The 60,948-nt window shown below is 37.4% G+C and overlaps 3 protein-coding genes and 1 long non-coding RNA gene across 4 annotated transcripts; 2 read left to right on the top strand and 2 right to left on the bottom strand.

Moving 5' to 3' along the window:
* Positions 1–6,778: 6,778 nt before the first annotated feature.
* Positions 6,779–9,276, top strand: LOC112794275 (uncharacterized). The gene is made up of 5 exons (XR_003198781.3): positions 6,779–7,403; positions 7,500–7,636; positions 8,136–8,192; positions 8,302–8,402; positions 8,940–9,276. It is a non-coding gene; the product is annotated as an uncharacterized lncRNA (long non-coding RNA).
* A 2,052-nt stretch (positions 9,277–11,328) lies between these two features.
* LOC112794808 (aspartate--tRNA ligase 2, cytoplasmic-like) lies at positions 11,329–12,388 on the bottom strand. Its single transcript, XM_072234390.1, has 4 exons — positions 12,368–12,388; positions 12,149–12,259; positions 11,534–11,746; positions 11,329–11,418 (listed from the first exon to the last, which is right to left on the bottom strand). Exons 1-4 carry the CDS (start codon positions 12,386–12,388, stop codon positions 11,329–11,331), a joined length of 435 nt encoding a protein of 144 aa, XP_072090491.1.
* A 300-nt stretch (positions 12,389–12,688) lies between these two features.
* LOC112796670 (protein MOS2) lies at positions 12,689–14,351 on the bottom strand. Its single transcript, XM_025839234.3, has one exon. It carries the CDS (start codon positions 14,221–14,223, stop codon positions 12,838–12,840), a length of 1,386 nt encoding a protein of 461 aa, XP_025695019.1. The 5' UTR covers positions 14,224–14,351; the 3' UTR covers positions 12,689–12,837.
* A 1,189-nt stretch (positions 14,352–15,540) lies between these two features.
* LOC112794807 (serine/threonine-protein phosphatase 7 long form homolog) lies at positions 15,541–16,992 on the top strand. Its single transcript, XM_025836787.1, has 4 exons — positions 15,541–16,253; positions 16,328–16,418; positions 16,510–16,749; positions 16,834–16,992. The coding sequence occupies exons 1-4, from the start codon at positions 15,541–15,543 to the stop codon at positions 16,990–16,992; spliced, it is 1,203 nt and encodes a 400-aa protein (XP_025692572.1).
* Positions 16,993–60,948: the final 43,956 nt, after the last annotated feature.

Below are 60,948 nucleotides of genomic sequence, written 5' to 3'. Positions count from 1 at the left end.
TCAGTTTGTCCAGAATTTTCTTTTCCTTGATTTTGAGCGGTTTCATCCTCCTTTTGAGCTTGATTTCCTGCATCACAATCTTCCAAAATGCTTTGCACCAAGTTAGTATCACAAAATGTAACATGTATGGACTCTTCAATAATTCTAGCATCTTGATGATAAACCCTATATGCTTTACTAGTTGTGGAATATCCTACAAACAAACACTCATAAGCCTTTGGATCAAATTTTTCCAAATTTTCTTTGTTATTTAAAACAAAACATTTGCATCCAAAGATGTGCAAGTAATCTAAGTTTGGTGGGTAGCCTTTCCAAAGTTCATAAGGGGTTTTCTTCAAAAATTTCCTTATGATTGTTCTATTCAAAATATGGCAAGCTATGTTAACCGCTTCAGCCCAAAGGAATTTTGGAACATTACTCTCACAAAGCATAGCTCTTGTCATCTCTTGTATGCTTCTATTTCTTCTTTCCACAACACCATTTTGTTGTGGTGTTCTTGGACAAGAGAAGTTGTGAGATATTCCAAATTCCTCACAAAAGGATTCAAACAAATTATTTTCAAATTCAGTTCCATGATCACTTCTTATAGAAGAGATTTTCAAATCCTTTTCATTTTGAATTTTCTTGCAAAAAGGTTCAAAGGCCGAAAAGGCTTCATTTTTGTGTGCAAGAAATAAAACCCAATCAAACCTAGTGTAGTCATCCACAATTACTAAACCATAATGTTTACCACCTAGGCTTTGAGTTCTTGTTGGTCCAAATAAATCAATGTGTAGCAACTCAAGTGGTCTTTTAGTAGAGATGTCTTCCTTTGGTTTAAAAGAACTTTTTGTTTGTTTTCCCATTTGGCAAGCATCACAAGTGATGTCTTTATCAAACTTTATCAAAGGAAGACCTCTTACTAATTCTTTCTTTACAAGTTTGTTTATTTGAAACATACTTGCATGGCCCAATCTCTTGTGCCATAACCACTTTTCAGATTCTTTAGAGTGAAGACAAGCTACATTTTGATCCTTTAGTTCATCAAGAGTAAGTCCATACATATTATTGAAACGCTTGGCAACAAACATCACTTCATTTGTTTTTTTCATTAACAACACAACATTCAAGCCTTTTGAAAACAACTAAATATCCTAAATCACACAGCTGACTTATACTCAAAAGATTGTGCTTTAAACCACAAACCAAAAGTACATCATCAATGAAAGTAGATTGCTCATTACCTACTTTTCCAATAGCAATGATTTTACCTTTACCATCATCTCCAAAGGTCACAAAACCTCCATCATACTTATTTAGTTTGATGAAGTAGGTTGACCTTCCAGTCATGTGCCTTGAACATCCACTATCCATATACCACATGTCCTTTTTGTTCTTGGATGCTAGGCAAATCTGCATGATGAGTTTCAAGTAGCCTTAGGTATCCAAATTAATTTGGATCCTTTGAAGTTAATCCATCTTGGTTGCCCAAGTGCATTGAAATCACAAACAACATTGTAGACTTTGTTTCCTATAATTCTCTTTTCAATGAAGCATTGTGCATATGAGTGACCAAATTTCTTGCAATTAACATAATAATTTTATGAGGTGTGTTGCTGAAACTGAGGTGAGTTATATTGCTTGGAATGATTAAAGTGTTGAAATTTTCTGATTTTTGGAGGAGATGCATTTCTTTTGACAAACTGATTTTTATTAAAGTTATTCCTCTTTGCAAAAGCATTTTCATCAGAATTTCTTTGAACATTTTTACCTTTCGAATATGAGGTTTTGTTGTAAAATGATGGTTTCTTGAAAACAGCCTCATTTTTCGAAATGTAACCCAAACCTAGCCGGTTTGAACATGGTTCAGTTTTTTGTGAAGGCTCAGTTTCATTTGTGTGTACTTCATCAAATTTTTCTCCAAATATTGGAGCATTTTCAATACCAGATTTGTTTGGTATGGTTTTGGTGTTTGATGAAGAAGCCACAAACTTTATAAAGGAAATATTAGAAACTGCATCTTCCTTGGCTATGTAGCCTAAACCAGATTTTTCAAACAATGCCCTTTGACTTGCAAGTAATTTATCTAAGTTGCTAGAACCTTGAGCAAATTTTGCTGAGTCACCATTCAGCCTTTTGATCATTTCATTTAGTCTTTCATTTTCAGCAATTAACTCATGAGAAGGATCCACAATGTGCTTTGCTTTTAATTTTTCAAGTTCAGATTTTAGAAATCTGTTTTCTTCAATAATATCCAAAGCACATTCAGTTTCCTTCACTTTTTCTTTTAAAAATTCATTTTCAGCTCTTAACACATCTCTTTCAGATCTACACTCATTATATTTGTCAAGCAGTTTTGATGTATTTAAAGTGAGATCATCAATAATAGCATGCAAGTCTTCAATGGTTAAATCATAATAGTTTACCTCATCAAGATTGTTGTTTCCAGCCATGAAACAGTCCTTGTCATCTCCTTCAGATTCTTCTTCTTCATTTGAGTCATTCTCAAGATCCTCCCAAGCTGCCATGAGTACTCTCTTCCTTTCCTTCTTTCCTTTGTCCTCTTTTTTGAGCTTTGGACAGTTTGACTTAAAGTGTCCAGTTTCCTTGCAATGATGACACGTCACCTTGCTCAAGTCTATCTTTCGCTACCCTTGTATTTGCCCTTGCTTTTCATCATCCTTCTAAATTTCCTAGCAAAAAACAAAAGCTCGTCATCTGAAATACCATCACTAGACTCACTCTCTTTCGGTTCTATTTGTGACTTGAGGGCTATTCCCTTTTTCTTTGAGTCTGTATTTGTGTGTGTGGCTTCATAGGCAAGGAGTTTTCCTCTCAGCTCATCATAGGTTATGGGGCTTATGTTGTTACTCTCGGTTAGGACAGTGGCAGTGTTTTTCCACTCTTTTGTGAGGCTTCTAAGGAGTTTTCTCACCAAGGTTTGTTCTGCATAGTTTGTACCCATAGCATCAAGGTTGTTGATTATGATTGAGAATCTCTCAAATGCTTCATCAATGCTTTCTCCATCCTTCATGCCAAACATCTCGTACTCTTTTTGCAGCATATCAATCCTCGTTTCTTTGACTTGTTTAGTGCCTTCATGTGTAACCTGGAGTTTTTCCCAGATTTCTTTGGCTGTCTTGCATCTAGACACCTTCCGGTATTCTTCAAAGCTGATAGCACAATGAAGAAGGTTGATTGCTTTAGCGTTCAGCTCTATCTTCTTCTTGTCATCTTTATTCCATTCAGCTTCTTCTTTTGGAGTCACCACTTCAACAACACTTGTTTTTGTTGGGATCTTGGGACCACTCACAACGATCTTCCATAGGTTGTAGTCAATGGATTGGATGAAGATCCTTATCCTTTCTTTCCAGTAGGAGTAGTTCTTTTCGTTAAAGAAAGGTGGCCGGTTGTTTGACTGGCCTTCAGTGAGGGTGTAAGCAACTGTGGTTGTGCCCAAGTTGTTCGCCATTGGATCTTTGCTCCAAGCGATTAAGCTTGATTCTTGAGACCTTAGCTCCTGATACCAATTGAAGGTTGTGGTAGGCTTAGAGAAGGGGGGTTGAATCTATGCCTTCCTTTTTGTTGCAATTATTACCCTTTTTAAACAAGCTTTCAATTCAGGTTCTGTTTAAACACAGCAGCGAAAATTTATGAGACAATTTATTTTTGTCTCATGAATATCAGAAAACAGAACTCAGCAGAGAAGAGAAAAGCTAACACCAGCATATATCCTGGTTCGGTTGCCTTGTGCTATGCAACCTACATCCAGTCTCCTCCACAACTATGGAAGAATTTCACTATAGTTAACAGTATTACATACACCAATTTCACACTTAAGTTCTAACCTAACTTGACATTGGTTATGCTAACACCTAACTATTCACTCTTAGTGCTAACCCAACTAAGAAAGGGATACCTAACAGGTACAAGATACAAGACACTTAATCAACCTAAAGAAATCAGAAAATAACTCTAGACTTTTCCCTCAAGTGTTTCACTCAGCCTTTTTCCACTCATGGCTTTTACTTGAGTCTTTTTCACAATGCCTTTTCTCATAGAAATTACAGAATGATAAACATTGAAAAGTACATTACAATCAGTAAAACATGAAGGAGATTGACTTCATCAGCAGCCTCTTTGCTATGTGCAAAACCAGATTCGCAAACCTCAGATGCAGTTCTTCAGTATTGGCCGAATGCTTCTTTGAAAGTAAGCATTATCCAAGTAGAGGAAATTCTTTACAGAACACTGTTCTCACTCTCTGGTTTTCTCTCCTTCGTTTCTGAATGAACAGCAAACCTCTTTTATCTTATTGCATGTTGCTTGGTTCTTCTTCCAAGGTCAACACCTTGATCTGTGTGCTTTACTCACACACCACATCACCTTTTTCCCATTTAATTCCCAAATTAGAAGTTTGAGTCTGACCTTCTTTCATGACCGAAAGCCTCAGGGAAGCAAAGAAAATTATTTTCAATAGTGAAGCCCAATCTGAACCCTTGAAATACTTCTTGGTCTCCAAGAAACAATCTTGACCATTGATGTACAGTAGTGGTGAACAGAGATTGCTTTCTTCATTTGTCCCAAATTAGGGATTTTTAAGCTGTCTCCTTTTTGCTTGACCGAAGACATTTGAGCAGTATAAACAAACATTTTCAATGGTAATCCCAGATCTTGGCCATTGAAAAATAACTTGGTCCCCAAGACACATATATGACCGTAGATGCACAGCAGTGAAGATCAGAGAACACTTTTTCCATTTATCCAAAAATGGTAAGCCAGAAGATTTGAGATGAAGTGAAGAAAGTAAGTTGCATGCAAATGGAAATAAATCACCTTTTAATTTCTAACTCAACTTGATGGGTGATTAGATCTTTGCTTTGTGATTAAGCTTTCTCTTTCTTTCTTCTCTGATAAAAGTAGCAGGAGGAACACAGCTCTCTTTCTAATATTTTGTTGCTGACCGAAGCAATAAGAGAGAGTGAAGACTTCAATCTTGTATGAGAAGCTTGGTGGGATCAACTTGGGTAAGCATTTCGGGCTTGGGTTTGCTTTCTTCATATTCAGCCCGTTGGTTTCTTTTGCTTTGTTTCTTTTGGGCTCCACTTGACTAACCAGCCCATTAGCCTTGATGTTTTATTTTTATTCCATTTTGGGCTGCTAGACAAAGTCTTGACCTGCATTGTTTAATAAATAATTAGTAACATATCATTATTAACACTCAACACTAATTATTTATTTTACCCAAAAATAATGTTTGTCATCACTAATTAATTTAGTTAATTTCTTAACTCAACAGTACTTTTTCTGCAACCATAGCAATTAGATCCTTCTCTTACACTAAGTTGGTCTTTGGTGCTTTCTTTTTCAGAAGTCTACTTTCTTTGATATAGTGTCATTTCTTGTGACAATGATAACACTCTCTTTGTCTCTTCTTATCTTGCTTTGAATCTTTAGAAAACTTTCTTTTCTTCTTATTGGTGTTGTTTTCACCAATATAATTCACTTTTAAACTTTGAGAAATATACACAGCATCACATTTTCAAGTTTTCTCCTCCATACGTATATGTCTTAGTAATTTCTCAATTGTGAAGTCCTCACCAAGATGTAAAAGTTTTTTCCTATAATCATTCCACGATGAAGAAAATTTTGAAATAATTGCTCCAACTTGTAATGATTCAGGAATCACCACTTGTAGATCACGAAGTCTACTTACGAGGATTTGTAATTCATGAATTTGATCCATGACAGACATAGTATCATTCATAATAAATTCAAAATATTTCATCATAATAAACTTATTTGTTCCTTGTCGTTCGTATTGTACTTTTCTTTCAAAGACTTTCAAATCTCCAATGGTGATTGAATTGACATGTAGAGATCATAGATTCGGTCGGATAAAGTGTTGAAAATATGACCTCAACATGTGAAAGTATCTTCGTCACGTTTCTTTTTCAATTGAACAATCTTTTCTTTCTCTTCCGATGTGACATTTTCAGCGACATCGGCAATTGGTGTAGTCTTTGGGTCAATCACATATGCAAGATTGAGAACCGAAAGAAGGAACATCATTTTATCTTTCCAACGGTTGAAGTTTGTTCCATCAAAATGATCTAACTTGACAAACGCTTGATTCATGACCTTGAACATGGTGTTTTGATCTTGTGCCATCTTTAACAAATATCTCTCTAAAAATGTTGGGTATATGAAGATGGTATATTGTGTTATGGTTTTAAGACACGATTATATCACTTTTTTTAGAGATATATTTGTCCCCACACATAGTTGATATAGGGTTGATGACAATCATCTTCCAAGATATAATGAAACCAATAAATTTCTTAATTAGCAATAATAAAAAATTCTCAATTTTCTTGAACTTAAAAAAAAGGAGAAATAAGAATATATATATATATATATATATATATATATATATATATATATATATATATATATATATATATATATATATATATATATATATATATTGAATGGTTGTGACCCTTTGTCGTTGTGTGAATAGTCACAATCCTTTATTTGTTGTTATGTGAATAGACACAAAGTATCGTTTCATACACTAATCATCACATACATACATATATCACCGGTTAACAATTAACTAACTCAAAACCAGTTAAGATTTTTAACCATTCACTTAAATATTAATATTAATTATTAATAAAATTAATATTAATATATATAAAATTTGTAAATATCCTTTAGTATCTAATGTGATTAAGAGTTGAGTAAATCATATGAAGCTAACATAAAATAGCAACAGAAGGATTTGTCTGAAAGTGAAAGGGAAGTAACTTTATTCTCTAATATTTGCTTTGGCCTTGTGGAAGCTTTATCCTTCTCTAATTAACTTATTGGGTAGCTTGAGTGCTACTACTTTCTTCCGCATTGCCTTAATGGACTTGCAGTTTGAATAATACTTTTCTCCATGTTGGTTTATTAATGTTAAGATCTGGCTTGCACTGTTTCCTTGGCCTACCAAGAATTTATTGTTTATGAATGATGTTGGTTGCTGGAGATGCATGTTTATCTATTCAATCCATAAGAAAACTGCAATTAATTAAAATATTTTATCCTACTGACCACATTATAGCTATAAGCCGCATTTATTCATTCCGAACTGTGTCGTTCTGCCATGTCTTAAAGTTTACTGAATTAAATGATATCCGGGAGTCTTTTTTCTCAATAAATTAGGAAAACCTTTGGCTATTTTGGATTGAGTAGCATGACAATCTTCTTGTTTCTGTTGCTTCCTTCATTAGTTTCCTTCTATATATTTAGGACTTCTTGTTTCACTATGGCTGTACCTTCATCGCAATGCTTGGATAACACTATTTATATCTTATTAGGCAAACATGGAGCCTATGATGAGAAATCGAGAGTTAAAAGAAACAAGGATGATGCAGGTAAGTTGGTTCTCCATTACATGCTTCCTATACATGTATGATATTTTCTATTGATATGATAAAGCTTTTTGCATAAAAAATCTGTTATCCTCATAGGCTCTAAGAGAGGAGCATCTGCAGAACGAAGAGCAAAAGAGGAACGTGCCGTGCATAATGGCAATGCTACCAAGATAGTCTTCTTATTCCTTTTGGTCTGGTGTATTGAGTCATCTACCGCACTTGCAAGAATACAGGTAATGTAAGCATTTACTGCATTTTATTTAATTTTTAATTAGTGTACATGTCCTATTGAAACTATTTTTTTTTGTTTGTTTTAACTTTCATTTTGGTGTTCGTCACTGGTTTCTGTTCTATTTTTATTTCATTGTGTTTAATTTTAAATCTATAGGTGTTCTCATTCATTGGATTAGAAATCTTTGAGAATACAAAAGGATCTTGTATAGTAAATTTTAAGATTATTATAAAATGATTTTTATCATCGGAAGTCTTGAAAGCTTTTGTATTTTATTAAATTTGAAAGAGGGAAGGGAGATCCTTTCAACTCATTGAATGCTGCTATTCGGTCTTTGCTTTTTTTTAAATTACTAACAAGGTATCTGTTTTATAAATTAATCATGAGTAGTGGTACCAAATCCACATGGAAATCATCTATGTAAATAAGGCTACTACTAGTCTCCCTTTTCAATCAAGGTTAATACATTGAATTTAGTTGCTTCTCTTTTATGAGAATAGCATATGAGAGGATAGCAAAGGCCACTGAACTTGAGCAGAAGGTGGCACTTCTTTGAGGTACATAGAACAATTAATCTTTATTTATTTATTTTAAACCATGAAGGCTGGTTAGTAATTAATAATCTACCATGGAGATCTACTGAAGCTTTTGTCAACATTTTTTTAGGTAGAATGTTCATCTTTAAATCAAGAGCTTCAAGATATGGAAGCCCGGCTGCGTCGTGAACAAAAAAAAGGTCACTGGAAGAAGCAAATCAAGTTATTCAGGTATATTGTTTGCATACAAGCTAGCCATATGCTTTAATAGGTTTAACAGAAAGTTACTTGAGCTATTGTTGCAAAAAGACCAAAATAATTCTGGCACCAACTATTGGGCCATTGACACACATCATATGATGAGACTGAAATAAAATCCCTTGAGTATGTCTCTTCATATGATGTTAACACATAGAGATTGTTTATCTGTATTGCATTTTAACTTATAGGCCTATCAATAAGGAGCAAAGTTACTGCAAAACCTTTAAAATGTATCAATCTTTCAATAGAACTAATTTGTTTACATCCCCATGATAAATAATCTCTGATGTAGCTGTTTCTCTCTTTTTCTTGGTTCTTCATCTTCTTCCATTCTACTAAAAAAAAAAGAAAAGAAAAAAGAAAATGAATAGTTGGTTGATAATATCACTCAATTATTCAATTATTCAGTTATTCTTTGTGATGCGCACAGTCACGTTAGTGATTTTGGATACTAAACTGCTATCAAGTATTGCTGACTGCAGCCTTACCTTTTTGCCCCCTCTGCAGGAACAAGACACTCTTTCAGCTAGACAGGTTGCAGAATCTATGCGACTTTCTACCCAAAATTTGCATCGAGTTATCCAAGCATTCTATTTAGGCTTGTACCTGGTGTTGATCTTTTATTAACTATATATTTTCAAGTGCACATTTACAATGTGGCTGCTTAGAATGCCTTCGAATTGATTCACCAAAATAACTAAGGATGCAATGTGAAAGAGTAAAAATTTTAGAGCATTTGCTGCAGTTACAATTTAGAAAATATGTTGGGATTTGCTGAAGCTAACTCAGTTGTATCACCATGTTTATTGTAAATCTGTCAAGCGAATCCAATTCTTTCATGACATGTTTTATTCGTTGTTTTAAGTGAAAATGTATTGAGTCAAATGTAAGATACTATCCCATACCCTTGGGTTACAGCTCATAATCTCGGCTGCAGTCACAGGTCTGTCCTGAAGTTTAGTGACTACCAGGATGGACAATCCGAAGAAGCGTAGTGTTTGAATTATTAGCACAATTCCAGCATGAAACTGGCATGGTTTTGCCCTTTAGAGCATAGAGCGCGATGGGAGAGGTGTTTGAGTGGAAAGAAGCTGTTATAGCCTTGTTGGAAAGATTTAATAGTATAACTGTATAAATAGCTCATTATAGTCAACTACGAAAAAGAGTGACACATCAGCAAGATTGATTTTGTCATCAGCAAATTTGTATGCTTTCTCCTTCTTGGCTGTTTATGATTTCATTCATTGATATTATCATCCATGGTTTCAACTTAAAATTTTACTATATATTTTTGTTTCTTGTTTTTATTTTCTAGAATGCATTCCTCACTTTCCTATACAACAGCCACGGATTATGATGAATCATATGAACTTTTGAGTTGATGAATCATATGAACTTTTGAGTTTGGATATTGTTGAATCTGTTTGGATTCATTAATAAGAATATTTGAAGAATTTTTGCATGTCAGCAGCACCAGTACAACTCATCTGAACCGAACTGAACGTCTCAGTGAAAGGCTGAAAGCAATGATTTGAAATGTTTTTCATCACCATTTTCGGACAAGCATATTTTAAAAGAGGCTTATCATTTCATTAGGTCCCCTTTAGAAGTCATATAGTAATTCTATATTTCTAGACATGCTATATATTATACCAACAAATACTTTGTTGTATTTATTTTTGAATTAAAATATTTATGAATTGTTATTTTGTGTCCACGGTTTCTTTATCACTTGTTAGCTTTGGTTTTGGCATTCTACTTTATAAGAATGCAAAACAATTTTTTTTTTGCTTTTAAAAGAGGTAAACAAATTTTAATTAGTTAAAAAGATTTAGTAAAAAAAAAACAATTTAATGACTAAATATATTTATTATTTAAATATAATATTATGTTAATAAAGAATAGATATTTATTAGAAATTTAGTTTATTTGATAAATATTTTAAAGGCTAAAATGCATAACTAAAACAACGGCATCTCAAAATTACAGAAATTTCCCAAAACAAAAATCGTTACGTCAAAGTCCCATGCACGTATCTATATAAATTAAATTGACCTAATTCGAATTAGCCTTTTCAGTAGTAAATCGAATTGACCTAATTCGATTTACATGAAACATAATGAATACTAATAAATCAAATTAACCTAATTCGATTTATAAGGGAACTAAGTAGATGCTAATAAATCAAATTTACCTAATTCGATTGACTACTGAATAACCTATATATAGTAAATCAAATCAGCTTAATTCGATTTAGTATTAGTAGTTTAGTACAGATTATTGATATTTACTACTTTTAAGTTATTTAACTTTAAAACATAAATGTCAATAAGAAAATATTGCCATTTGAATTCAAATAAAATATCAAAAAATCCAAAACGAATAAGGATAGATATCTAATTTTTATGTTTTAGTTCAAATTCCAAAAATTCTACATTTTTATAAACTTATGAATTTAAAACGGAATAATAAACGATTTCTAAAACTTTATTACAAATCATCCTTTGACTCATTAGCATCTAAAGAATCATTATTAGAACTTTTGATGTTGAAAAAGTTAATATAAAGTATAATCCTCCAATGTGACATAGGGCTTAAAACTTGAATTTTTTCAGAGTCAGAAATAACAGATAGTTATACATTATAATATGACTAACTATATATATTTATACCATATATAATTTGAGAAATAATATATCTATGTCTTATTTTCTTCCACCCACTAACCAAACACAGTCTTGTATTCACATTTTTCAACCGGTAGTTCATGGCACAAGAACTACAACATAGTATAGTTAACAATATTTACTCTTATTTTTTAAGGAGAAAGAAATTTGTTAGACTAGAAAAGAATGTTTGATATATATAAAATACATTTTTTTTTAATAGAAGATGCTTACTTTTGTGCCACAGCTTCAAGGTCCTCCTTACAATTCTGGTTCAAGCTATCAAATATTGAGACAAACAACCTACCAATATCCATAACCTGCTCAAAAACGTAAAACAGGTTATGTACCAAAGAAACATATGCCTAAAAGTGAAATATACCTCGTGATAATGCTTCTTAATCTCCATTTCAACATCGAGACTAGTAAACTCACACAGATGTCTGTGTGTGAAGGAATCTCAAAAACACGGCCAAAATCAGCACATATTGCCATATGCTTGTGAAGCTGTGGTGATTGGGCAAGGCAAGCAGGGTGCCCTTTATAGTCCAGTCTGAAAACAACATCTCCACCCTCACTTGACCCAGCAATTAATTTTGGAGGGTGGATTTGACAAAAGCGTTCAAATAATAAGAATTGTCTGAATGCCTACCCAACAATGCAATGAAAAATAATGTGACCATTCAACTTGGCATCATGGGGAAAATATATTCTGTAAATGTCTTAGTATACATTTATTGCATTAACTTTAGAATTTAAAGCAACCATGATGAACAACATGCAAATCAGGAATGAACACAAATAAGTAAACTCTTAAGAAGAAAATTCAGACGAAATGCTTTACATTTTCAACTTAATGGAGAAAATTCCTTGATTAGCCGGGTTCTGAGGTCAAGTACTCTAAAGTTCAAACGTGTATCCTGATTAACACAGAACTAGTTAACCAATGGATGAAAAGAAATAAAGTAAAAGATAAGATCCTGCAAACAAATCACCCTAACAAAGGAGTCAAACAAGCTGACAAAGACCCAACACCTCCAATCAATGTACCTGAAGCGCCTTCTCAATTTCAGCTTCACTACAAGCAGCATCCTCGAGATTAATTGGTAGAGTTGGAAGGGCCCTGCTAACCCAATACAACTTCCTCACTTGAACCTCCACCTATCAGAACAAACCACATAAGCTATAGATCCTTAACAAGATGTTCAATTACTTGAAAAAAAATGAACTACAAATATACAAGTTAAGGAGAATAAGAGGAAGCCTAACCTTCACCAGCTGGCCACACATATTAGTATCTTAAACCGGCCTTTGGACAATTTGCTTTGCAAGGGTAAATGTAATTGCCAAAGGTGTTTAAAATAGTCGATTGATAACAAAAAAAAAGGGGGGGGGGGGGGGTTGTAAATAGCTTCTCCGGCATGAATGTGAGGCAAGTGTTAACCCTCAGCAATACAGTGACTAGCAAGCGATATCTTACCTTCTTACCTTCGGGAAGTCATGGGCAGCATTAATGTATAAATCATCTTGGTGTGCGCTACAATTAGCTAGTCCTATCATTGTAATCAAGCAATTTTACCATCTCTATCATCAAAAACAACGCCTCCCGTTTTCAATTTGATAATAATGATGAAGAGTACAGTGCAACGTATGTAAAATAAGAAAATAGAATTTTCGAACTGTATATGGTCTGTTTTTCTAATCAATGTTTATTATACACTGCAATTGATACAACAAAATCAATGCCCTAATAAGCTAGGATCCCCTATATACTCTGCAATCTGTTCAAGCTTCACATTGAGCAGCTGATGAGTATCAGCATCCCGAACAACACCAACTTCCCGAGTCAAATCCCTCTCAAGCAGGCTCCCAAAGGCGCCCTTATATTTACCAGATAGCACAAGAACTGGTCCCCCACGTCGAGGAAGCGCGGTCTCCAGCATATCTTGGGACACTCCTTGAACAATCTCTTTGCTCTCATCCATAGATATATCACAAGTCAAAGGCCCAACAACATCCAAAACCTGTGCCTTTTTCAAATACAACCGCCCTCCTTTAATGTTCTGGCTAATAACCCTAACTCTAATGTGACTTGTGAGCCAAGAAACCTGTTTCCTACCCCGCTGCTGATCACCCCCATTAGCTTCCGCTCGAGTTGTCTTCTCAACCCGGCCTCGCTCTCTCTCACGCTTATGCCTTGAAGTCTTGTCATCTTCACCCTTGTGCCGAATCCTCAGCTCCTTCAATTTCCTTAAGCACGTCTCTTCCTCAGCAGATCCCAGTTCAGCAACATCATCCACACTCACTCTAGACTCCACTTCCTCCCCACTCCTTGAAACCTTCAAAACAATCCAATCCTCCCCAATTCTCCTCACAACAATACCCTTCAATCCAGCATCTTTTCCCCCAATAATCCTCACAATCTTCTTCTCATTAACAAAACCTGCATCATTGCTCCCATTGTCTTCCCTGCTTTTCTTCTTCTGGCTCCGAACAGAACTGCGATCATCGCCAACAAATCCTAACCCTTCCTTGGCAGTCCTCCTCTTGTACTCCACAACCTTAACGTCCTCCTTGGCATTCCTCCCTATTCCCATTCCTTCTGACCACCCATATCCGGCCAGCAAGGCCTTGCCGAAACCCTCAACAGGTACATCATTGAACTCCTCGAGCCCCTGGTGATCAGGCAGCCGCTTCAAGTCGTCCTTAAACTTCTGCAGTAACGCCATCTCCGGCCTTTGACGCGGAACCCTATCATCCTCATCATCAGCGAGTTTACCGGTTTTGCCATTTTTCTCGGCGTCTTGGCGCAGGTTGAGACCGTAGGACATGTCTGTGCCGAGTTCTGCATCCGCGGCATTGGAATCGTTCTCGAATTCGAGGGATTGATGGTCAGCGTTGGGGTCAGTGATGGGAAGCTCGAGGTTCTTCATCTTCTTGGTGGGGCGCCATTCGTTCTGGATCGGGGGTATAACGGTGGCGGTTTGTTCGGTTGGCGGTTTGGAAGGGTCGAATTCGGTGACGAAGTGCTTGGAGGGTGCCGCGCCGTTTTTGGAGGAGTCGTCGAGTTTGATGGGTTTAGAGGAGGAAGAGGACTTCGAGGGGATCGAGAAGGAGAGCTTCATGGCTTATCCTTCTTCGATTGGATTTGATTGGGATACGGAAAAGTTTATAGTTAAAGCGTAACTTTATTTGTTGAGGTCCAATCTTATATAATTCGCTTTTTATTTTTGTTATGGAGGTGGGATTGGGGTAGGACAGGGTTATGGAACGTGTGTGAGTATTACTAGGTTGTGGTGTCAGCTAACAACAAATCGAACGGTCCAAAAAATATTGAACAAATTGGACGGTCCGTATTGCATTGAGAGATTGGAGGGTCCGAGTTCTTCCTCCGTCACGTGTCGAATCGACCTTATTTCCTACAACGGTGGCCCCTAACCCCAATTAAACCCCATGCATGTATACTTACTCTTTCTTCGAAATGAGTTTCATCCCTTTCTCAGCAGCAACCATTTCTTCGTCTCTTCCTTCATCTAAGTCTTCTTCTTCCCAAAATTAGTGAAAAAAAATTATAATGTCAAGAAAACAAAAATCTAAAGATATTGATAATCTTAAATTTTATATTATAAAATATCTTAAATACTTTAATTATATAAATTTTTTTATTAATTTTTTTTATTTTAAAAAAAATATAATTAATATTGTCAAAAATTTAATTATAATTAATAGTTATTGTTGTTGTTAGTAGTTGAGCTCAAGGTGAACTGAGAATGTTATTATTAGTGTTATTATTATGAAGATTAATACTATTGTTAATATTGATTCAGAATTATTTGGTGTTGTTAGAAATTTAGTTATATTATAATTGTTCTTGTTAAGTCTAGTTATTAGGAAATATACACATATATCAGTGACTTTATTATTATTATTATTAAATTATAGTTATTATAATTATTATTATTATTAAAACTTTAATTATAGGTTGTTACTTGTTTAAATTTAGGGTTAGTGACGGTATTATTATTATTATTATTATTATTATTATTATTATTATTATTATTATTGATTTTAGTTAAAAATTTAATCCAATAGTAATGTTTGAGTTAAACTAATATGATAGATTAATGAGAAGAACATGTTTAGAATTTATTGTAATATTTTTAGTAAAAAATACATGTTTAAAAAAATACATTTTTGAATTAATATTGCTGATTAAAATCAATAATTAAGACTAGGTAAAATATAATAATACAATGTATTTGGAATTTGATAATAATTAATTGTTTACTGTTATGTTTTTAGTTGAGCTATTTATGATGTTATATTTGGTAGTAATCATTCCTGGTAATATTGGTTGTTCTAGATTTTGTTATTATATTTTAGTAGTAAATTAGAAATTGTTGATAGTTTGATTAATAATTTTTTTTCTGTAGAGTTCACGGATGTTGACGTGTAATCACCCTCTCATTCCGGATCGGTACGATGATAGGGTGGAGAAATATTTACGATTTACTGGTTTCTATCATGCATCTCAGATTGGAATAGTAAAATGTCAGAAAGCACTCGTAAATGCTTTAATAGAAAGGTGGTATCCAGACACACATACCTTTCACCTTTCGATTGGTGAATGTGCTGTGACACTCGAAGATGTGGCTATGATTCTTGGTCTTCCGACGGACGGTCTTCCAGTCACAGGGATGACTATCAACAGTGTTGAAGCCTTAGAAGTGGAGTGTTTGGACCAATTTGGGGTTGCACCGAGAAAGGCAGAATGTAGAGGAAGCGGTATAAAACTGACGTGGCTACGGGATCAAAAAGAAAGGTTACAGTTACAGTTGGAAAATGAAGAAAGTAAACAGAGGTACGTGAAGTGCCACATTATGTTGCTGATTGGTACGATATTATTAGGTGACAAGTCTGGGGCATCTGTGCACTGGAAGTTTCTGCCTTTACTTCGTGAATTTGGTAGTATTGTACAGTTCAGTTGGGGTTCAGCTTGTCTCGCACATCTGTACAGAGCGTTATGCAGGGCATCTCGTTTTGATTGTAAGGAGATTGACGGTTCGCTGACACTGCTGGTCGTTTGGGCCTTTATGCGCCTGCCATTTCTAGCGCCGGTACCTAGGGAACCCCGTGGTTTTTCGCTTGCAAATAGGTAACATTATATTATATTTACATCGTATCTTCATATTTAGAATGTAGTTCTGATAATGAATTAAGCGATATTAGGTGGCGTAACTGGGAGCGTGGAGACCGACGCTTTAGGTATACGAAACTTGCTCACTTTAGGAAGGCTTTCGATGATCTGCAAGAAGGCCAGGTATATTTGCATTAAAGAATTATTTGGTTTCGTGGTTTGCAGTGTTATCGTTATTCTGATTGTCATCAGCATTGTCTTCTATTTTTCACAGTTTGTGTGGGTTGCTTATGTTGTGGATCGCGTGGATCCAAACGTAATTACTGCAGACATCTACATGCATTCGGTTGTGTGGAGTGCGACAGTGCCTTTGGTATCTTTTGAATGTATTGAGTGGCATGCAACCGATCAATTTAGGCAACAGTTTGGTTTCATGCAGGGAGTTCCTCATCAGGAACGGAATCTAGACAAGGCACACGGTGAAGTCTTGACTGGTCCTAAGAATCTTAATTGGGCAATAGCCACGAGTCATTTATTTTAGGTGATGCAATAGACAAACAGGTATAATCACATTCTGACTGAGCTTGATGGTCCACAGCATCCGTTAGATATTTACATGCATTGGTACCATACAAAATATGGCCATCATTTGAACTTGTCCGATCTTGTGGTTCAAGAGAATGTCGAGTGTGATCAGGGTATGGATGATGTGGTTCAAGAGAATGAAGAGGCTGAGGACGAGGAGCCACAAGAGTAGCAACCTCCACCTCCACCTCCGCCTCCAGTTGCACAGGAACAACCTCAGTGGTTAAGCCAGTATGTACCACAAACACATTTTACCTCAACATACCCGATACATCAGTAGTATTGGAGTGTGCCACAGTTTGACTTAAGAGATGGTGGTTCTTTTAGCCAGTTGCTTGGGTTCATGGCTGCAGATACAGGCCAATCACAATATGGCCATCAGCCTGACATCATGACTGCAGATGCAGGCCAGTCACAATATGGCCATCATCCTGACATCATGGCAGGTAGGTATTCGTTGGACGCAAGGATTGGGTACCAGACTTCGTCATGTGCTTCTGGAGGGTTGGTATCTGGTGACTCTAGTAGGAGTGACGGTGGTCGAGGAGTTCTTAATACTCAAAACCCTAATCGGGTTTCAATGACTCTGATTGAAGAAAATGCCAAGACACTTGAGAAAGAGACTGATGAGTATCTAGTAGATGAACCAGATGATGACGATGACGATGAAGATGATGATGAGGATGAGGAAATGGACGAGGATGAAGAATCCCATAATGATGCACTGGTACACGAAATCGTGATACACAACTTCGTGCAGCTGACCAGCAAGTGCACTGAGTCGTCCAAGTAATACCTTACGTGAGTAAGGGTCGATCCCACGGAGATTGCCGGCTTGAAGCAAGCTATGGTTATCTTGTAACTCTTAGTCAGGAGATTAATGATAAAGATGATTTTGTTTATAAAGAATAAATAACATGAAATGAAAAGTACTTGTGATTCAGTAATAGAGAGCAGGTTGAGGTTTTGGAGATGCTCTGTCTTCTGAATCTCTGCTTTCCTTCTGTTGTCTTCTTCATACACGCAAGGTTCCTTCCATGGCAAGTTGTATGTTGGTGGATCACCGTTGTCAATGGCTACCATCTGTCCTCTCAGTGAAAACGGTCCAACTATGGATTCCGTAGGGCTAATCATCTGTCAGTTCTCACTCGTGCTGGAATAGGATCCATTGATCCTTTTGCACACTGTCACTGCGCCCAACATCTGTGAGTTTGAAGCTCGTAACAGTCACCCCTTCCCAGATCCTACTCGGAATACTACAGACAAGGATTAGACTTTCCGGATCTCAAGAGTGCTACCAATTGATTCTAGCTTATACCACGAAGACTCTAGTTTCACAGATTTGAGCGCTCTGTTGTCAGGAGAGGCAATCAAACTCGTGAACCAAGAACCCAAGAGATAGACACTCAATCTAAGGTAAAACGGAAGTGGTTATAAGGCACGCGTTCATAATTTGAGAATGGTGATAAGTGTCACGGATTATCATATTCATCACGTTGAAGTGCGAATGAATAACTTAGAATAGAAACAAGTGTGATTGAATAGAAAACAAAAATAATTGCATTAATCCAACGAGACACAGCAGAGCTCCTCACCCCCAACCATGGGGTTTAGAGACTCATGCCGTAGAAGATACAAATTCAGATGTAAAATGTCATGAGGTAAAAAATGAATCTCTAAAAGTAGTTTTTATACTAAACTAGTAACCTAGGTTTATCGAAAATGGGTAAACTAAGATAGATAGTGCATAAATCTACTTCCGGGGCCCATTTGGTGTGTGTGTGGGCTGAGCATTGAAGTTTTCACGTGTAGAGACTAGTCTTGGTGTTAAACGCCAGCTTTGGTGCCAGTTTGGGTGTTTAACTCCAACTTTTATGGCAGTTCTGGCGTTTAATGCCAGAAAAGGGTAAAAAGTGGGCGTTTAAACACCAATTTGCGCTATCAAATCTCGGACAAAGTATGGACAATTAACATTTCTGGAAAGCCCAAGATGTCTACTTTCTAACGTAATTGAGAGCGCGCCAATTGGGCCTCTGTAACTCTAGAAAATCCATTTTGTGTGCAGGAGGGTCAGAATCCAACAACATCTGCAGTCCTTTCTCAGCCTCTGAATCAGATTTTTGCTCAGGTCCCTCAATTTCAGCCAGAAAATACCTAAAATCACAGAAAAATACACAAACTCATAGTAAAGCCCAGAAATATGATTTTTGCATAAAAACTAATAAAAATATACTAAAAAGTAACTAAAGCATACTAAAAACTACTTGAAAATACCACCAAAAAGTGTATAAAATATCCGCTCATCACAACACCAAACTTAAACTATTGCTTGTCCTCAAGCAACTAGATAAATAGAATAATATAAAAAGAAGATCAAGAGGTAATACATCTCAGAGTTTTAAGTGAAGTTCAGATTCTAATTAGATGAGCGGGGCTTAGTAGCTTTTTGCTCCTGAATAGTTTTGGCATTTCAATTTATCCTTTGAAGCTCAGAATGACTGGCATCCATAGGAACTCAGAATTCATATAGTGTTATTGATTCTCCTAGTTTAATATGTTGATTCTTGAACACAGCTACTTTATGAACCTTGGCTGTGACCCCAAGCATCTTATTTTCCAGTAATACTACAAGATACATAAATGCCACAGACACATAACTGGGTGAACCTTTCAGATTGTGACTCAGCTTTGCTAGAGTCCCCAGATAGAGGTGCCCAGAGTTCTTAGGCACACTCTTTTACTTTGGATCACGACTTTAACCACTCAGTCTCAAGCGTTTCACTTGGATCTTCATGACACAAGCACATGGTTAGGGACAACTTGATTTAGACGCTTAGGCCATGATTTTATTCCTTTCGGCCATCCTATCCATCAATGCTCAAAGCCTTGGATCCCTTTTACCCTTGCCTTTTGATTTTATGGGCTATTGGCTTTTCCTGCTTGCTTTTTCTTTTTCTTTCTTTTTTTCTTTATTTTTTTCGCCAATTATTTTTTTGTGTTTTTCACTGCTTTTTCTTGCTTCAAGAATCAATTTCATAATTTTTCAGATTATCAATAACATTTCTCTTTCTTTTCATCATTCTTTCAAGAGCCAACAAATTTAACATTCATAAACTTCAATATAAAAAATATGCACTGTTCAAGCATTCATTTAGAAGACAAAAAGTGTTGCCACCACATAAAAATAATTAGAATTTTTCTTATTGAAAACTTGAAATAACTGCCTCCTTACTCTAAAGAGAATCTACTATTTTATTCATGTTTAGTGATGATGAGAAGAACAAATTATAGCTTACTTGGAGATAATAAAAATAAAAATAAAATTAAAGACCCTAATTAATAATATTATGTAATTCTTAAGATAGGTTTCTAATAATAAAAGTTATCACATATTTAAGATTAGGACTCAACAACCTTTATTTTGGGAGATGGATGCTCCTTCAATCTGTAGGGTGTCTGGTCCCCCAAGGGAGAGCTTCTGGCGCTTCAGCTCCTGTAGCTCACGCCCTTACTTTTCTTGTTTCTTAAGCAGCTTACAGAGCATGCTATTTTGATTTTGCTGTTCTTCCTTAACTTGATCCATAGCTTCTTCCAGCTTGGTGACAGATGCTTTTAGGCGGGCCCAGTAGTCAATTTGAGGGATTTTTTGGAGGAATTCCTGTGCCCTCTTCTTGATGGAGTTATCGTGTACTTGTTGTCCCTCCATTGACTTTTTAGTGATTGGATGCTCGACTGAGATAAACTCATCCACTCCCATCTTTATCCCAGCATCTTTACATAGCAGAGAGATTAAGCTTGGGTAAGCCAATTTGGCTTCAGTGGAGTTCTTATTTGCAATTGTGTAAATCTCACAAGCAATCAGATGATGAATCTCCACTTCGTTTCCCAGCATAATGCAATGAATCATCACTGCTCTTTTGACAGTGACTTCAGAGCAGTTGCTAGTGGGCAGTATAGAATGCCCAATGAAGTCCAACCAGCCCCTAGTGACTTGTTTGAGATCTCCTCTCTTGAGTTAGTTTGGGACACCTTTTGAGTTGGTTATCCACTTAGTTCTAGAGAGGCATATCTCCTCTAGAACTTGGTCCAAACGCTTATCTACTCTCACCATTCTCCTATTAAAGGATCCTGGATCATCTTGTAGTTGAGGCAACTTGAAGACCTCTCTTATTTTGTCATGGTGGAAGTAAATAGTCTTCCCTCTGACCATAGTTCGAAAGGTATGGAAGGTAGTTCCCGTCATTCTCTGCTTATCTGTTAACCACAGATTTGAGTAGAATTCCTGGACCATGTTTCTTCCCACCTTTGTCTCATGATTAGCTAGGATTTTCCATCCTCTATTTCGAATCTGTTCTTGGATCTCTGGATATTCGTTTTCTTTCAAATCAAACATAACTTCCGGGATCACTAACCTCAAACCCATTATTTTGTGGTAATGGTCTGCATGTTCTTTGGTTAAGAACCTCTCTTGATTCCAAAGTGGTTTTGGATTATTCTCTTTCTTGCCTCTTAGAGTGGTTTGTTTTCCTTTAGGGGCCATGATCTTGGTGAGTTTTTGCCTAGTGATCACGGAAAAATACACCAAACTTAGAGGTTTTCTTGTCCTCAAGCAAAAGAAAGGAAAGGAGTGGAATAGAGGGGGAGACAGATTCGAATGGTGGATTAATGGCGATGGCCGAACGTGTGTTTAAAAGGGAGGGGGTGGGTTTCGAAAATTTTGAAAAAGATATGATAGAAAGATATGATTTGGAAAAGATGAATTATGATATGAAAAGATGAGATTTAAAAATTCAAAAGATATGGAAAAGATATAAAGAAGTTAAATATGAATTTTTGTTGATGTGTCTAAGAATTAAAAGAAGATATGATGAGTTGGAAAGATTTGGAAGGAAATAGAAATGATAAATAACTTTTTGAAAAATATTTGAAAGAGATTTTGAAAGAAAATTAAAAAGAATCTAAAAGATTATTAAATTTTTGAAAATTGAATTTGAGAGATGAAAATTTGTAACATGTTTATGCAGAAAATTATGAATTAAAACATGAAAATTTGAAAAAAATTGAAGTGAAAACAAAATCTCCTCCCCTATTCTTTCTGGCATTAAACGCCCAGAATGGTATCATATATGGTCCCCTCCATATGGTGACACACTGGTGATCACATATGGTCCCCTCCATCGGGATTTCAATTTCCCGGGGAATAATATGAGCCTAGAGTTAAACAGCAGAATCTTCTGTCCTGCCTCAAAGACTCTAGATGACAGTTTCTTGTCATGCCATCTTTTTGCTTTCTCTTTGTAAATTTTTGCATTTTCAAAAGCATTGAGTCTGAATTCCTCTAGCTCATTCAAATGGAGCAATCTTTTCTCTCCAGCTAACTTGGCATCAAGGTTTAGGAATCTGGTTGCCCAGTAGGTCTTGTGTTCCAGTTCCACTAGCAGGTGACAGGCTTTTCCATACACAAGCTGGTATGGAGAGGTCCCTATAGGAGTTTTGAATACAGTTTTGTATGCCCATAGAGCATCATCCAGACTCCTTGCCCAATCCTTTCTACGGGTACTTACCGTCCGTTCCAGGATTTGTTTTAGTTCTCTATTTGAGACTTCAATCTGGCCATTTGTCTGTGGATGATATGGAGTTGCCACTTTGTAGTAAATTCCATATTGGATCAGAGCAGAGTCAAGCTGTTTATTGCAAAAATGAGTTCCTCCATCACCGATTAGTATTCTGGAGACACCAAATCTGTTGAAGATGTGCTTCAGGAGGAACTTCAGCACTGTCTTAGTATCATTAGTGGGTGTGGCAATTGCCTCTACCTATTTAGATACATAATCTACTGCCACCAAAATGTAAGTGTTTGAGTATGATGGTGGGAAAGGCCCCATGAAGTCAATACCCCATACATCAAACAACTCAATCTCTAAGATCTCTTGCTGAGGCATGGGATAACCGTGAGGCAGATTGCCAGCTCTTTGGCAACTATCACAGCTACGTATAAACTCTCGGGAGTCTCTATAGAGAGTAGGCCAGTAGAAACAACATTGGAGGACTCTTGTGGCTGTCCGCTCACTTCCAAAATGTCATCCACATTGTGATCTATGGCAATGCCATAGGATCTTCTGTGCCTCTTCTCTGGGCACACACCTATGGATCATTCCGTCTACACATCTCTTAAAGAGATATAGTTCATCCCACAAGTAGTACTTTGCATCAGTGACTAATTTTTTTGTTTGCTGCCTGCTGTACTCTTTGGGTATGAATCTTACCGCTTTATAGTTTACAATGTCTGCAAACTACGGTACTTCCTGAATATCAAATAGTTGCTCATCCGAGAAGGTTTCAGAGATCTCAGTAGAGGGGTGGGACGCCCCTTCTACTGGTTCTATTCGGGACAAGTGATCTGCTACTTGGTTCTCTATCCCTTTTCTGTCTCTTATTTCTATATCAAACTCTTGCAGAAGCAACACCCATCTTATGAGCATGGGTTTTGAATCCTGCTTTGTGAGTAGATATTTAAGAGCAGCATGGTCAGTATACACAATCACTTTTGATCCTACTACATAGGATCTAAACTTGTCAATGGCATAAACCACTGCAAGTAGCTCTTTTTCTGTGGTTGTGTAATTTTTCTGTGCGTCATTCAGAACATGGCTGGCATAGTAAATGATGTGCAGAAGCTTGTTATGCCGTTGTCCTAATACTACACCAATAGCATGGTCACTGGCGTCACACATTAGTTCAAATAGTAATGTCCAGTCTGGTGCAGAAATGACTGGTGCTGTGACCAGCTTAGCTTTCAGAGTCTCAAACGCCTGCAGACACTTTGTGTCAAAGACAAAGGGTGTATTAGCAGCTAGCAGATTGCTTAGAGGTTTTGCAATTTTTGAAAATTCTTTATAAACCTCCTATAGAATCCTGCATGCCTCAGAAAGCTTCTGATTGCCTTAACATTGGCATGTGGTGGTAATTTTTCAATTACCTCTACCTTAGCTAGATCCACTTCTATTCCCTTGTTTGAAATTTTATGCCCAAGGACAATTCCTTCAGTCACCATAAAGTGACATTTTTCCCAGTTTAAAACTAGGTTATTCTCTTGGCACCTTTTCAGAACAAGTGCTAAATAATCAAGACAGGAGCTGAATGAGTCTCCAAATATTGATAAGTCATCCATGAAGACTTCCAGGATTTTTTCCACCATATCAGAGAAAATAGAGAGCATGTATCTCTGAAAGGTTGCAGGTGCATTGCACAATCCAAATGGCATCCTTCTGAAGGCAAATACTCCAGACGGATATGTAAATGCTGTTTTCTCTTAATCTTGAGGATCTACTGCAATTTGGTTATAACCTGAATAACCATTTAAAAAGAAGAAGTAATAGTCATGACCTGCTATTCTTTCTAGCATATGGTCTATGAATGGTAAAGAAAAATAATCCTTTCTGGTAGCTGTATTGAGCCTTCTGTAGTCAATACACATGCGCTACCCTGTGACTGTTCTTGTAGGAACTAGTTCATTCTTTTTATTATGAACTACTGTCATGCCTCCCTTCTTGGGGACAACTTGGACAGGGCTCACCCAGGGACTATCAGAAATAGGATAAATGATCACAGTCTCTAGTAATTTAGTGACCTCTTTCTGCACCACCTCCTTTATGGCTGGATTCAGCTGCCTCTGTGGTTAAACCACTGGCTTGGCATCATCCTCTAATAGAATCTTGTGCATGCATCTAGCTGGGCTAATGCCCTTAAGATCACTTATGGACTACCCAAGAGCTATCTTGTGTGTCCTTAGCACCTGAATTAGTGCTTCCTCTTCCTATGGATCTAAAGTCGAGCTTATGATCACTGGAAAAGTGTCATCTTCTCCCAGAAATGCATATTTCAGGGATGGTGGTAGTGGTTTGTGCTCGGGTTTAGGAGACTTCTCCTCTTTATGAGGAGTTATCAGATGTTCTTCTGTTTTCTCTGATTCCTCCAAGTCAGGCTGAACATCTTTAAAGAAATCTTCTAGCTCTGATTCGAGACTCTCAATCATATTGATCTCCTCTACCAGCGAGTCAATAATATCAATACTCATGAAATCTCTTGAAGTGTTTGGATGCTGCATAGCTTTGACAGCATTCAACTTAAACTCATCCTCATTGACTCTCCGGGTCACTTTCCCTTTTTGGACATCATGAGAGTTCATCTAGTTGCTAGGAAAGGTCTTCCTAGAATGAGAGTTGCACTCTTGTGCTCCTCCATTTCCAGCACTACAAAGTCAGTAGAAAAGGCGAATGGCCCAACCTTGACAATCATGTCCTCAATCATGCTTGATGACATTTTAATAGAGCCATCAGCAAGTTGGAGACATATCCGGGTTGGTTTGACTTCTTCAGTCAAACCAAGCTTTCTGATAGTGGATGCAGGTATCAGGTTGATACTTGCCCCTAGATCACATAGAGCTGTCTTGGTACAAGTACCCTATAATGTGCATAGTATCATAAAGCTTTCGGGGTCCTTAAGCTTATCTGGTAAGCTTTTCAAAATGATTGCACTGCATTCTTCAGTGAGGAGAACTTTTTCAGTTTCTCTCCAATCCTTCTTATGACTTAAGATCTCTTTCACGAACTTAGCATAAGAGGGTATTTGCTCAAGTACCTCTGCAAACGGAATCTTTATTTCAAGAGTCTTGAGATAGTTTGTAAAGCAGGCAAATTGTTTATCCTGTTCCACTTGGTGGAGTTTCTGAGGATAAGACATCTTGGCTTTGTATTCTTCAACCTTAGTTGCTGTAGGTTTATTTCCTACATAGGTGGTTGGAGAAGCCTTTTTAGGAGAGTTACTATCAGCACTTGCAGGTGTCTGATCCCTCATTGGCGTTTGAACGCCATGATTAGGGGTTGGATGGACGTTTAACGCCAATTTTCACCCTTTTTCTGGCATTTTTGAATGCTAGAACTAGTCATGGATTGGGCGTTCAATGCCATTTTCACCCTTTTCTAGCGTTTGAACACCAGGAATGGGCATCCATTGGGCGTTTAACGCCAATTTTCACCCTTTTTTGGCGTTTGAACGCCAGAATTATTCCTCTCGGAGCTTTTACTGTCCTCAGAGGGATTTTGGGTAGTGGTTTGCTCATCCTCTATTGGTTGTTCATTCCTTGACTTTCTGTTGCCTTAAATTGAGACATTTAATGTCTTCCCACTCCTTAATTAAACAGCTTGGCATTCTTCTGTTATTTGTCTGGATAACTGCTGTTTTGTTTGATTCAATTGTTTTTCCAAAATTTGGTTAGCATCCTTGGTTTCTTGTAGCATTGCCTTAAATTCTGCTAGTTGTTCTGTTAGATAACATAATTGCTGATTAAATTCAACAACTTGTTCTGGAGGTCTAAATTCAGTGGATACTGCCTTAGCTTCTTCTTTCATAGAAGACTCACTACTTAAGTAAGATGCTGATTTCTAGCAACTGTGTCTATGAGCTCTTGAGATTCTTTAATTATTTTTCTCATGTGTATAGATCCACTAACTGAGTGGTCTAGAGATATCCGGACTTTTTCTGTAAGCCCACAGTAGAAGATGTCTAACTACACCCACTCTGAAAATATTTCAGATTTGCATTTCCTTAGCATCTCTCTGTACCTCTCCCAAGCATCATAAAGGGATTCATGCTCCTCTTGGTTAAAGCCTTGGATGTCTAGCCTTAGCTGTGTCATCTTTTTTGCAGGGAAATATTGATTCAGGAATTTGTCTGATAACTGTTTCCATGTTCTTATGCTGGCTTTGGGTTGGTTATTTAACCACCTCTTAGCTTGTTCTTTTACAGCAAATAGAAACAGCAATGTAGACATCCTGATCCACTTCCTTATCACGTACCGTGTCAGCAATTTGTAAGAATTATGCCAGAAACTCAGTAAGCTCTTCCTGTAGAAGACCAGAATACTGACAGTTTTGCTGCACCATGATAATGAGCTGAGGATTTAGCTTAAAAGTGTTAGCTCTTATGGGGGTATACAGATACTACTCCCATATAAAGCAGTAGTGGGGTTAGCATATGACCCCAGAGTCCTTCTGGACTGTTCATTTTCACTTAGGTCCATGATAGAAAAAGGAAGATGATGTGGATTGTAAAAAATTATTCTTTTATTTATTTATGATTTTTTTAAAAATACCGAAATTAAAAAAATAAAATAAAAGGAAAATGAAAACTAAAATAATTAATTAATTAAAAAGAGTTTGAAAAATTCTGTAGAATATTTTTGAAAAATAGAGAGAGAAAGTAGTTAGAAAGTTTTGAAAAAGATATGATTTTAAAAATTTTGACCAAGTCAACCCAAGGGATTCGAAATTTTATGAGGAATTAAAGGAAAAGATATTTTTTATTTTTGAATTTAATGTGGAGAGAGAAAAACGACAAAGTGATACCAAACTTGAAATTTTTAGATTAAAACAATAGAAACAAACAAAAAAATTTTGAATGTCAAGATGAACACCAAGAACACTTTTTGAAAATTTTTAAGAAAATAAGAACACAAAGAACACCAAACTTAAAATTTTTTATATTTGGAACACTAATAATTCGAAAATGTATAAGATAATAAGCAACAAAAGACACCAAACTTAGAATTTTTAGAAAACCAAACACAAAGAGGACACCAAACTTAGAACATGAAACTAAACTCAAACAAAAGACTCAAATTTAGTGACTCTAAACCAACAAAAATAAATTATTCATAATCTAAGCAACAAGATGAACCGTCAGTTGTCCAAACTTGAACAATCCCCGACAACGGTGCCAAAAACTTGGTACACGAAATCGTGATACACAACTTCATGCAGCTGACCAACAAGTGCACTGGGTCGCCCAAGTAATACCTTACGTGAGTAAGGGTCGATCCCACGGAGATTTCCGGCTTGAAGCAAGCTATGGTTATCTTATAACTCTTAGTCAGGAGATTAATGATAAAGATGATTTTGTTTATGAAGAATAAATAACAAGAAATGAAAAGTACTTGTGATTCAGTAATGGAGAACAAGTTGAGGTTTTGGAGATACTCTGTCTTCTGAATCTCTGCTTTACTTCTGTTGTATTCTTCATGCACGCAAGGTTCCTTCCATGGCAAGCTGTATGTTGGTGGATCACCGTTGTCAATGGCTGCCATCCGTCCTCTCTGTGAAAACGGTCCAACTACGGATTCCGTAGGGCTAATCATCTGTCGGTTCTCACTCGTGCTGGAATAGGATCCATTGATCCTTTTACACACTGTCATTGCACCCAACATTTTTGAGTTTGAAGCTCGTCACAATCACCCCTTCCCAGATCCTACTAGGAATACCACAGATAAGGTTTAGACTTTCCGGATCTCAAGAGTGCTGCCAATTGATTCTAGCTTATACCACAAAGACTCTGGTTTCACAGATTTGAGCGCTCTGTTGTCAGGAGAGGCAATCAAACTCGTGAACCAGGAACCCAAGATATACACACTCAATCTAAGGTTGAATGGAAGTGATTGTCAGGCACACGTTCATAAGTTGAGAATGGTGATGAGTGTCACAGATCATCACATTTATCACGTTGAAGTGCGAATGAATATCTTAGAATAGAAACAAGCATGATTGAATAGAAAACAGAAATAATTGCATTAATCCATCGAGACATAGCAGAGCTCCTCACCCCCAACCATGGGGTTTAGAGACTCATGCTGTAGAAGATACAAATTCAGATGTAAAATGTCATGAGGTACAAAATGAATCTCTAAAAGTAGTTTTTATACTAAACTAGTAACCTAGGTTTACCGAAAATGGGTAAACTAAGATAGATAGTGCAGAAATCCACTTCCGGGGCCCACTTGGTGTGTGTGTGGGCTGAGCATTGAAGCTTTCACGTGTAGAGACTAGTCCTGGTGTTAAACTCCAACTTTGGTGCCAGTTTGGGCGTTTAACTCCAACTTTTATGCCAGTTCTGGCATTTAACGCCAAAAAAGGGTAAAAAAGTTTGCGTTTAAATGCCAGTTTGCGCTATCAAATCTCAGACAAAGTATGGACTATTATAAATTTCTGGAAAGCCCAAGATGTCTACTTTCCAACGCAATTGAGAGCACACCAATTGGGCTTCTATAGCTCCAGAAAATCCATTTTGTGTGCAGAAGGGTCAGAATCCAACAATATCCGCAGTCCTTTCTCAGCCTTTGAATCAGATTTTTGCTCAGGTCCCTCAATTTCAGCCAGAAAATAACTGAAATCACAGAAAAACACACAAACTCATATTAAAGCCCAGAAATGTAATTTTTGCATTAAAACTAATAAAAATATACTAAAAAGTAACTAAAGCATACTAAAAACTACTTGAAAATACCACCAAAAAGCGTATAAAATATCTGCTCATTGATTGCTTGAGTCCCTATTCCCTTTTCGCTTTCCTATAAGCTTTTTCCAGAAACCAGCATCTTCCATCTTCTTCTTTAATGCTTCCTTTTGCTGTTTCACCTTCCCCTCTTCTTGCTCTGTTAAGTCCTTGCGGACTGCCTCATAACTTGGGATGGCATGGTGCAAGTTATGCATATGCCCAGTCATATAGTTTAACTTGGCCTGAGTGTTTATGCTGAATTTTTCTCGATGCAGTTGCCTTCCTTCATTGAGCACACTGAATTCATTGAATGCTTTCATCTGATCCATCTGGCGTTGGTTGAGTTCTTGAAGGCGTTTGTCTTGGCTTTCTTGCCTTTCGGACACTTGATTGATGGCTTGGGTGAGCTGGGAGTAATGCTCCTGTTGTAACTCCATTTGCTGTTTCTGCCACTCTCTTTGTTGATCCATCCAACTAGAGAGTAGTTTTTCTTAATGATCCATCCTTTGAGCTTGGACATGTAGTTGCTGTTCTTGTCCTTCCATATAGCTACTTGCCATATACTCAATGGCTTCCTTGATGTGATACAGATTTATATTGGTTGGATCAAATTGTCCTTCTTGCTGGTGTCCTGTTTGTTGGGGTTATTCTTGGTGAGGTTCTTCTAGGTGGGGTTCTTCCTGTGCAGTTCTTTTCCCTATCCGAGGTCTTCTTTGTTGTTAAGCAGGTGTCACATAGTGTATGTGTTGAAATGTGACTAACCTTCCAGGATTTACCCATTGTGGATTGTTGTCTTCGAACACCACCTTGGCTTTCATGCATAGTCTCAGGATGGTACTGGGGTACCAAAGTCTAGCGCCCGGATCATTCTTCTCGGCTGAATCCTGGATTCCTTAAGCTATAATCTCATGCACATTGATGCTTCCACCCTTCACTAGGCAATGTACCATGGTGGCTCGAGCTATATTGACCTTAGAATTGTTTGTGGCTGGAATGATAGACCTCCTCACTAGCTCAAACCATCCCTTGGCTTCTGGGATAAGGTCTCCTCTCCTAATGAACTTCGGCCTCTTGTCCGAGTATCTCTCCCAATCAGTTCCAATAACACATATATCACTCACGATTTCTTCAAGTTCATCTTCATCAGGGGCATTATTTATTCTTACTTGATAGCTAAGCTCATCAAAATATGGTGATTTTAGTTGAAGAGTCCTTGTTATAGCAGTGGGGCTGAAGTCCACCTCTGTTCCTCTTACATAACTTTTGAAGGTGGGGGCCCTAGTGCTGTCTTCTCTGACTGCATTTGCATAGAACTCCTTGATGAGGTTTGCATTTATCTTTGTCTCTGGATTGGTGAGCTTTTGCCAACCCCTCTGTGCAATCTTTTCTCTGATTTTAGGGCACTTATCCTCATTGAATTGGAATGTCAACTCTGGCAATATTTTCTTGTTCTTGATCCGTTCATATTGAAGCTCATGGAAGGCAGTTTTAAATCTCCCGGCGTCGAAAGAAGGTTGCTCCATGGGCTCCTTTCCCTTTCGCCTCTTGGAACTTGATGATGCCATGTAAGATGGTTGATGAGTGGTTGCGGTTCACTAGACGTGGCTAGGAGATTGTGTGTGAAACTTTTTGGAAGAGGATGAAGTGTGTGTATCCGAGAAAAGGAAGGGAGATGAGTGAGAGTAAGAAGTGTGTACGGGGAGGTTGTGTGAAGGGGTTTATATAGGAAGATGGCAAATGATTGAAGGGTGTGGATTGATGGTGTTGTTTGATAGTGGACGGTTGGGGTTTGGTATTGAATGAGCACAAGGATCACCTCTTTTATGAGGGTCTTGGTTTGGTCTCCAAAGCTATCCAACTTCTAATGTTGCATGGCAACACTTCCAAAGATATTCCCTCTTGAAGACAAGTGTGAGATTTCCTTGGTATAGTGGCCGAATCTCCCTTCCTTAATTGTCCTATCAAGTACCATCAATGTCTCTTTTGATTCCCTATACACGAAAAAAAAAAGAATGCAAATGGTTAATTTGAAATTTTTGGTGGGAAAACTTAAGGTGTGAACTAGCTAAAAAAAATATCTTTTTCTTTTGTTTTTAAATGACTAAATGCTTTCCATGAATGCAAATCAATCAACCACTAAATTTCCCATGCATGCAACGTTGGTACACCAAACTTGCTTGTGATCATATGATGCAACAAGTTTGGGGAATAATTTTACCTCATAAAGTGTGTTCAAGCCCACTTGGTGTGCCTTGAACACCAACTTATCATGTACTATACGCTGCATGTAAAGAGGTCTTATATTGGTCATCAAAATTGATTTAAAAATCCATGAAATTTGCCTTATTACTACTATTAGAAATTAAAGGAGAGGGTATAGAACATGGGCTGCCTCCCATGAAGCGCTTCTTTAGCGTCATTAGCTTGACGTTTGGTCCTTGTCAAGGTGGCTGATAGTGCTTGAAATCTTCCCCCCTTGCAGTGAACCTATGTCCATTAGCCTTGTTGATAAGCTCCATATGCTCTAGGGACAAGATTTTGTTGATAGTGTACACTGGAGGTAGCTGGGATGGAATAGTGGGGAGGTGAGGTGGTATAGATGGGAAGTATGTAGAGACCACTTCATCTCCTAGCGAGAAATCTTCTGTAGGAATTTTCTTCTTTTTCCATCCCCTTGGGACCTTTTTTTGTGTCCGTTGATGCCAACTTGTTCCTTGTGGTTTCCTTTTTGAGAATGGTTTTGTTGTCTATTTCATGTGATTCTGGTGGGTCTGGTTCCTTTTGGATTATACTTGGCTGTTGCTCCTTCTAATCACATTGGTTGTTAACCATAGGAGTCCTTATGTGTAGTGCTTGTGCTTCCTTGTTTGGCTCCTCCATCAGCTCTTTGTTATCATGGTCTGCTTCTTGTGAGAGGTTGAAAATATTGAAAGTGAGCTGATCATCATGTATTCTCAACACTAGCTCTCCTCGTTCCACATCTATGAGTGCTTTGGCTGTGGCTAAGAATGGTCTTCCCAGAATGATGGGGTAAATGGGGTTCTCATCCATTTCCAGGACAACAAAGTCTGTGGGGAGGAAGTAGTTCCTAACCTTCACTAGCACATTCTCAACCACTCCTATTGCCTGTTTTTGAGTTTTGTCAGCCAACTTAATGATTACATCTTTGGGTGTTAGCTCATTGATTTGAAGCTTTTTCATGAGGGATAGAGGCATTAAGTTGATGCTCGCTCCCAGGTCACAGAGTCCTTTATCAATCATTATTTCTCCTATGGCACAGGGAATATGGAAACTCCCTGGATCCTTCTTCTTTGTGGGTGGCCCTGGTTGAATGAGAGCACTTCCATCCCTATTCATCTTTATTGTTTGTCCACCTTTCAAAGAACTCTTTCTGGCTAATAGCTCCTTTATATACTTTATGTAGGAAGGCATTTGCTGCAGGGCTTTAATAAATGGTATATTTACATCAAGAGATGCAAACATGTCGAGGAATCTTGAATACATCCTCCCTGCTACACCACCTTTAAGCCTTTGGGGAAAGGGTGCATATGGGTTAAGTGTCTCCTTCTTCTTCAGCTCTTCCTTGAGTGTGGGTTGAGGTGTATGGCTTTTTTTCTTCCTGGTTTCCCTTTTGATTGTCTTGGAGGTGTTCTACTTCATTCATACTCCTCTCATCACTTGGGGTGATCATCTTACATTCTTCCCACCTTACTTTCTTTGTTTCTCCTCTTGGATTCTTCTCCGTGTCACTAGGAAATCCATCGGTGGATTTGGGAAATTGTTGAGATAGATACCCTACTTGGGACTCCAGTCTCTTGATATTTTCTCTTTGGTTTTTGATATTGGCTCGCACTTCTTCCTTAAACACCTTATTGTCTTGGACTTCTCTGCATAAATCTTCAAGTAGAGTCTCAATCTTTGAAAGTCTATCCTCTGTTAGTGATGATGGATTGGGGTTAGGTGGGTGTTGATAGGCTCTCTGTGAGGTATGTTAGTAAATTGTATTGTTGTTGGAGTTGAGGTTGTGGCGTCTCTGGTCTTGACCTTGGTCTTGTTGATTTCTCCAACCAAAGTTGGGGTGATTTTTCCATCCAGAGTTGTAAGTTTTGGAGTATGGGTCATGGATTTGTCTAGGTGAGTTTCCAACATAGTTGGCTTGTTCCCAGTCACCTTCTTCTCCTATATTCACTCCTTCTTGAGTTGGTGATGAAGTGATGACTGCTGCAATTTGGTTTTCCTCCACCTTCTTGGCGAGATCTGCTAGCTGCTTGGTGATCACCTTATTTTAAGCTAGCAATGCATCCATGTGGTTCAGCTCCATTACTCCTCGAGTGTTACTTCTTTCAGAGGCATAGAAGTAGTCATTCTCAACTACTGTTTCAATAACATCTATGACTTCTTCAATGGTTTTCTTCTTGTTTAGAGAGCCCCCTGATGAATGATCTACAGTCTTCTTTGACTCATAAGAAAGACCTTCATAGAAAATGTGAAGTTGCACCCATTCATTGAACATATCTGGTGGACATCTTCTTGTTAAGTCATTGAACCTCTCCCATGCCTCATAGAGAGTCTCACCATCTTGTTGCCTGAAAGTTTGCACCTCAGCTCTCAGCCTGTTAATTCTTTGAGGAGGATAGAATCTTGCCAAAAATTTGTTCACCACATTTTCCCAATTTGTCAAACTCTCCTTTGGAAAGGATTCGAGCCACTTGGATGCCTTGTCCTTGAGTGAAAAAGGGAACAACGCAGCCTATAGACATCCGGGTGGACTCTATTAGACTTCACAGTGTCACAAATTCTCAGAAAAGTGGTTAGATGTTGATTGGGGTCTTCTTGAGCACTTCCTCCAAATGAGCAGTTGTTCTGAACAAGGGTGATGAGCCGGGGTTTTAGTTCAAAGTTGTTGGCATGTATGGTGGGCTTCTGAATGCTACTTCCATAGTTTCCTGGATTTGGATTGATGTAGGAGCCTAGAACTCTCCTTTCTTGCCCAGCATGATTTGCAGGGCCTTCTCTAGCATGGTTGTGAGCCTCTTCTTCATGATTGTTTTCCAAGTTCTCTTCCATATTGGGTTCAAAGTACTCTTCCTCTTCCTCAGCACCAACAACTCCTTTCCCTCTTGCTTCCCTCCTTAATCTCCAGAGGGTTCTCTCATGTTCTGAATCGAAGGAAGTTGAGGTTCCCCCTCTTCTCCCTGTCATACAACTAACAAAACACGCAGCAAGAGATAAAATGAAGAGGTTATTCTTGTTAGAGTGATTGTTAGTGTGAGTGATGCAAATTATCAAATAGTTAGTGGGTTAGTGAGCAGAATTGTAGATAATAACAAAGAAAGAAAGAAAAAAAAGAGAGGGTATATAGGATGAGGAAGAAGTTAAACAAAGTGAAAATAAATGACTGAATAAAGTAAACAAACAAAGGAAAAATGCTCAATCTAGTAAGCTTCCAACATAATCATTATTGATACAAAATCAATCCTCGGTAACGGCGCCATAAACTTGATGCATGAAAACTTATCTCTCAACAAATTTGCCTTCGGCAAGTATACCGAATTTGTTGTCAAGTAAAAACTCACAATAGAGTGAGGTTGAATCCCACAGGGATTGATTGGTCAAGCAACTTTAGTTGGAAGAGTATGCTAGTTGAACTAAACAGAGTGTAGTTTGAGAATTGTAGAAAATTAAATGACGGAAAAATAAATAGCAGAAAATTAAGTGCAGAATCTTAAATGGAGATTTGGGGGTAATGAGCATGAAAATAAATGACAGAAAATAAAGAAAATGGGTAAGATCAGAAATGGGGAATTCATTGGGCTCAGGAGATGTTGTATTCTCCAGATCAAGTTCATTTTTATCTCTTCCTCAATCAATGCATCTATTGATCTCCTTAGCAATCTTAGATGATTAGATTCCAATTCCTTGTTAATCCAATCTCTCTAAGCTTGAACAATTGCCCAATTCCTTGATTTAATTGCTCATGGAAAGAGATGAAGTATGGTCACTGATTATACCACATGTATTTCCAAATCAAAGTGTTGGGAGGATTACATGTCACTATATCCGCCCAGATCCCAATTTGGTCCAACATGAGAAAGCATTTCTAGCATGATCTCCTCATCCCTTTTCCAAGGCTCAGAGGAGATCCAATTATGGAGAGTTTCTTTTCCAAGATAACTAACCAATTGAATTAAGATCGAAAGCTTTCTAGTAAATCAAAAGAGAAGAAAGAAGAAGAGAATGAAAACTATAATTGATCCATCAAATTACAACAGAGCTCCCTAACCCAATGAAAGGGGTTTAGTTGTTCATAGCTCTAGAAATGAAAAATGGCAGAAAATAATACATTCCAACTAAAAGTTCAGAAAAATAAATATACAGAGAGTAGTTCTCCAAAGTGCCAAGACTTTTCTATAGTTCAAAACTACTCCTATACATACTACTCCTCTTGATCTTCTAGTGAGTTCTTCAAGTCTTGGATGTGGGCTTTGGATCTTGAGTTGAAGCAGTTCCAATCTTTAGTGGGCCCAACTTGCAGAGAAGTATGAATTAGGCATGGGCGTTAGTGAAGTTAACGTTAAGTGACATTGTGGGTTCGAGAACGTTAGTGGCAATCACAATTTTCACTAACGTTCCAACCCCATATAGCCTACGTTAACTCCAACGTTAGTGGCACTAACGTGACCACTAACGTTGCCTTGTAAATCTTCGCTAGCGTTATTGGGACTCACCTTTCCCAATAACGTTGGCTTATAACCCTTTGTCCCTACATTAGAGTTCACGTTAGTGTAACTAACGTGGCTCTTAACGTGGTTATGCCTCACCTTCGAGAGCGCTAGTGACACTTACCTTTGTCACTAACGCTCAAAGTGCCCCTACTCTCCACGTTAGAGCTCACGTTAACTAAGTTAACGTGGCCACTAACGTGGTAATAATGCCATCTTCCAACGTTAGTGACAAAGGTGAGTGTCACTAACGTTGGCTCATCAATCTCAGCTCTACGTTAACTTTCACGTTAGTGGTCTTAACGTGACCACTAACGTGGGCAATGCTAGTTGATCCAACGTTAGTGACAAAGGTGAGTGTCACTAACGTTGGCATTGTTCCTCTCTTCCATGTTAGAGTTCACGTTAACTAAGTTAACGTGACTCTTAAGGTGGCTCATTGCCAATTCTTGGAACGTTAGTGGTGTTCACATTTACCACTAACGTTGGAGCTTTCTTTTGTCTCCACGTTAACTACCACATTAACTTAGTTAACGTGGTAATTAACGTGGGCTTATGATGGCTTCGCGGACGTTATTGGTGATCACTTTTCTCCTTAACGTTGCAAGCTATTTACCATTCCATGTTAGTGGTCACGTTAACTAGATTAACGTGAGTACTAACGTGGTTCTTCCTTGCTTCTTTTGTCCTGAAATCAAGCAAATAAAGTGCATCAAAGCTCTAGCCAAAGTCATGAGATTATGCATCATCAATTTATCATTCATTTCTAGCAAAATCCTCATGAAATCATGTGAAATTCATAATAGTTGCTTGAATCAAGGTGTAAGTGTATTTTCATCCAAAACTTGCCTTATTCACTAAGAAGATGCATGAAACTACCTTAAAACAGTAAAGAAAAGGTCAGTGAAACTGGCCTAGATGCCCTGGCATCACTAACGTAGAGACCAAAAATTTATTTCGTCTCCGGCCTTCTTTCGCTACAAAACAGTCTCAAAAGTTTTAACTTAGTTTTAAAATCATCATTCAGACGAAAATACTCCTCCCCTCTTCTTCCCCAAAATTAACCAGAAGCAAAAGCGCAGAAGCACAAGCAAACGTAAAAACATAAGGAGAAAGCAGAAGCAGAATAACAACAATCAAACAACAACAACTAGCAGAACAACAACAATAAAAATAGATAATGGAATTAGAGCAACAACAAAAACAGAACCAAAAGTAAAAGCAAAAACAGAAGCAGGCAGAAGCAGAAGCAAAAACAGAAGCAGGCAGAAGCAGAAGCAACCAAAGCATCAACAACAACAATGGAATAAAAGAAATAAACAGAAACAACTAGAAGTATCAACAACAACAACAACAATGGAATAAATAGAAGCAAAACACCTTCCTTTAAATTTGAAAAATTAAAAAAAATAAAAAATTGAAACAACATTGCAGGGGAAGGGCTGCGACGGTGGTGGGGGAGGAGGGGTTGCGGCGGTGAACTGCGAATCACGAGGGGAGGAGAACTGCGGTGGTGGTGACGGATCGCATGCAAAGGGCTGCAGCTGTGGTGGCGACGCCACGAATTGCGACGAGAACGGCAATGCGGTGGTGGCAGGCTGCAAATCGCGACTAAGAGGGCACTGTGGTGGTCGGTGGCGCTGTGAATCGTGACGAGGATAAGGGTGTGGCAACGAGAATGGCTCCGTTCCTCTTTTCTCTTTCTCTCTCTCTCTGCTCTCTCCTCTCTTGCCGTTAGTGTGAGTGTGTGCTGAGGAAAAAAGGAGCAGCGATGAAGAAGTAGCGGTGGCGGCGAGGAGCAGCGGCGACGGCGTAGAGCAACGACCTTCCCCCTTCTCCCTCTTCCCCCTTTTCCCTCTTCTTTGAAAACAACAACCCCCCGAAAAGTGCAACCTTTCCTAAATCCCTTCCCCTTTTCTCATTTTCTTTATATATATATATATATATTGGTTAAAGATAATTTGGTAATAAAAATAAAAAATTTAGTAAAAATGACGATTTTAAAACCATGTTAAACCTTTGGGATTATTTTGTAGCGAAAAAAGACAGGATACGAAATAAATTTTCGACTTCTACGTTAGGAACCAAAATCGTACTTAAGCCTTAATTTAACTACTTCTTCTTAGGCTTAGTTTGGGTAAACAGTTTAATTAAGTTTTTTTTTAAAAATAACTTAAATATACATGTTTGTATTAAAAATAGCTTATAAATAAGTTATTTTGTATTTAGTTTTTTAATTTTAAAAGTGTTTATTTTAAAAGAAATGTAATTAAAAAAAAATTATTATAAAAGAAGTCATCTTTTTAACTTCTCTATAAACACTTAAATAGCTTCTTAAAAAATTACAATTTAATTTTAAAAATTACATAAGACATTAATACTATATTTTTTCTTAACCTAAAAGTAAAAAAAAAATTACTTATAACCCTATTCAAAAAGACCTAATAATCTACAAATTATGTTATATTTACTCGGCTCCATTCTTTTTCAAAAAATGTTAAATAAATAAATCCTAAGTCTAGCATTTTATTTAGTTTATATTTAATTTCATATTCTTTCCATAACAAATAACAAATTATTTGTTTGGTCATTTAGTATTTTTACTCATTAAATTATTGTAGATTTTTCTTGAGAGTTGAGACCAACCCTGATTATAGCCCTGATATAACGCAACCAATTAATTAATATTTAATAGGCAATGATACGTTATTATATTATAGGATTTATTTATGTTGTATTCTAATTTCTAAAAATTCATGTTAAATTTATAAATTAAAAATTTTTATTAAAAATATAAAATATTTAAATTTTAATATATTTATTTTATATTTATTTATTAAATAAAAATATTTAAAATTTTTACTAATAATAAATTTATAATGTACATAATAGTTAAACTCTATATTATATTAGTAATACATTAATCCTCCAATACTTTTTTTAGAGATAAGTCTCAATGTAGTTCCTGAAGTTGCACTCGAGCCTCAAAGTAGTCTCTGAACTTAAAAGTTTCTCAGAGTCATCCCGAACTTGCACTCCGGGACTCAAAGTGGTCCTTCCGGCCATTTCAGCACACGTGGCGCAACCGGAAAGCTTAGCTAGCAGTGTTGTTGACACCTGGGACTCATAGAAACGACGTCGTTTTGGCTGTGGCGCCAAAATGACATGAAACGACGTCGTTTCACGCTCACTACGTCCCTCCCTCAACGTTTCCATAACGTTTTGTCTCCCTTCTCTCTACACACAAAACAAACACAACAGAGAGTGTGGTTTCTTCTTCTCCTTCCATCAATCTCCAATGGCGCATGTGCTCTTCCATTAACCGGACCGATTTCAGTGGAAGACGTTGGCTCTAGAGCATCACTGCTTTCCTCTCCTTCATACACAAAGTTGGGAAACCTTGTTTCTCTGAAAGAGGTAAGCCAAAAATGAAAAAAAATGTGGTTCCTTTGTTATTTGATGTTGTTGTTCATCTAATATTCACAAAGTTCAGGCCTTTTTTTCGATTGTAATTGGTGGGTATGAATGCCTCTGTTCTGTTCTCTGAGTTAGGGTTTGATCACTACTAGCTTTTGTAGTGGTTTGGCCAAGCAAAATTGTAGAGTAGGAGTGTTTCTTGTGTTTTGATGATATGAAAACGTGTTCTCTATGTATTAGGGTTTACTGCTCTTAGTGGAGGAGTTTTCAAACTGTTAATGTGTTTGAGGAGAATGACTCTGATCAATGTATTTGTTTAACAGAGTTTGCATGATCACAGTAGAAGTAAAGATTTTTAGGGAGTTGAAATTTTTTGTAACTCTGATAATGGATTCTGAACTTAACTGATTAGTGAGAGTGATGATGAAAATTGTAGAAGAGAAAATTCATGAATGGTTTTAAATGATGATAAGCCATTATCTGAAGTTTAGCTGAAATGTGCTTCTGTGTTTTATGTGCTTCATTTAACTATTTTTCTCTTGGAATACACAATTATGATACTGGTTAGCTTTTCATAGAATACTTTTAGGAATTTTTTTTTTGCCAAAAAGTTTTCAATGACTACAGTTTTTCGAATAGAAAAAAAAGGTCCTAATTTATATTATTACTATTCTTGAATATCTTGAAGGCGTGAGGAAGCATTGCTCATATTCAAGAGGAGACTCTTAGGTGCCTTGCTGGAGTTTTCTGCTCAAGAATTGCAGGTTTAGGTACATTGGTTTTTGTCAATGATCTTCTTTTCAAACATTTTATTTATGGCATGTAGGCACAATTGTATCCTTTTGTCTTCTGATTCTATTTTCCTCATCAATCATTTTGGTTCCGAATGTCCATGCTTATCCAAAAATAAATAACTTCACTCATAGTTAAGCACACCTAGTTAGTGTTTGAAAATGGTTCCTGTGATACAAATATAGTCAGAACTTATATAATATCAGCTCCATTATCAAATATCTCTAGAGTTCTATTAAAAATGTCAAAAATATTCTGATAAATTGATAATAAGCTATGAGTTAGCCTCATATGATCGCATGACTTAAAGCTAGCACCTCCATTAGGAAAGAACCTGGTGAAAGCATGAGAGTCCATTTTAACTATGTAAAACTAAGTAAACATTTATCAATAACACTAGAATCTGTGGCGATTGGCACTTTCAATACTCATAATTTTCACCTTACAATTTTCAGTCGGATTTTTTAAACCAAAAAATTTATTCCACAATAATTAGAAATTAGGTCAATAATAGTAGTTGATTGTCTTTAATGACCAAGATTAATTTTTTGAACTTTGATGTAGCAGGATTTGAATAGCCTTATTAATTTATATCAATTCTACACTTGTACCTATCTGGTTTAGAATTTTGCAACCTCCATATCAGGTTGGGCATTGTATCATTCCTAAGTCATCCCTCTTATTGTGGTTTTTTAGCTAAAAATGGTGAGTTTAAGTATATAGTTACAACATAGAAACCACTAAAAATATGCAAAAGTAATCATAAAATTAGTGTATGAATTTCTCTTTTCGATTTCCATTTCTGGAAGCATGTCGCTTTATACACCAATATATTACCTAACCAAAGTACAATTCAAAGTATCGGCTAAAGGTTCCAAACAAGGCATATTTAGCAATTTAGTAAGTTAACCTAATTTTCATAGAATTTCAGCTGCAGATCAAGCAACATGCAAAGCAACATGCTTTTTAGCTTTATATGCTTCATTTAACTATTTTTCTCTTGGAATACACAATTATGATACTGGTTAGTTTTTCATAGAAGACTTTTGGGAACTTTTTTTTTGCCAAAAAGTTTTCAATGACTACACTTTTTCGAATAGAAAAAAAAGGTCCTAATGTATATTATTACTATTCTTGAATGTCTTGAAGGCCTGAGGAAGCATTGTCTATATTCAAGAGAAGACTCTTAGGTGCCTTGCTGGAGTTTTCTGCTCAAGAATTGCAGGTTCAGGTACATTGGTTTTTGTCAATGATCTTCTTTTCAAACATTTTATTTATGGCATGTAGGCATAAGTGTATCCTTTTGTCTTCTGATTCTATTTTCTTCATCAATCATTTTGGTTCCAAATGTCCATGCTTATCCAAAAATATGAGTAATTTTTTGTTTATGTAATTTTTTTGCTGCTATTAATATTATTGTACTGCTATTATTACTTATTATGAGTAGAAATTATTACTTATTATGAGTGAGAACTATTACTCTTCTTATTTTTATAAGTAAAAAATTGTGTTTTATTCCTATCACACACATAATGGCTTAAATCGCTTGCTACAGGTGAAGCGGAGCTGGTGATGGATTTTCTTTTATAATAGTATGCATTATTCTATTTTATGAGTAGTGTTAGGAGTGGTTGGTTTATCTTGTGTGTGTGCTCTTTTGTGTGTCATAGTTGTTGTGGTTTAAAGTGTAATTATTGTGATTTGATAAAATCATGTGATTCGTAGACATTATCCAAAGAATGGATAACGAATCAAAGGTTTTTTGTTTTTTGTTTTTCGGTTTTGGGTTGAGTTTATATAGACTAACTAAAAAAAAACTAATAATAGTCTAATAGGTTTTAGTTGAATATTCCATACATATATTTACTCATATTTCCAATCTATTACTAGCACTGATGTCTGATTTCAAACAATGGGTGTGATCAATTAATTTTTTTTTGTAAATATTGGCAGATGGGTGGTGCACGAATTTGTAATCCGCACAACTAACCAGCAAGTGCACTGGGTCGTCCAAGTAATACCTTACGTGAGTAAGGGTCGAATCCCACGGAGATTGTTGGATTGAAGCAAGCTATGTTTATTTTATTTGTCTTAGTCAGGATACCAATAGGATTCTTTAGCCTCGTATTTTAATAAAGAAGAGGGTATAAAATAAATAATTATTACTTTAATAATGGAGAATAAAAGCGTTACTTGTTGTGCAGTACTGAGAAATATGTTGGAGTTTTGGAGATGCTTTGTCCTCTGAACTTCAACTCTTCCTTGAAATCCTTTTCCACACGCAAGGTTCCTTCCATGGCAAGCTCTATGTAGGGTGTCACCGTTGTCAATGGCTACTTCCCATCCTCTCAGTGAAAACGTTCCTATGCTCTGTCACAGCACGGCTAATCATCTGTCGGTTCTCAATCAGGTTGGAATAGAATCCATTGATTCTTTTGCGTCTGTCACTAACGCCCAGCCTTCAGGAGTTTGAAGCTCGTCACAGTCATTCAATCCCAGAATCCTACTCGGAATACCACAGACAAGGTTTAGACTTTCCGGATTCTCATGAATGCCGCCATCAATCCGGCTTATACCACGAAGATTCTGAGTAATGAATCTAAGAGATACTCATTCAATCTGATGTAGAACGGAGGTGGTTGTCAGGCACACGTTCATGGATTGAGGAAGGTGATGATTGTCACGGATCATCACCTTCTCCATAATTAAGCGCGAATGAACATCTTAGATAAGAACAAGCGTGTTTGAATGGAAAACAAAGGAATTGTATTAATTCATCGAGACGCTGCAGAGCTCCTCACCCCCAACAATGGAGTTTAGAGACTCATGCCGTCAAAAAGTATGTAATTCAGATCTAAAAATGTCATGAGGTACAAGATAAGTCTCTAAAAGTTGTTTAAATAGTAAACTAGTAACCTAGGTTTACAGAATATGAGTAAACTAAGATAATTGGTGCAGAAATCCACTTCTGGGGCCCACTTGGTGTGTGCTGGGGCTGAGACTAAAGCTATCCACGTGCTGAGGCTTTTCTTGGAGTTGAACTCCAAGTTATAACGTGTTTTGGGCGTTCAACTCTGGATCATGACATTTTTCTGGCGTTTAACTCCAGACAGCAGCATGTACTTGGCGTTCAACGCCAAGTTACGTCGTCTATCTTCACGCAAAGTATGGGCTATTATATATTGCTGGAAAGCCCTGGATGTCTATTTTCCAACGCCGTTGAGAGCGCGCCAATTGGACTTCTGTAGCTCCAAAAAATCCATTTCGAGTGCAGGGAGGTCAGAATCCAACAGCATCAGCAGTCCTTTTTCAGCCTAACTCAGATTTTTGCTCAGCTCCCTCAATTTCAGCCAGAAAATACCTGAAATCATAGAAAAACACACAATCTCATAGTAAAGTCCAGAAATATGATTTTTGCCTAAAAACTAATAATATTCTACTAAAAATTAATTAAAACATACTAAAATCTACATAAAATTACCCCCAAAAAGCGTATAAAATATCCGCTCATCACAACACCAAACTTAAACTGTTGCTTGTCCTCAAGCAACTAGATAAATAAAATAGGATGAAAAGAAATTAAGAAGCAATAATATCTCAGAGTTTTAAGTGAAGCTCAGACTCTTATTAGATGAGCGGGGCTTGTAGCTTTTTGCTTCTGAACAGTTTTGGCATCTCACTTTATCCTTTGAAATTCAGAATGGTTGGCATCCATAGGAACTCAGAATTCAGATAGTGTTATTGACTCTCTTAGTTTAGTATGTTGATTCTTGAACACAGCTACTTATTGAGTCTTGGCCGTGGCCCTAAGCATTTTGTTTTCCAGTATTACCACCGGATACATAAATGCCACAGACACATAACTGGGTGAACCTTTTCAGATTGTGACTTAGCTTTGCTAAAGTTCCTAATTAGAGGTGTCCAGGGTTCTTAAGCACACTCTTTTTGCTTTGGATCACGACTTTAACCACTCAGTCTCAAGCTTTTCACTTGGACCTGCATGCCACAAGCATATGGTTAGGGACAGCTTGATTTAGCCGCTTAGGCCTGGAATTATTTCCTTGGGCCCTTCTATTCATTGATGCTCAAAGCCTTGGATCCTTTTTACCCTTGCCTTTTGGTTTTAAGGGCTATTGGCTTTTTCTTCTTGCTTTTTCTTTCTTTCTTCTTTTTTTTTTCTCGCAAGAATTTTTTTTCACTGCTTTTTCTTGCTTCAAGAATCAATTTCATGATTTTTCAGATCATCAATAACATTTCTCTTGTTCATCATTCTTTCAGGAGCCAACAATTTTAACATTCATAAAATTCAATATCAAAAATATGCACTGTTCAAGCATTCATTCAGAAGACAAAAAGTATTGCCACCACATATAAATAATTAGAATTTTCCTTATTAAGAACTCGAAAAGATTAAATTGCCTCTTTATTAAAAAAATCTACTATTTTATTCATGTTTGATGATGATGAGAAAAATAAATTATAACTTAATTGAAAATAAAATCAAAATAGATATGCTAATTACTACTACTCCTATATAACTTCTAAGGTAGAATCTTATAATAATACTATCACAGAGTTAAAGCTAGAATTAGAACTTAACAACCTGTATTTTGGGAAGTGGATGTTCCTCTAGTCTGTGGGGTGCCTTCAAGAATTAATTTCTGACGCTTCAGCTCCCTTAAGTTCACATCCTTGCTCTTCCTGTTCCCTTAGGTGCCATGATCTTGATGAGTTTTAGCTCAGTGATCATGGCAAATCACACCAAACTTAGAGGTTTGCTTGTCCTCAAGCAAAATAAAGGATAGAAGAGGAATAGAGGGAAAGGCAATTTCGAAATCAAAAGATATGATGAGTTGAAAAAGATTTGAAAAAGATTTTAAAAAGATAATTGAGTTTTGAAAACAAACTTAAAAGAGTTGGATTGGATTGGAAAACAATTTGGCTATATGGATTAAGATATATTTGATATTTTTGAAAAAGGAATTTTAGAAATTAGGGTTCTTAGAAAACTAATTTGATTTTGAAGGATGACATTTTGAAACATGTGTATGCAAGAAATCATGAATTGAAACATAAAAATTTAGAAAAATTGTAAAGAAAAGTGAATTTTACCTCCTCCCCACCATCCTGGCGTTAAACGCCCAAACGATGCATGTTTTGGGCGTTTAACGCCCAAATGCTGCTTCTCCTGGGCGTTCAACGCCCAGCTGATGCATCTTTCTGGCGTTGAACGCCAGGAAGTCCTTTGTCACTGGGCATTTTTCTGAACGCCCAGGATGCTAACAATCTGGCGTTAAACGCCCAGAAGGTGCTTCCTTCTGGCGTTCAACGCCCAGAAGGTGCTTCCTTCTGGCGTTCAACGCCCAGAAGATGCTCCTTTCTGGCGTTTAACGCCCAGATGGCTACCCTTACTGGCGTTGAACGCCCGGTGGGTGCTTCTTTTGGGCGTTCAACGCCCAAAACATTTCTTACTGGCTTTTTCGCGCCAGTGAGTTTCCAACTCCCCTATAACTCTGTGAATTCAATCAATTGCTTTTTTACCTTGAAGATACTTTGACATATACCTGTAAAAATCAACAAAAACAAATAAAATTAAATTTTGTGATTGGCTGGGTTGGGTTGCCTCCCAGCAAGCGCTTCTTTATTGTCCTTAGCTGGACAGTGAGCTCTCATGGAGTCTCACAGATAATCAGAGCAAGGTAGGGACCTCCTAACATCAAATTTAGAGTTTGAATGTGGGGGTTCAATGCCAAACTGAGAGTTTGGTTGTGGCCTCCCAACACCAAACTTAGAGTTGGACTGTGGGGGCTTTGGTTGACTCTGCAGTGAGAGAAGCTTTTCATGCTTCCTCTCCATTGTTACAAAAGGAGAACCTTGTGTCTTATAGTTTGCAATGTCTGCAAACCACAGAGCTTCCTGAACGGCAAACAATTGCTCATCCGGAAAGGTTTCAGAGATCTCAGTAGGAGGGAGGGATGCTCCTGCTACTGGTTCTATCCGGGACAGGTGATCAGCTACTTGATTCTCTGTTCCTTTTCTGTCTCTTATTTCTATATCAAACTCTTGCAGAAGCAATACCCATCTTATGAGCCTGGGCTTTGAATCCTGCTTTGTGAGTAGATATTTAAGAGCAGCATGGTCAGTGTACACAATCACTTTTGATCCTACTAAGTAGGATCTAAACTTGTCAATGGCATAAACCACTGCAAGTAATTCTTTTTCTGTGGTTGTGTAATTTTTCTGGACATCATTTAAAATACTGCTAGCATAATAAATGACATGCAGAAGCTTGTTATGCCTTTGTCCTAATACTGCACCAATGGTATGGTCACTGGCATCACACATTAGTTCAAAGGGTAATGTCCAGTCTGGTGCAGAAATAACTGGTGCTGTGACCAGCTTAGCTTTCAGGGTCTCAAATGCCTGCAGACACTTTGTGTCAAACACAAATGGCGTGTTAGCAGCTAGCAGATTGCTCAGAGGTTTTGCAATTTTTGAAAAATCCTTTATAAACCTCCTATAGAATCCTGCATGCCCCAGAAAGCTTCTGATTGCCTTAACATTGGCAGGTGGTGGTAATTTTTCAATTACTTTAACTTTAGCTTGATCCACCTCTATTCCCTTGTTTGAAATTTTATGCCCAAGGACAATCCCTTCAGTCACCATAAAGTGACATTTTTCCCAGTTTAAAACTAGGTTGGTCTCTTGGCATCTTTTCAGAACAAGTGCTAAATGGTTAAGGCAGGAGCTGAATGAGTCTCCAAATACTGAAAAGTCATCCATGAAGACTTCCAGAAACTTCTCTACCATATCAGAGAAGATAGAGAGCATGCACCTTTGAAAGGTTGCAGGTGCATTGCACAAGCCAAATGGCATCCTTCTGTATGCAAATACTCCAGATGGGCATGTGAATGCCGTTTTCTCTTGATCCTGGGGATCTACTACAATTTGATTATAACCTGAATATCCATCCAGGAAGCAGTAGTATTCATGACCTGCTAGTCTTTCTAGCATCTGGTCTATGAATGGTAAAGGAAAATGATCCTTTCTGGTGGCTGTATTGAGCCTTCTATAATCAATACACATACGCCACCCTGTAACTGTTCTTGTAGGAACCAGTTCATTTTTTTCATTATGAACCACTGTCATGCCTCCTTTCTTAGGGACAACTTGGACAGGGCTTACCCAGGGGCTGTCAGAAATAGGATAAATAATCCCAGCCTCTAGTAATTTAGTGACCTCCTTCTGCACAACTTCCTTCATGGCTGGATTCAGCCGCCTTTGTGGTTGGACCACTGGCTTGGCGTCACCCTCCAATAGGATCTTGTGCATGCATCTGGCTGGGCTAATGCCCTTAAGATCACTGATGGACCACCCAAGAGCTGTCTTGTGTGTCCTTAGCACTTGAATTAGTGCTTCCTCTTCCTGTGGCTCTAAGGTAGAGCTTATGATTACAGGAAAGGTATCACCTTCTCCTAGAAATGCATATTTCAGGGATGGTGGTAATGGTTTGAGCTCAGGTTTGGGAGGTTTCTCCTCTTCCTGAGGGATTTTCAGAGGTTCTATTATTCTCTCTGATTCCTCCAAATCAGGCTGAACATCTTTAAAGATGTCTTCTAGCTCTGATTCGAGACTCTCAGCCATATTGACCTCTCTTACCAGAGAGTCAATGATATCAATACTCATGCATTCATCTGGGGTGTCTGGATATTGCATGGCTTTGGCAACATTCAACTTGAACTCCTCCTCATTGACTCTCAAGGTTACTTTCCCTTTTTGGACGTCAATGAGGGTTCGGCCAGTTGCTAGGAAAGGTCTTCCTAGAATGAGAGTTGCACTCTTGTGCTCCTCCATTTCCAGCACCACAAAGTCAGTAGGAAAGGCAAATGGCCCAACCTTGACAATCATGTCCTCAATCACGCCTGATGGGTATTTAATGGAGCCATCAGCAAGTTGAAGACATATCCTGGTTGGTTTTATTTCTTCAGTTAAACCAAGCTTTCTGATAGTAGATGCAGGTATTAGGTTGATACTTGCCCCAAGATCACATAAAGCTTGCTTGGTACAAGTACCCCCTAATGTGCATGGTATCATAAAGCTCCCAGGATCTTTAAGCTTCTCAGGTAAGCTTTTCAGAATGACTGCACTGCATTCTTCAGTGAGGTAAACTTTTTCAGTCTCCCTCCAATCCTTCTTATGACTTAAAATCTCTTTCATGAACTTAGCATAAGAGGGTATTTGCTCAAGTGCTTCTGCAAACGGAATCTTTATTTCAAGAGTCCTGAGATAGTCTGCAAAGCGGGCAAATTGCTTATCCTGTTCCGCTTGGCGGAGTTTTTAAGGATAAGGCATTTTGGCTTTGTATTCCTCAACCTTAGTTGCTGCAGGTTTATTACCTACAGAAGTGGGTTGGGAAGCCTTTTTAGAAGGGTTGTCATCAGCACTTGTATGTGACTGATCCCCCACTGGCATTTGAATGCCAGGGGTGGAAGCTGGAGTGGCGTTAGACGCCATCTCCCCATTTGTTACTGGCGTCTGAACGCCAGAACTGTGCTCCCTTTGGGCGTTCAACGCCAGATTCATGCTTGTTTCTGGCGTTGAACGCCAGGAATGAGCATGGTCTGGGCGTTCAGCGCCAGCATTATTCCTCTCTGGGCTCTGATTGTCCTCAGAGGGATTTTGAGTAGCCATATGTTCATTTCTTGGCTTCCTGCTGCTTTGAAGTGAGGTATTTAATGTTTTCCCACTTCTTAATTGAACTGCTTGGCATTCTTCTGCTATTTGTTTTGACAGTTGCCTTTCTGTCTGCTTTAATTGTACTTCCATATTCCTGTTAGCCATTCTTGTTTCCTGTAGTATTTCCTTGAATTCGGCTAGCTGCTTGGTTAGAAAGTCTAATTGCTGATTGAATTCATTGGCCTGATCTACAGGACTGAGTTCATCAGTTACTGTTTTAGCTTCTTCTTTCATGGAAGATTCACTGCTTAGGTACAAATGTTGATTTCTGGTAACTGTATCAATAAGCTCTTGAGCTTCTTCAATTATTTTTCTCATATGTATAGATCCACCAGCTGAGTGGTCTAGAGAAATCTGAGCTTTTTCTGTAAGCCCATAGTAGAAGATGTCTAATTGCACCCACTCTGAAAACATTTCAGGGGGGCATTTTCTTAGCATCTCTCTGTATCTCTCCCAGGCATCATAAAGGGATTCATTATCTCCTTGTTTGAAGCCTTGGATGCTTAGCCTTAGCTGTGTCATCCATTTTGGAGGGAAATAGTGATTCAGGAATTTTTCTGACAGCTGTTTCCATGTTTTTATGCTGTTCTTAGGCTGGTTATTTAACCACCTCTTAGCTTGATCTTTTACAGCAAATGGAAATAGTAATAATCTATAGACATCCTGATCCACTTCTTTATCATGTACTGTGTCAGCAATTTGTAAAAATTGTGCCAGAAACTCTGTAGGTTCTTCATGTGGAAGACCGGAATACTGGCAGTTTTGCTGCACCATGATAATGAGCTGAGGATTCAACTCAAAGCTACTAACTCCAATGGAGGGTATACAGATACTACTCCCATATGAAGCAGTAGTGGGGTTAGCATATGACCCCAGAGTCCTCCTGGACTGTTCATTCCCACTTAATTCCATGATGGAATAAAAGAGATGATATGTATGTTGATATTATTTATTTTATAAGAGTGGAATAAATAAAAATGGAATATATAAAAAAAATTTGAAAATATTTTGTGAAAATTTTTCGAAAAAAATTTGAAATTGAAATCTGAATTTTATAAAAAGAAAAAAAATTCGAAAAAGTAGTTTTAAAATTAGTTAGGAAAGATCTATATTATTTTTTTTTTGAATTTTGAATTTTATGATGAAAGAGAAAAACACATAAAAGACACAAGACTTAAAATTTTTAGATCTAATGCTCCTTATTTTCGAAAATTTTGGAGGGAAAACACTAAGGAACACCAAACTTAAAAATTTTAAGATCAAAACACAAGAAAAACTCAAGAACACCTTGAAGATTTACAAGAACACCAAACTTAAAATTAAAAAAAAAAAACAAAATGAATTTTCAAAAATTATATCAAAATTAACATGAAGACACCAAACTTAAAGTTTGGCACAAGATTAAATCAAGAAAAATTATTTTTGAAGAAAATTTTCAAAAGAACTGGTGCCCACTCGTCAAGAATATAAACCAATATTCTACCCAAATGGGCAGAAAAGGTAACAATTGTTCTGAATGGGTATATTCTTTTTGGAAGACTAATGCTTTGGATTAGTATAAGAAAAACAAGAAAAGACACAGAACAAGAAAAATTAAAGATCAATCAAGAAAAATGAACAAGAACAACTTGAAGATCAAGGAAGAACCAGGAACACTAACACGAAAATTTTAAAGAAAATATAAAATATGTAATTAACACCATACTTAGAATAAGACACTAAACTCACGAAAAATTAACAATTAATTAAGAAAAATAATATTTTTGAAAAGAAATTTTTGAAAAGAAACTATCCTATCAAAATTTAATGACTCTATAACAACAAAAATAAATTATTCCTAATCTAAGAAATAAAATAAGCCTTCAATTGTTCAAACTCAACAATCCCCGGCAACGGCGCCAAAAACTTGGTGCACAAATTTGTAATCCGCACAACTAACCAGCAAGTGCACTGGGTCGTCCAAGTAATACCTTACGTGAGTAAGGGTCGAATCCCACGGAGATTGTTGGATTGAAGCAAGCTATGTTTATTTTATTTGTCTTAGTCAGGATACCAATAGGATTCTTTAGCCTCGTATTTTAATAAAGAAGAGGGTATAAAATAAATAATTATTACTTTAATAATGGAGAATAAAAGCGTTACTTGTTGTGCAGTACTGAGAAATATGTTGGAGTTTTGGAGATGCTTTGTCCTCTGAACTTCAACTCTTCCTTGAAATCCTTTTCCACACGCAAGGTTCCTTCCATGGCAAGCTCTATGTAGGGTGTCACCGTTGTCAATGGCTACTTCCCATCCTCTCAGTGAAAATGTTCCTATGCTCTGTCACAGCACGGCTAATCATCTGTCGGTTCTCAATCAGGTTGGAATAGAATCCATTGATTCTTTTGCGTCTGTCACTAACCCCCATCCTTCAGGAGTTTGAAGCTCGTCACAGTCATTCAATCCCAGAATCCTACTCGGAATACCACAGACAAGGTTTAGACTTTCCGGATTCTCATGAATGCCGCCATCAATCCGGCTTATACCACGAAGATTCTGAGTAATGAATCTAAGAGATACTCATTCAATCTGATGTAGAACGGAGGTGGTTGTCAGGCACACGTTCATGGATTGAGGAAGGTGATGATTGTCACGGATCATCACCTTCTCCATAATTAAGCGCGAATGAACATCTTAGATAAGAACAAGCGTGTTTGAATAGAAAACAAAGGAATTGTATTAATTCATCGAGACGCTGCAGAGCTCCTCACCCCCAACAATGGAGTTTAGAGACTCATGCCGTCAAAAAGTATGTAATTCAGATCTAAAAATGTCATGAGGTACAAGATAAGTCTCTAAAAGTTGTTTAAATAGTAAACTAGTAACCTAGGTGATGAGCGGATAATTTATACGCTTTTTGGCATTGTTTTTATATAGTTTTTAGTAAGTTTGAGCTACTTTTAGGGATGTTTTCATTAGTTTTTATGTTAAATTCACATTTCTGGACTTTACTATGAGTTTGTGTGTTTTTCTGTGATTTCAGGTAAATTCTGGCTGAAATTGAGGGATTTGAGCAAAACACTGAAGAAGGCTGACAAAAGGACTGCTGATGCTGTTGGAATCTGACCTCCCTGCACTCGAAATGGATTTTCTGGAGCTACAGAACTCCAATTGGCGCGCTCTCAACGGCGTTGGAAATTAGACATCCAGGGCTTTCCAGCAATATATAATAGTCCATACTTTATTCGAAGATTGACGACGTAACTTGGCGTTGAACGCCAAGTACACGCTGCTGTCTGGAGTTAAACGCCAGAAAAACGTCATGATCCGGAGTTGAACGCCCAAAACACGTCATAACTCAGAGTTCAACTCCAAGAGATGCCTCAGCTCGTGGATTAATCAAGCTCAGCCCAAGTATACACCAAATGGGCCCCGGAAGTGAATTTATGCATCAATTACTTACTCATGTAAACCCTAGGAGCTAGTCTAGTATATATAGGACATTTATCTATTGTATTAGACATCTTTGGTCTCAGTTTTGTTTTATTCTTCATCCTAAGAGATCATTGATCACGTTAGGGAGGGCTGGCCATTTGGCCATGCCTGAACCTCTTTTACTTATGTATTTTCAACGGTGGAGTTTCTGCACACCATAGATTAAGGGTGTGGAGCTCTGCTGTACCTCAAGTATTAATGAAGTTCTATTTTCTTTTATTCAAATCTCTCTTATTCTTATTCCAAGATATTCATTCGTACCCAAGAACATGATGAATGTGATGATAAGTAACCCTCATTATCATTCTCACTTATGAACGCGCGTGATTGACAACCACTTCCGTTCTACATGCAACAGAGCTTGAATGCGTATCTCTTAATTAGATTCCCCAACAAAATCTTCGTGGTATAAGCTAGATAGATGGCGGCATTTATGAGGATCCGGAAAGTCTCACCTTGTCTGTGGTATTCCGAGTAGGATCCTGGGAATCCGGAAAGTCTCACCTTGTCTGTGGTATTCCGAGTAGGATTCCGGTAATGAATGACTGTGACGTGCTTCAAACTTGCAAGTGCTGGGCGTTAGTGACAGACGCAAAAGAATCAAGGGATTCTATTCCAGTAGGAGCGGGAACCAACCAGTGATTAGCCATACTATGACAGAGTGCGTGAGCATTAGTTTTCACTGCGAGGATGGGATGTAGCCATCAACCATGGGTGATGCCTCCAGACGATTAGCCGTGCGAGTGACAGCCGCATAGGATTATTTTCCCGAGAGGATTGAAAGTAGCCACAGCTGATGGTGAACCCCTATACAAAGCTTGCCATGGAAAGGAGTAAGAAGGATTGAGTAGAAGCAGTAGGAGAGCAGGCGTCCTTGAGCCATGCAGCATCTCCACTCGCTTATCTGAAATTCCCACCAATGAATCTGCATAAGTCTTCTATCTCTTTTATTATTTCTATTTTCTTATCTTTATTTTCGAAAACCCATAAACCATTTTAATCTGCCTAACTGAGATTTGCAAGGTGACCATAGCTTGCTTCATACCAACAATCTCTGTGGGATCGACCCTTACTCACGTAAGGTTTATTACTTCGACGACCCAGTACACTTGCTGGTTAGTTGAACGGAGTTGTGAATTCAACCAGTGCCATAATAAAGCTTTCATCTCAAAATAGTTAGAACATGAATCACAATTTCGTCCACCACTAGGTTTACAGAATATGAGTAAACTAAGATAATTGGTGCAGAAATCCACTTCTGGGGCCCACTTGGTGTGTGCTGGGGCTGAGACTAAAGCTATCCACGTGCTGAGGCTTTTCTTGGAGTTGAACTCCAAGTTATAACGTGTTTTGGGCGTTCAACTCTGGATCATGACGTTTTTCTGGCGTTTAACTCCAGACAGCAGCATGTACTTGGCGTTCAACGCCAAGTTACGTCGTCTATCTTCGCGCAAAGTATGGACTATTATATATTGCTGGAAAGCCCTGGATGTCTACTTTCCAACGCCGTTGAGAGCGCGCCAATTGGACTCCTGTAGCTCCAAAAAATCCATTTCGAGTGCAGGGAGGTCAGAATACAACAGCATCAGCAGTCCTTTTTCAGCCTAACTCAGATTTTTGCTCAGCTCCCTCAATTTCAGCCAGAAAATACCTGAAATCACAGAAAAACACACAATCTCATAGTAAAGTCCAGAAATATGATTTTTTCCTAAAAACTAATAATATTCTACTAAAAATTAATTAAAACATACTAAAATTTTTTCTTTTTATTTTTCGTTTTTCCAAACTATATTTTCGAAAAAATTAATAAAAATACAAAAAAAGTAGAAAATCATAAAAAAATCAAAAATATTTTGTGTTCTTGTTTGAGTCTTGAGTTAATTTTTAAGTTTGGTGTCAATTGCATGCTTTTAAAATTTTTCTTGCATTTTTTCGAAAATTTCATGCATTCATAGTGTTCTTCATGATCTTCAAGTTGTTCTTGACAAGTCTTCTTGTTTGATCTTGATGATTTCTTGTTTTGTGTCTTTTGTTGTTTTTCAGGTGCACTGTTGCATTCATATTTTCCATGCATTAAAGATTTCTAAGTTTGGTGTCTTGCATGTTTTCTTTGCATCAAAAATTTTTCAAAATTATGTTCTTGATGTTCATCATGATCTTCAAAGTGTTCTTAGTGTTCATTTTGACATTCATAGCATTCTTGCATGCATCTTGTGTCTTGATCCAAAATTTTCATGTTTTGGGTCATTTTTGTGTTTTTCATTAAAAATTCAAAAATCAAAAAATATCTTTTCCTTATTTTCCTCCAAATTTTCGAAATTTTGGGTTGACTTGGTCAAAAATTTTTAAAAATTAGTTGTTTCTTACAAGTCAAGTCAAAATTTCAATTTTAAAAATCTTATCTTTTCAAAATCTTTTTCAAAAATCATATCTTTTTCATTTTTTTATATAAATTTCAAAAATTTCAAAAATCTTTTTTTCAAAATATTTTCAAAATCGTTTTCTTATCTTTATATCAAATTTTCGAAAATTAGCTAACAATTAATGTGATTGGTTCAAAAATTTGAAGTTTGTTACTTTCTTGTTAAGAAAGGTTCAATCTTTAAGTTCTAGAATCTTATCTTGTAGTTTCTTGTTAGTTGAGTCTTTTTAAAAATTAAATCTTTTTCAAAATATCTTTTTATTAAAATTTTTATCTTATCTTTTTCAAAATTTTTATCTTTTTCAAAATTTGATTTCAAAATATCTTATCTAACTTCTTATCCTCTTATCTTTTTCAAAATATTGATTTCAAATCTTTTTCAATCAACTAACTAACTTTTTGTTTGTTTCTTATCTTTTTCAAAACCACCTAACTACTTTTCCCTCTCTAATTTTCGAAAATTCTCCCTCTCTTTTTCAAAAATTCTTTTTGTTTTAAATATTAACTTTAATTATATTTTGTCTTTGATTTTCGAAAATTACTAACCTCTTTTTCAAAAATTATTTTCGAAATCTTCCTTCTCTTTTCTTCTTCTATTTAATTATTTAATTACTAACACTTCTCTTCACCTCTCTTCATCCAAAAATCCGAATCCTTCCTTCTTCTTTCTTATACCCCTTTCTTCTTCTACTAACATAAGGGAATCTCTATACTGTGACATAGAGGATTCCTCTTTCTTTTCTTGTTTTCTTCTCTTTCATATGAGCAGGAACAAGGAAAAGGGCACTCTTGTTGAAGTTGATCCAGAACCTGAAAGGACTCTGAAGAAAAAATTAAGAAAAGCTAAATTACAACAATCCAGAAATAACCTTTCAGAAATTTTCGAACAAGAGAAGGAGATGGCAGCCGAAAATAATAATAATAATAATGCAAGGAGAATGCTTGGTGACTTCACAAAGCCAACGTCCAAGTTTGATGGAAGAAGCATCTCCATTCCTGCCATTGGAGCCAATAACTTTGAGCTTAAGCCTCAACTAGTTGCATTAATGCAACAAAACTGCAAGTTTTATGGACTTCCATCTGAAGATCCTTATCAGTTCTTAACTGAGTTCTTGCAGATCTGTGAGACTGTAAAGACGAATGGAGTTGATCCTGAAGTCTACAGACTCATGCTTTTCCCTTTTGCTGTAAGAGACAGAGCTAGAATATGGTTGGATTCACAACCTAAGGATAGCCTGGACTCCTGGGATAAGCTGGTCACTGCCTTCTTGGATAAATTCTTTCCTCCTCAAAAGCTGAGCAAGCTGAGAGTGGATGTTCAAACCTTCAAACAAAAAGATGGTGAATCCCTCTATGAAGCTTAGGAAAGATACAAGCAGCTGACCAAAAGATGTCCATCTGACATGTTCTCAGAATGGACCATGTTAGATATATTCTATTATGGTCTCTCTGAATTTTCGAAAATGTCACTGGACCATTCTGCAGGTGGATCTATTCACCTGAAGAAAATGCCTGAAGAGGCTCAAGAACTCATTGACATGGTTGCAAACAACCAATTCATGTATACCTCTGAGAGGAATTCCGTGAATAATGGGATACCTTAGAAGAAAGGAGTTCTTGAAATTGATGCTCTGAATGCCATATTGGCTCAGAACAAAATGTTGACTCAACAGGTCAACATAATCTCTCAAAATCTGAATGGGTTGCAACATGCATCCAACAGCACTAGAGAGGTAGCTTCTGAAGAAGCTTATGATCCTGAGAACCCTGCCATGGCAGAGGTTAATTACATGGGTGAACCTTATGGAAACACCTATAACCCATCATGGAGAAATCATCCAAATTTCTCCTGGAAGGATCAACAAAAGCCTCAACAAGGCTTTAACAATGGTGGACGCAATAGGCTGAACAATAGTAAGCCATATCCATCATCCTCTCAGCAACAGACAGAGAACTCTGAACAAAACACTTCTAATTTAGCCAATATTGTCTCTGATCTGTCAAAAGCCACTTTCAGTTTCATGAATGAAACAAGATCCTCCATTAGAAATCTGGAGGCACAAGTGGGCCAGCTGAGTAAGAAAGTTATTGAAACTCCTCCCAGTATTCTCCCAAGCAATACAGAAGAGAATCCAAAAGGAGAGTGCAAGGCCATTGATTTAATCAAAGTGGCCGAATGCACTAGGGAGGAGGAGGACGAAAATCCTAGTGAGGAAGACCTCCTGGGACGTCCCTCAAGCAAGAAGGAGTTTCCTGTTAAGGATACAGAGGAATTTGAGGCTCATACAGAGACCATAGAGATTCCATTAAATCTCCTTCTGCCATTCATGAGCTCTGAGGACTATTCTTCCTCTGAAGAGGATGAAGATGTGACTGGAGAGCAAGTTGCTCAATACTTAGGAGCTATCATGAAGCTGAATGCCAAGCTGTTTGGTAATGAGACTTGGGAAAATGAACCTCCCTTGCTCATTAGTGAACTAGATACTTGGATTCAGAAAACCCTACCTCAAAAGAAACAAGATCCTGGCAAGTTCTTAATACCTTGCACCATTGGCACCATGAGCTTTGAAAAAGCTCTATGTGATCTTGGGTCAGGGATAAATCTGATGCCACTATCTGTAATGGAGAAGTGATGAGCGGATAATTTGTATACTTTTTGGCATTGTTTTTAGTATATTTTTGACATGATATAGTTAGTTTTTAGTATATTTTTATTAGTTTTTAGTTAAAATTCACTTTTCTGGACTTTACTATGAGTTTGTGTGTTTTTCTGTGATTTCAGGTATTTTCTGGCTGAAATTGAGGGACCTGAGCAAAAATCTGATTCAGAGACCAAAAAGGACTGCAGATGCTGTTGGATTCTGACCTCCCTGCACTCGAAGTGGATTTTCTGGAGCTACAGAAGCCCAATTGGCGCGCTCTCAACGGCGTTGGAAATTAGACATCCTGGGCTTTCCAGCAATATATGATAGTCCATACTTTGCCCAAGATTTGATGGCCCAAACCGGCGTTCAAAGTCACCTCAAGAAATCCCAGCGTTAAACGCTGGAACTGGCACCCAAATGGGAGTTAAACGCCCAAACTGGCACCAAAGCTGGCGTTTAACTCCAAGAAGAGTCTCTGCACGAAAAATGCTTCATTGCTCAGCCCAAGCACACACCAAGTGGGCCCAGAAGTGGATTTTTATGTCATTTACTCATTTCTGTACACCTTAGGCTACTAGTTTTCTATAAATAGGACCTTTTATTATTGTATTGATATATCGGGGTAGCTATCTTCATTTTTATGCTATCTTAGATCATTGGGAGGCTGGCCATTCGGCCATGCCTAGACCTTATGCTTATGTATTTTCAACGGTGGAGCTTCTACACACCATAGATTAAGGTGTGGAGCTCTGCTGTACCTCGAGTATTAATGCAATTACTATTGTTCTTCCATTCAATTCCGCTTGTTCTTGTTCCAAGATATCACTTGTTCTTCAACTTGATGAAGGTGATGATTGACGCCCATCACCATTCTCACCCATGAACAAAGTGACTGACAACCACTCTTGTTCTACAAGCATTTGAGGCTTGGTGAATATCTCTTGGATTCCTGATTGCACGATGCATGGTTGATCGCCTGACAACCGAGTGCTCGCCTGACAAACGAGCCAACCATTCCGTGAGATCAGAGTCTTCGTGGTATAGGCAGGACCTGATGGCGGCATTCAAGAGAATCCGGAAGGTCTAACCTTGTCTGTGGTATTCTGAGTAGGATTCAATGATTGAATGACTGTGACGTGCTTCAAACCTGTAACCTACTGGGCGTTAGTGACAGACGCAAAAGAGTGATTCTATTCTGGTAGGGGAGGGAACCGAACCGGTGATTAGCCGTACTGTGACAGAGTATTGAGCATTAGTTTTCACTGCGAGGATGGGAGGTAGCCGCTGACAACAGTGAAACCCTATACGAGCTTGCCATGGAAAGGAGTAAGAAGGATTGGATGAAGGCAGTAGGAAAGCAGAGAGACGGAAGGGAAGGCATCTTCATGCACTTATCTGAAGTTCCTACCAATGAATTACATAAGTATCTCTATCTTTACCTTTGTGTTATTTTCGTTCATCACTATATCCATTTGAGTTTGCCTGACTAAGATTTACAAGATGACCATAGCTTGCTTCAATACTAACAATCTCCGTGGGATCGACCCTTACTCACGTAAGGTTTATTACTTGGACGACCCAGTGCACTTGCTGGTTAGTTGTGCGAAGTTGTGTAATGCCATGGTACTGAGCTACCAAGTTTTTGGAAGCCAATACCGGGGATTATGAGAGTTGTGAAAAAGTATTGTTCACAATTTCGCCCACCAAGTTTTTGGCGCCGTTGCCGGGGATTGTTCTAGTTTTGAGCAAGCCTTTGGTAACATCAGTGCCAAGATCCGGCAGCAACATCAAGTTTTTGGTGTTATTGCCCGGGATTGTTTAGGCTGGACAACTGACGGTTCATCTTGTTGCTTAGATTAGGTATTTATTTTTTCGAAATTCTTGAAGATGAATTCTAGAGTTTCATGATGATTTGTTGAAATCTGGCTGGCTGAGAAGCCATGTCTAATTTCATTGGACCGAGGTTTCAACTTATCACCACAAGAGCTTGTTGATTTCGTATCAATCTTGCTTTTGGAGCAGTGATTTGCTAAGGCTTGGCTGGCCTCTGGCCATGTCTAGTGTTTTGGACCGAAGCTTTCTTTGAAAGCTTGGCTGGCTGTGAAGCCATGTCTAATTCCTGGACCGGAGTCTTAGACTAGCATTGCACTGATTCCTGGAATTCTCATTAAGAATTTTGATACCTTTTTCCACTTAATTTTCGAAAAACACAAAAAAAAAATTTTACAAAATTTTATAAAATCCAAAAATATTTCTTGTTTGAGTTTAGTGTCCCATCTTAAGTTTGGTGTCAATTGCATGCATTCATATTTCTTAGTGATCTTCAAGATGTTCTTGATGATTTACTCGCTCTGGTCTTTGAATTCTATTGACTTGATTGTTTTGTGTGTCTCATATGCATTTTCATTTTGTTAGTGTCAGTAGTATACAAACTGCTAAGTTTGGTGTCTTGCATGCATTGTTATTTGATTCTTGTTGCATTTTGGTTTGTCCTTATTATTAAAAATCCAAAAATATTTTCAATTTGTGTCTTTTCAAGTCAATAATACAAGGAATTGAAGATTCAGAACATACAGCAGAGGAATTGCACAGAAAAAGCTGGGCGTTCAAAACGCCCAGTGAAGAAGGACAGACTGGCGTTTAAACGCCAGCCAGGGTACCTGGTTGGGCGTTTAACGCCCAAAAGGGTATGGTTTTGGGCGTTAAACGCCAGAATGTATACCATTCTGGGCGTTTAACGCCAGGATGGCCAAGGGAGGAAGATTTTGTTTCCAAATCAATTTTTTTTTTAGTTTTCAGAATCTTTTCAAAATCAAATCTTTTTCAAATCAAATTTTCAATCAAATCTCTTTCAAAATCAATTTCTTTCCATCTTTAAAGATACTTACTATCAATTAATAATTTGATTCAACATTTCAAGTCTATTGCCTTTTCTGTTGAGAAAGGTTTTATGTTTGAATCATATCTTTTCTTGTTAGGCAAGTCATCAATTTTAAAATCATATCTTTTCAAATTATTTTCAAAACATATCTTTTAAAATGTTTTTCAAATCATATCTTCTAAATCATATTTTTTTTAAAACAAAATCAATCATGTCTTCTTAACCACATCTTCTTCAAAATAGTTTTCAATCAAATCTTTCTGATTTCTAATTTCAAAATCTTTTTCAAAAATCATTTGATTTCTTTTCCCTTTTCATTTTCGAAAATTAATTAGTGTTTTTCCAAATGTTTTCAAAATTTTTCACTTAATTTTCGAAAATGACTTCCCTCCTTCTCATATCCTTCCATTTATGAACTAACACTATCCCTTAATGCAAAATTCGAACTCCATTCTCTCTGATAAGTTCGAATTTTCCCACTCCTGTCTTCTACTCTTCTTTTCCTCTGACACCTAAAGGAATCTCTATACTGTGACATAGAGGATTCCACATCTTCTTGTTCCCTTCTCTTTCTTATGAGCAGGAGCAAAGACAAAGGCATTCTTGTTGAGGCTGATCCTGAACCTGAAAGGACCTTGAAGAGAAAGCTAAGAGAAGCCAAAGCACAACTCTCTTTAGAGCACCTGGACGAACTCTTCAAGGAAGAAGAACA

Source organism: Arachis hypogaea, chromosome 4, assembly GCF_003086295.3.
Source record: "Arachis hypogaea cultivar Tifrunner chromosome 4, arahy.Tifrunner.gnm2.J5K5, whole genome shotgun sequence".
Classification (NCBI taxonomy): domain Eukaryota; kingdom Viridiplantae; phylum Streptophyta; class Magnoliopsida; order Fabales; family Fabaceae; genus Arachis; species Arachis hypogaea.
This window is presented reverse-complemented; position numbering and strand designations above follow the sequence as displayed.

Bases quoted from the DNA above. Each gene is read 5' to 3' on its own strand.
- LOC112794808 (XM_072234390.1), bottom strand. From the start codon at position 12,388: ATGTGTGGCCAGCTGGTGAAG. The intron at 12,260-12,367 runs GTTAGGCTTCCT...TTGTTCTGATAG, and splicing joins TGTGTGGCCAGCTGGTGAAG to GTGGAGGTTCAAGTGAGGAA. The intron at 11,747-12,148 runs GTACATTGATTG...ATTGTTGGGTAG, and splicing joins AAATTGAGAAGGCGCTTCAG to GCATTCAGACAATTCTTATT.
- LOC112796670 (XM_025839234.3), bottom strand. From the start codon at position 14,223: ATGAAGCTCTCCTTCTCGATCCCCTCGAAGTCCTCTTCCTCCTCTAAA.
- LOC112794807 (XM_025836787.1), top strand. From the start codon at position 15,541: ATGTTGACGTGTAATCACCCTCTCATTCCGGATCGGTACGATGATAGG. The intron at 16,419-16,509 runs GTATATTTGCAT...TATTTTTCACAG, and splicing joins ATGATCTGCAAGAAGGCCAG to TTTGTGTGGGTTGCTTATGT. The intron at 16,750-16,833 runs GCAATAGCCACG...GATGGTCCACAG, and splicing joins GTCCTAAGAATCTTAATTGG to CATCCGTTAGATATTTACAT.